This window comes from Misgurnus anguillicaudatus, chromosome 12 (genome assembly GCF_027580225.2).
Source record: "Misgurnus anguillicaudatus chromosome 12, ASM2758022v2, whole genome shotgun sequence".
Taxonomy (NCBI): domain Eukaryota; kingdom Metazoa; phylum Chordata; class Actinopteri; order Cypriniformes; family Cobitidae; genus Misgurnus; species Misgurnus anguillicaudatus.
Genome location: NC_073348.2, coordinates 25,958,925 through 26,031,013, shown reverse-complemented (window position 1 = coordinate 26,031,013; position 72,089 = coordinate 25,958,925). Strand labels below are relative to the sequence as shown.

General features: G+C 40.3%; 2 protein-coding genes and 2 long non-coding RNA genes across 4 annotated transcripts; 1 reads left to right on the top strand and 3 right to left on the bottom strand.

Annotated features, from left to right (window-relative positions):
• The first annotated feature begins 20,528 nt into the window (after positions 1-20,528).
• Positions 20,529-22,410, top strand: LOC141369061 (uncharacterized). Its single transcript, XR_012372600.1, has 3 exons — positions 20,529-21,054; positions 21,660-21,796; positions 22,116-22,410. It is a non-coding gene; the product is annotated as an uncharacterized lncRNA (long non-coding RNA).
• Positions 22,375-24,025, bottom strand: LOC141369062 (uncharacterized). Its single transcript, XR_012372601.1, has 4 exons — positions 23,453-24,025; positions 22,830-22,912; positions 22,601-22,732; positions 22,375-22,512 (listed from the first exon to the last, which is right to left on the bottom strand). It is a non-coding gene; the product is annotated as an uncharacterized lncRNA (long non-coding RNA).
• Positions 24,026-28,480: 4,455 nt separating this feature from the next.
• On the bottom strand, positions 28,481-55,472 carry LOC129446293 (uncharacterized). Its single transcript, XM_073873703.1, has 10 exons — positions 55,346-55,472; positions 55,116-55,236; positions 54,650-54,954; positions 54,428-54,555; positions 44,684-44,793; positions 44,466-44,572; positions 33,125-33,133; positions 32,982-33,036; positions 32,791-32,923; positions 28,481-28,591 (listed from the first exon to the last, which is right to left on the bottom strand). Exons 1-10 carry the CDS (start codon positions 55,470-55,472, stop codon positions 28,481-28,483), a joined length of 1,206 nt encoding a protein of 401 aa, XP_073729804.1.
• Positions 55,473-58,600: 3,128 nt separating this feature from the next.
• LOC129446292 (uncharacterized) lies at positions 58,601-69,202 on the bottom strand. Its single transcript, XM_073873702.1, has 6 exons — positions 68,972-69,202; positions 66,950-67,043; positions 66,586-66,844; positions 66,223-66,364; positions 58,838-58,944; positions 58,601-58,727 (listed from the first exon to the last, which is right to left on the bottom strand). The coding sequence occupies exons 1-6, from the start codon at positions 69,200-69,202 to the stop codon at positions 58,601-58,603; spliced, it is 960 nt and encodes a 319-aa protein (XP_073729803.1).
• Positions 69,203-72,089: the final 2,887 nt, after the last annotated feature.

The following is a 72,089-nucleotide window of genomic DNA, read 5'->3' as shown; positions in this document are numbered from 1 at the left end:
TTGCTCTTCTATCAGCTTGAATCAGTCGGCCAATTCTCCTCTGGTATCTAGCATCAACAAGGCATTTTCGCCCACAGGACTGCTGCATACTGGATGTTTTTCCCTTTTCACACCATTCTTTGTAAACCCTAGAAATGGTTGTGCGTGAAAATCCCAGTAACGAGCAGATTGTGAAACACTCAGACCGGCCCATCTGGCACCAACAACCATGCCACGCTCAAAATTGCTTAAATCACCTTTCTTTCCCATTCTGACATTCAGTTTGGAGTTCAGGAGATTGTCTTGACCAGGACCACACCCCTAAATGCATTGAAGCAACTGCCATGTGATTGGTTGATTAGAAAATTACAATAATTAGAAATTGAACAGTTGTTCCTAATAATCCTTTAGGCGAGTTTAACTAACTATATTATCAGTGGTGTATAAAACCTTATGAACTGTATTGTTTTTATTAATTGTTTTATTAGAATGAGCCATTTTTATCGACATACACTGCGGGTCCCCTTACATGGAAGTCGCCATTTTAAGCCATCATATTTCTACAGTAGCCCTAAATGGACTCCTCTACACTACAGAGTGTGTTTGTCACTACGTTGTCTCATAAGATGACATGTTTCTCCTGTGACAGCTAACGTAGCTTCCTTGCTTCGAAAGGGAAGGGTGCAATTCATAACCTCATCACTAGATGCCGATAAAATGTACACACTGCACCTTTATAATTTAACTATTACATATTTTTTTATATTAGCTTGGCTTATTGTATGTTAACATTTTAAACAATGAGACATATCAACAAGTAAAACTTTTTAGGAGACTATATAAAAAAAGTAGCCCTCCAGATTGTTTTATCCATTGTGGTAGCCCTTGCTCACAAAAAGGTTGGAGACCCCTGATCTAAACGTTTATAATATCATTATACCTCATTATAATCATGTTAGGTTTAGGGGAATGTAGGTCATGGGTGTAATTGTAGAGGCCTAAAATTCTCATTGTGCACACTTGTTAAAATTACCTCATTCTCGCTTAAGCTCAAATGGCGCTATAATGCAGCATAATGCCCATGTGTATAGTTATTCCAATTACAATTGCAGATTAGACCTTATGCCGGAGAACATCAATTATGAAAAACTGAAAAGAAAGGGCGTTGATGGACTCCATTCATTCGCTGTAATGTGGCTATTTGGGTAAAATAATGGATGTAATTATCCTAAAGCAATTGAAAAAGATTTTTTATCTTGAATTTATGTAAATGATTCATTATGATTTACTACTGCCAGTTATTTGCTTTTTCAAATAGCTTTTATATGTTCAGTTTGTATATTGGTATTCCTGTACACTGGCAAAACTCCTACCATCTCTTCATGGGCCTTTAAAAAAATAGCAACTTGGCCTTCTTTTAGAAAAATTCATCCTTTTCATGTTAATCCATAATCGTGCGTCTCCTTACTACTTTTACAGGTTATTCTATTAAAGTAGAATAATTTGCTTTTTACACATAAAGCAGCAGCAAGATGTTTTCCTTGTAGCTATTTCAGATTTTTATTTTGTTACAGTACATACATGGCATGTGCATATTTTGTATGTGCATATAATAATCACAAATGGTGACATTATTTCCTATGAAAATACTTTATATTAGGATAAATTAAATGCATTACTGATCAAACTCTTAAACAGACATTACAGTTATTTGAAATCAATATTGTTTGTTTTATTTTTATATCAAAATGTCTATTACTGGCATGCACTCATCAGCTGTCCATATGGGATTCAAGTTTGTCAATCTGTCTATGCTAGATGTGGGTGCTCATTCACACTGGGTGTGTTCTTGTGCTATTTTTTTAATTGTTAGTCTATGAACCCTTGAGCCATCTAGTCCATCTAATATAAAGCATATCTTATGAACTGTCCAAATTTATTTTGCATTGTTTATTTGGCATGTTTTTACCCAACATTCAGCAAAAAACATGAAAGTTTAAAAGGCGTGAAATGCTCCAGTTTTGGAAAAGTGTGAAAAGTGAGAGATCAGGTCATTAACTGGTTTCTTTTTGTTATCACATAAATTGTGCTAAACATCAGGTTAAATTGACAGGCATAATATAAGATTGCATATCTCTTGGGTTTTAATTAGCTTGGTTCGCAATTGAATTTTGTGCACTGCACTGCTTCTTCGTTTATTTGATTAAGACCATTAAGTTATATTTGAAAATGCATTCCCTCATGGGACTAAATGTAACTCGGTTAAAAGAAGTGATCCTGATTGCCCCCAGGGAAATGAAATAGTTTATCGCCAATAACTGTGATGTCGTAGATAAATGACTCAAAAAGTTGCCCTGGGCTGACAATAAATCTTCATGTGGTCCAGGGATATTGAAAAACTCCTCTTGTCTTAGCAGTACAAATGTCACTGTAATACTAATCAGATGGGTTGAAAGAGTACATTGAAAGAGTAATAAGAGACAGGTGGTTATTTGTTAAAAGGGCCAATGTTACCAGACAATTGAGTCATTATAGTTCATTAGCAATTTTTCACAGATTTGCTTTTGTTAAAGATATTTTTAAAGAGTATGCGAGTCAACATTTACAAAAGGTGTGAGGTTAAATGCTTAATTTCAGTTATTGTAAGGTTCTTGTATGGCAGCAATATGTGATGCGATCTGGCAAAATCCATCAGATGTTGCACTGTAAAGTATTTAGAAAAAATAAAAAATAGGTTAAATGTAAAAAAAAGGTTTGGTCAAATATCTGTAAAAAATATCTTGGCTAAATTTAACTGCAAAAAATAGCTAAAAAGATTGGGGAAACCAAAAATGTATTTTACATCTTTAAAAAGTCTTGTAAAATGTCCCTATTATATATTTTTTAGACTGCAACACTGGAATTTTTTTTAGCTTCCAACTGTTAATAGAGTATGTAATTGCTCTTATACAAACAGAGAAATTTGTAAATTAAGGGAAATATTGACTTTCATAATAATAAAGATATACACTTAGGGCCCTATCTTGCACTCAGCGCAATTGACTTTGTCAGTGACGCATGTATCATTTCGTATTTTGCACTGGCGCACAGCGGGTTTTTCCCTCCACAGACGCATGTCGGCAAAATAGGGAATGAACTTGCGCTCCCTGGGCGGTTCAGCGCAAAAAAGTAGGCGTGCTCCGGCGCAAACCATCTCTTATGCTATTTTGCAGTTTCAAAAAACAATTGCGCTACTAACCAAAAAAAACCTAGTCTAAAGTCAGTGGCGCGTTGCGCGTGGTTCATTATGCTATTTTAAGGGCGCATGCTTGACCGTGCACAACGCGCATTGCTTATCTAATCTACACAGATGCAACAGTTATTTTTGCAAATCATAAATTGTTACAATAAAAAATATAAGATAAGGGAAATCATTAAATTATAAATTGTTACAATAAAAAATATTGATACATGAGATAAGGAAAATCATTGTGGTGAGCATTGTGGTGATAGTTTTTATTTATTTTGTGTGGCAGCGTTAAACAATTATCATGCAAATAACGATTAAAATATTTTCATAAGTTTGTTGTGTGGCTGTATTACGTTTATTTTATCTAAATAATAATTAAAATGTTTTCATAAGAAACCTTCATGTATGTGAACTTGATTTGTAAGTGTACTTTGGGGTTGGACCTTGCTTGCGTTTCTTGTGTCTGATTTCAAAGCCCCCAAACCCTTTCAGCGGTGAGGGTGGATGCAACGATGTCCTCCTGTGTGCCCGGCGTGCCCGATTTATGCTGGCAAGCTTGAGATCCCCCGGTCTCCTCACATCATTGTAGTGCTTGGCGCAGCTGATGAGACAATTGCGGCTATTTCCTCTCACACCTGTTTAACCGACGCTGATTTGGGCGGGTTTCTCCCATTCCCATACAAAACAACTTCTCTGTCTTTGACTGCTCTTACAAGAACGTCTCCTCGGCTGTGAACCGCTCCTGCGTGCGCCTGTCAAATCCGTCATAATAATAGCAACCCGCCATGGAACTTGCGCCCTTGCGTTTAAAGGGAATGTTGCATAGCGTTCTGATTGGTTTATTTGACGTTACGCCCAAACCACACCTATGAATAATGAACCTACTTCAGACCAACCCCTTATTGATTTGCGCCCGGCGCAAGACTTATTTCTCCCGCCGGGAAAATAGCAACAGCGCCCAAGATCCGCCCACAAAGTCACTTGCGCTTTGCGCTTCGGACTTGTGTTTCAGATCGTTAAAATAGGGCCCTTAATGTTCACATGATTGCAAGTGTTTTGTGTTCCTTGCATGGAGTCAAAGTGACCATTTTGTATCTTTTGCAAGATGTACAGTGACTAAAAACGTATTTTACTACAGTTAAGTGACTTTTACTTGTGATACTTGCGTTTGGTGGTATCCAAACTGGTAATTGCATACAATTTTACCATGTGCTGGTTTGTTTTTAGATCGCATTATGTATGACTGAAATAATGGATCCCATTAAACCACTTTTAAAACATTTAAATGCAAATAACATAAATCTGCAACCTGTTCATTTCTTTCGTAATTAAGCACTTTTAAAATTCTTCTAATTCATGGGTTTGTACTAGAGTCTGATCAAACATGGGTTGTTAGCAACAACAACTATGTGTGGTTGTATCAGTATACAGTAATGGAGCTAATTAACATCATGTGTCTGATAGCTCCTGTAACCCTGATCATGGTTACAGGAGGACAGATCATTACCCATAATCTACCAAAATCATTATTATGCTTTTAAAACAAATTAGGTTTTTAAATTGAACCACACTGGATGAAATTAAGTTTGAGTGGACATGCAAGTTGGAAGTTGCAGATGTTCTGCAGTGACATGCATATGTCATCTAAATCTATTTAAAAAAAAAAAAAACATTTTATAAATTTCAATCATTATAACCATTCATTTCAATCTTTGACGTGATCTAACTCAGTCAATATTAAAGATATCAAGGTTATATTTTCACAGAATTTTTTTTATATTATGAAGGACGATTTATGTAAAAAAACAATAGACTGTATGTGGGCTTTCACAGGCAGGGTCACAATTTACGTTTACATTACATTTGCAATGCATTCATTTATCAGACAGTTTCAAAGTGGTTTTTACACACATTACAAATTCTTTTGTATAAAAATGCAGCCTAAATTTAAAACAACTTGGTTATGCAAGTCAATTTAACCTACTGTTTTAAGTTTGGACGTGTATTAGATGGAAATTGTTGTAACTGAATTTATTAAAGGATTAGTCCATTTTCTTAAAAATAAATCCAGATAATTTACTCACCACCATGTCATCCAAAATGTTGATGTCTTTCTTTGTTCAGTCAAAATCTTCCTAGGATTTTTTTTTTTCATTTTAATGGACTTTAATGGACCCCAACACTTAACAGTTTTGGTGCAGTTAAATTGCAGTTTCGGGGGACTCTAGGCGGTCCCAGACGAGGCGTGGGGGTCTTGTCTAGCGAAGCGATTGTCATTTTTGTCAGGATAAATTAGAAATATGCACTTTTGAACCACAACTTCTCGTCTATCTCTGGTTCTGTGACACGCCAGCGCAACCTCACATAATACGTTATCACGTCAAGAGGTCACGGATGACGTATCGAAGCTACGGCCCAGTGTTTACAAGTGTGGAGAAAGAGGACTGTTCCGACGTTGTTGTATGTCGACTGATACTAATTAATGTCTTTGTGTCAGATTATTGTTTAAAATGGTTCGCAAATGTGTGTTTCATATATGTGACACGTTACCTTTCCACGTCATATGCAATTATGTGAGGTCACGCTGGCCAGTCACACAGCCGGAGGAAGAAGAGAAGTTGTGGTTTAAAAGTGCATTTTTTTGCCAAAAATGACAATTGTTTCACTAGATAAGACCCTTATGCCTCGTTTGAGATTGTTTAGAGTCCTTTGAAACTGCGATTTTAAACTGCATTAAAACTGTTAAGTGTTGGGGTCCATTAAAGTCCATTAAAATGAAAAAAATCCTGGAATGTTTTCCTCAAAAAACATAATTTAGTCTCCACTGAACAAAGAAAGATATCAACATTTTGGATGACATGGTGGTGAGTAAATTAACTGGATTTATTTTGTTTTATAAGAAAATTGACTATTCCTTTAAATCAAAGTAATATAAAATATATGTTGTTTTAGGTTTTTATGACCTTATATTAATGGAAATAATTTTATATGTATATAAAATATACTTATATTTATATATATTTATACTGTAAAAAATCTTTTGTCCTACCGCATAATGCTTAAAATAATCATTTTAAACATTTAATATAATAAAAGCACAATTACAAATTTTAACCAAAAATGTAAATGTTGATTAGATAAAGTACAAAGATAACTAAAATAGACTACTAATGGACAACTAACATTGTGTTTTTATATTTTAAAAGAAATAAAATAAGAAATTATGTGTGTCTGAAAGCAATGTTTCATAAAGTATATCACTCTCCAAGTTGTGCAAACACTCCATATTAAAATATATGACTTTTTCAATTTCACCAGTCAAACAAAGACGACTTTTATCTTCAAAGGCTAAGCAAATACTCTATTCAAAGAGTATAATACAGAAAAAAAATGTCTGAGAGATTTTTGTTCTCTAGTACTTTATACATTGATTTCTTACAAGGCCTTTATATTTCCATTGGCATGCTGCTAATCATTTAATTTCTTTAAAATTAATCACAGTTAATTATTACTGTAAATAGGTAAGTTTTAAACAATAAAAATTAAGGGATGTGTCAAAATGATTTTCTTTTATAATTAGCATGCATGCAATAAATGCTAAGGTTAACTTCGTAAGGAATAATTGACGACGGGCCATTGAATTATAAGAAAATAATGCACACCAAGGTAGTAATGCGGCACGACGCGAAGCGGAGTGCCGTTACACTGCAGGTGTGCATTATTTTCAAATAATTCAAAGGACCGGAGTCAATTATTCCGCTTATACCACGGTTACCACAAACATTGCTCTGGTGCCTATTTTTAAGACATTTGAAAAGATAGGTGTGCGGTTTACAGAAAAATAATCAACACCCATAGAACATTTCTCAGCCAATCAGAATGCAGCATTAAACAGATCCGTGGTATAATATTGAATATTTAATTATGATTCAGTGGCACAGTGTTTGTTCTCAGTCACAGGTCTTCACAGTTTCTCTGTCTGGATAAGCATAATGGCATTTGGCACGAGCCATCTAGTGCAAATGTCAGTATTCTCCATCAAGAAGTATCTAATTGATTTGTGTTTGCAGTCTCCTTTGTGGCACCTGTTGAAAAGGGCAGGGAAGAGACATTCACCACACTGACTAAGTGCTGCATCTACTGACTAAATTAGAAATACCAGCAGACAGCATTTTTAACCATTTTAAAACCTATATTCCCTGTAAATGAGAACATTTTATTAGATATATATATATTGATTTACAGTACTACAGTTTTACAGTGTTTTTGTCATTCATTGGGAGAATAAAATCCATAATTTCATCAATAAGGCCCAGGAGGGGAAACGGGGCATTAGGAATGCAGTTTAAGAGATGCAATAAAGTAATGCAATCATTCTGTCTTAAATCATAAAAAACATTACGCCTGCTGCATTTCCAAGTAGACTAACATTAACTTTGAAATGTGCTGCCAATTAATCTTTAGTGTTCAGTACTTTTGTAACTTCTATGAAAACATAAAGAAAGGAGAACAAGTGGGTGTGAGAAAAAGAAAGTAATCAACAACCAAAGCAACACAGCCATAAAGGTCAGCATGACTTTACTGTTTTTGCATTCATAGATTGCATAGAAATTCTTCAGACATGCTGTATGTGACACATACATTTGATGAATGATAATCATCTGCATTATTGCCCAGTGAGCTGTATGTTGTAAGTCACTAAGCGTTATGAGAAGAGGCGGACATAAACTACATCAAGGTGCTCTTTAGATCTGCTTGTACTGCAACTTTATTAAATTTACTCTTTTTCAACATTTACAACATTTTCATTTCAACTGTATAAATATCAGTCACTAAGTAGCCTTACTGCCTATGTGTCACCCACGGATTATTTGCAGACAATTTGATGCATATTGTTCACTAAAATAGCTATAATAAAACTTTTGTTATAAGGCTAGTCATCATATTTGTCAAAGTGTGTGAGGTTTACCAAGTGCGTTTTAATTTTAAAGCTGATGTTACAGTGTTATATTTAACAATCAAACTAGAATAACTATTTATTCCCAATTTTTTCAGATTTTTATTACTTTATTTCATTATCTCTATGCTGTTTTTACTGGTATACTGGTCATATTTAATGAGCCAAAATAACCGGTGCTCTTCCTCTCTCTTAACTATGTTATTTGTGTGTCTGGCTTTGTGAATTATTAATTGCTCTATGGAGGTTCTGCTTTGAAGTTCTGTGAATAAACTTATTGCTTCTTAATCATTAAGTCAAGTGTGCTTGTCACAAAACTTTACGGAGCAAAAGACAAGCAGCACGTAACAAAACATCAACAAGAAGATCATCTTGATGATAAAGAGAATAATTTATTACTTAAATGAAGCGTCTCACTGGAATACTTGTTTCTGATTGGTCAACTGCAGCAGTCAGATATTTTTGTAGAATTGCAAGAAATCTCTACCTTATATCTGTAAAATTGCCCGTTGCTAAGGCAACCAGTTTCCTGCAAAAGTTTTGTCTCTCGTATGTCTTTCTTCTGATATATTGAAGTCCTATAAATCAATATCAGTATTTCATTTGCGTTTACAAAGTTATTGGCTATGTAAAAAGTTAAATATTTGTTAACTGTGCATATCCATCGTTTTGTACCATCAGTCTTACTGGAGGATCTTTAAGCAGAAGTCTGTATCATTTATTTTTAGGCCACTTTTATCCTGGTGCATTCTGTACAACGTTTCCAGCTGGCCGCTTCGGGATCTTTATTTGTGGAGCAGAGAGTGTTATCAGTTGATATGAAAAGCTTTTATCTTATATTATTTTGTTACTGTGCTGTTGGCTCTGGGTAGAGAAGCTTATTGTGTCCATGGACTGCAGTATATATCCAAAACTAGATCACAGATGTACCTGTGAGACGTTTTGTGCCTTCTCCAAGTGGGCACTTGTGTCTTTTCTCCTGTGTATGCTATTGCCCAGTAATCACTTTTACAAATTGCATTGACTGAGTACATGAGATTTGCGCCTTCTCAGTAAAGTCGAAAGCTCAGAGCAGCAAAAGTAATCCCTGTTTCTGAAGGTGGAAATGAGCTTTTGTTTTTATTTTGGAACACCTGACGCAGACTTTTAGTTTAAAACGCTTCTCGTGAGACTCACCTTGATACAGAAGACAAATTGTTTAGATGTAAAGCTATCTCTGAACCTTCTCATTAGGTTATTTTGCATATCCCCCAAAGTGAACGAATACATTTTCAGTGGTTGCTCTTTTATAACTCAGGAAACTTTTTCTGTGTTTATATGGGGCGTTCAGATGCAAAACCCTCTAAGTACATCTGACATGTTTTCTTGTAAATGAGCATTTTTATCTGACTCTTACTATACGCCCCATATAAACATTTGCAAGTGTAAGTAAATCTTCTCTGACAGGAAATATCTTGTAAAGGAGATGTGAGATTAGGATTACTAGCCCAATGACCACAGACCTCAAAACTAGAGGCCAAGACTCAAAATATCAATACTTTAAATATATGTTTTACCAGTGCCGGCCCGAGCCTCTTAGGGGCCCTAAGCAGAATGTGTTTGGGGGCCCCCTCACCAATTTTTAAATAAAAAAATAAAGAAATTACACATTTTTTAAAAAGAATGCTAATGCTAAAATTAGCATTAGGTACAGAAATCAAATCAAATGAATCATAACACTGTCTTTATTAATGACACAGACTTAGGTTAATTGAAGCACATACCTGGTTTCTGCCTAATCTATACATAAACCTAAGACATAAACTAATGTTTTTATTGGAAAAAGAATACTGTGAAGATCGTTTTGTTTGTATGTTCCCTGTCAAGAACAGAAAGATTTTATGTTTGCTTGCTTTCTGAAACGCATCTCTCCATGTGTGCACTACTGAGTGCACCTAAATGCATGTGGCACGCACACACACAGACGGAGGACGAATTACAAATGTTACATTGTTTTTCCGTGCTCTATTCCTCAAATGTATGTTAATTTAAGTTATTTTATTGTTAACGGGGCCCCAAGCAGCCGCTTAGTTCGCTTATGCCTTGGGCTGGCCCTGTGTTCTACATTTACTTTTTATGATTTAAACACATCAACGTGTTAAGCCAGTCTGTGGTGGATTTACTTCAATGCTTAAGGTCATTGTCCTGCTGGATCTACCAACTTCTACTGAGCTTCAACTGGTACACAGCCACCCTGACATTATCCTGTAGGTTATTTTGTTAAACTTGGGAATTCACTTTCCCCTCAATTATGGCAAGTGCTCCAGGCCCGAGGCAGAAAAGCATGCCCAAATCATGCTGTTCCCTCCACCATACCCTCTGTTGGGATGATGCTTACTGTTGGTAAACTGTGCCCTTTTTGCGCCATAGTATTTTTCCTGAACAATTCAACTTTTGTTCCCAGTAGCACTGGGGTTTGCCAAGGTACTCACTTAAGGCAAATTTTACTTCATCATTTCATTGTTGCAATTTCTTTAAAAAAATAAATGTAACAATGTGAGCTTAATTTAATTGAGTTCATTCAACAAAAAATGAATCAGTTTTACTTAAAAATTATTTGTTCAGCAAACATAGCATTGTTGCGTAAAATTAAGAGATTAATAAAATACTCTGAAAAATATCTCCGGTTGCACATGATTGAATTAATATTAAAATGATTTTTCTTAAAAAAAATGTTGGATCTATGTAATTTATTTATTAATAAAAAAAGTATATATTTTAAGATATTAGAACAAAAAACGGACAGAGAGATGGACGGACATTTCACTTTAATAGTTTATCTGAATGTAGTGCTATCATTTACCCATCAGTTATGTATGTAAGGGTATTTCTGTGGACAATTTGTGCTGACAGCTGTTCATAACTCTCTTACAGGTCTGCATCCCTCTCATCAGTACAAAACTATGAAGTGGAAAAACATATTCACACTCTTTGGACATAAAGTTATATGGTAACATGAGCCACATGAAGTTTACAGCTCTGTTGTTTATCAGTTTCTTATACAAGTTCAGTGTTTTAATAGGGTTTGTTTCCAAATAAATTGAAAATGTCCTACTGACCTTCATTTCTATTTTGATTATATTGTTAACTTCTTAATAAACCTCAAACAAACATGTCCATTTGTCCTCACATTCTTTACTGTAGTTCCCTCCTGCCTCATTATTATGCAGCTCATTATGCGAGCCTTTGTTTGCTAGCTGTCAATCAATCCTTCTCGCATACGGCCACTCTAAACAAAAAGTGTCTTACAATTTCTAAAATAATATATTGGTTTATGTGAATGAGTAGGCAGGATGATTTTCACATCATTTTAAAGAAAAACTCTAGACTACTAGATTATGTTTAGGAAAGTCTTGTTAAACCATGTTTAGTATGGGTTTTGTGAACTTATATCAGTGACTTAAAAATTTTGCTTTTTTAAAAACCATGCATAAACCTTTTTCTCTCAAAAATACAAACATGTACATACATGTAGCTCATATAATATTTTAGCCCAGTTTGTGCTGAACACAGTGGTATGAGACACTTCCCATTATTATGTTTTAAAGCAACTGAAAAAAGACCAAATGTAACAGCATGTCAGAACCTCTGAGAGTGTCCCAAAATGGTTGGACCCCAGAGGGTTAAAGATGTTTGTGATGTATTTGATAAGCTGTAATTAAAATGTCTATTCTGATTGAGCATTATGATTGGTTGATTAATTCAGTGGTATGGAGCTATTAAATAGGTGATCCTAATTAAAGGGGGTCAAGTTTATAAAATGGCATTATTCACATTTTTGTCATCATTAATTATGTTTTTCGTGTACAATAACTCAATTGTTGTTTTTTGACTCCACTAAGATTTGTTAAGTTTACTTAAACTTCTTTTATTAAAAAAAAACTAAATTATTGTTTGTTGACAAATCGTGTGAAACCTGTTGACAAAATATTTTAGTTAAATACAACATTTGTGTGAGTGTAGAATTATTTGTGTGTTGTCAGCTTATGCACATTGTGTTTGTCTATTGTTGTGACCTAGATGAGGATCAAATCGCATTTTTTGGCAAATGCTACCCAGTCTCAGAAAATTATCTACCTACGATCACGTCATTTTTTAAATTCTTTTTCGTGACATACAAATTTTTGTATGATTAATGATCGTATCACAAATGTCTGTTTATGTGTCATTGTCACGTATTGGTTACTCAACTGCTTTTTCCTATTTTCAAACCATTGTCGCTTCTGTTTAGAGTTAGATTTGCTGTTTGTGTTAGGATGTCACTTTAAGTGTTGGTTTATACTATTTTTTCTGATTTTTCTAAATTTAAAAAAAATGTCGCCTGGCATTAGGGTTAGAGTTGGGTTTGGGTAAGGATGTCATTTTATGTAAATCTAACTCTAAACCGAAGTGACAATGGTAAGAAAATAGGTCAAAACAGTTGAGTAACCAATACATGAAAATGACACGTAAACAGAAATTCGTGATATGATCATGAAAAAACGCGGAAATTCATGACAGCATCACAAAAAATAATAAAAAATTATGTGACTATATGTACGTAATTTCGTGTGACTGGGATGGGCGAATCACAGTTTATTCCTATAGGTTCACATATTTTTTCTTGCCACTGTAAGTCATGCATTTATGCAATGCCTCTTTGTTATTTAAACAATTCCTGTTGCATAAACACAAACGCATTTTTTGCTATAGCATTATACATTTTAAGTAAATATGAAAGAAATGTTAGAAATATATAAATAAATAATAAGATAATAAATAAAAATAAAGCAATTTCTTTACATATTTATGTTTATATGTAAATATAGCATATGTGTCTACGGCATCTGCTCTGTGAAACTTACAGCAACCGTTTCACTGCTGATCGCATCGCTGCTCGCGCCCCACTTGTCACATCTGCTGGCGTGAACCAAACGCAGCCTTCCATTGTAAAAAAAATACTGAAAGCTAAATATTTTTCTCAGTTCTGTAAACCCACAGAGTGTGGAGGTGTTTCTTATGCTTCACCGAGAGACAGACACCAGAAATGAGACGAGAGATGCAATTAAAAGCGTTGGTGTTCATAAGCAAGAGTAATGTTAACAAAGATGAATAAAATCTCTGTCATGCTCACAGCACTCTAATAGACATCTCTTAGATGAAGCTTTGGATATGGTGTTAGTGGACTGTAAAATATATAGTAATACTTTTCTGATGCGTGTCAGTCTTATTTTTTGCAGGAGCATATCTTCCGTGTAATTAAAAAGTCTAAGTATTGTCTTGGGCTGAAATGTACTCAGGGAAGGGTTATTGATCCTCGTGCCAGAGCGAGTGAGTAAAAGCTCCATAAGGTGGAAGGTGGTGTTGAGGGTACAGAGAGGGCAAAAGGGAGAGGCAGAGCAGGGTGCCCTCGCAGCCATATGGGCCCCGCCAACACCGGACCCGACCTGCGGCCGTCCTCGGGACAAATGGCCAGCCAAAGAGAAGAACCATCTGTGCTTGATGCCCTCTGTGCCGCAGGGTCATCATCTCAAACTGAGTGCCCGAAAACGCCAAGACTTTCTCTCTGTCTCTCACTGTCTGTCTACTCTTTATTGTGGCATTGACATAAACATCAATGAATGTGTGAATCATAAGTGTAAAGAGAAAGTGATGTCATAATCAGATCACAGTGTTGATAATCTGACAACACCACAAATGGAAACAGCTTCGTCTAGGCTCATTCATAAAAGCATCAAAGTCACCTGTAACAGGTTCGTTCTCACAAAACCGCCATGTTTAGTTTCACAGATGGTGTGATGCCGAGCCATCCCATGGGCATTTTATGCTTCATCAATGCAAACGTCGTCCTAGAGAAGGTCTTGAGGATAAAGTCACATAGCCAAGTCTGCAAAATCAAAAACTGCTTTACATGCTGCGTGCAATCTACTGCGAAGGTGCGAAGGACCGTCTAGATACCAAAGAAAATGAAACGCTGTGACTCATCTGTAAGGTGTATAATAGTGACAGTCTGCAGTGACTCTTTGATGAAATGTAAACGTGTTGTTCATATTAACGTTTACATCAAACGTTGTATATATCAAACAATGTTCATATAAATGTTTATATAGCCGCAAGCAAAAATTTACACACATGGATAGTGCTTGCTTAAAGAGCCAGTAAGATGACAATTTTAAGCATCCTATCACTGTTTATAAGTCCCGGACAACACGTTTAAATGCATGCAAGGTCAAAAAACACTGTAATTTTCACAAAATATAAATTTAAAATTACCCCATTCCTCAGAGATCCCCAAACGATTCGTGCGAAGCCGTTCAACGACTCAAGTCTGCCTAAACCCCACCTTTCAGTAGCCTACTCTGCTCTGATTGGTCAACTGACAGAGTGTCTTTGCAAAGATCACAGATCAGTCATCAGATGGTGTTCATGTGCAATTTTCACTTGGGAAAATCGTATTTACGATATTAGCATGTGAAGGCGGCATTAGAGATGCGTTTAATTCAAAACAGTAAGCAGGAACATAGTAGAATTAATAAGATACTAGGTTTTACTGTACAGACACAATTTCAAGGTTAAAGTTTGTGAACAACATTGTCTTTGTATTAACTGTAGACTTTTCACTTAATATTACATGTATATGTATGCATTTGGCAGACGCTTTTATCCAAAGCGACTTCCATTGCCATTTCAGTATGACAGTATGCGTGTTCCCTGGGGATTGAACCCTTATGACCTTTGTGTTGCTAACACAATCGAGTACAGGAAAACATTAAATATTGATGTAAGTGAATAGCTGTGATCAATTGAACTACTTTATTTTTACCCGAACGAAAGACCGGCTTTTAACAGATAATTGACAAAGTTATTATCCTCTCAATGAAAATGTATCGTCCTCAATAATGTCCTGCAATAAAAGGCAGAATGTACCCAAAGTGACCTCAGATGGAGCACGTATTCAAAGGCGGATGCAAAAATCTAATAATGAGGTTAAGAGGTGGAGAGATTCCAGATTTGCTTGGCCTCTTATTAAATCTTTCCATAGCAAGCGCACAAAGAAGAACAGAAGCAAGCAAAGTCTTTTTGTCATCGGATAGTTTGCAAACTAATTGGGTCCCAGGCGGTCTCAAAGATGCCTGATAATGGCTGCCGCTCGGGTGAGACCCAGTGGTCGGATCTAAATATAACACAGACGGATACACAGTTACAACGCAAGCACCCATCATGCCTCGATGAGCCTGAAGGCAAACTCTCAAACTTTTCCCTGCATCTGAGGATTTGCAGAAACCCCAGCTGTGATCTCAAGCTGAAACTGTTTCAAGAAAGAAATCAAATATTGTGATGAAGCATCGAGATACGCTCTGTATTAGCAACTCCATTTGCTTATGAATGCGGGTATTGTTTTCTGCTGTAGAAATATGCACCACACAGCTTTATTTGACACCCCCTACAAAAAAAAAGTAATAAAAGGCTTGTGTGTGTTTTTTTGCAGGAGACAGAAATTATTTTTTGATTAGGTCTTTTTGCATAGACAAGGCTGAGACAGCGTCTGGCTCTCTGTCGGGAATGGGCGATCCAAATGAAGGAATGAGATTAGAAGCTAATAAATATGGAAATATTTCAGTCTCCCACTCTCAGTTAACTTTATCTAGGTGTGTAATTCTGTTTGATAGTAATGCTGACTTGCGATAATGTCCAGCCCGTTCTGAAAACAGACCGATAAGGCCAGTCGAGGAGGAGTTAAAGAGACAGGCAGCATTTTTTAAATGGTGCATTTATTGCATCCGCCTTAAATTTTATGTCGCCAGCGTTGCGAAGAGACCAATTCAACCGTCACACCATATGTCCATAGCAAAAAAAAAACTTTATGTTGAAGATTTTGTTTACTGAAATCTTTCTATCACAAATAAAAATTAGGAATGTGCCCGAAGCAGAATACATTATTCTGAAAGGCACGGATAATGTATTCAAAACAAATAACAAATATTCCCCCCAAAAATAGTTGGCATAAACAATCAGTACTGCTTGTGATTGACCTGGTCAGATGGGAGTGCAGAAGAAGCCCACACTTTCCTGCATGATTTGGTATTTAATATGACGGGCTTTAAATTCACAGATAAATAGTATAGCAGAGAGCTAATTCATTGCTATGGAAACTAACAAGGTGTGGTTTCAATAAGTTGACTAACAAGGGGCGGAGCAAGACAGGAACAAGAGGGAACAAGATACACTAAAAACAGGGAAGCCACACGCTGTGGATCCGAAACCGCCTACTTCCATACTATATAGTAGGCGAAAAGCACTACTTCGCATACTATATAGTATGGAAGTAGGCGGTTTCGGACGCAGCGACAGACAGGGATGTGACACTGAAAGACCAGTCTGCCCCCGCAAGATCGAATGTCAAACTACACCTATGATTATGTCATCTATCAGTTAATGTGCACGCCTTGCACATTGACTTTATTTTCACTCGCTTTGTGCCATGGCTGTGGAATTAAAAAGAACATGAAAAAAAAACTCAAAATAAAGACTAAAAGATGGGGAGGAGCCGAAAATCTTTGCCAATTGTAGAATAAGGGCGCAGTCACAATATCCAAACCATTTGGTTATTTGAGCCCTGGCAAGCTTGCAGAGGTGGGCTCAGGTGCGGTTCACTTGGGCTGGGGCGCGAAGGTTTGTAGTGTGAGCGCAATCGCACCTGAGTGCGATTCAAAAGGAGAGACGGCAATTGCTCGACCACTCACCTTCATCTGCCTTCTTAAAAACCTTCTGATTCGCTCAGCAGGGTTATGTGAATGTCCGAGCTGCACACGCGTCAGACCAACAAAGCAATACAGTGGCATGTGAAGGGGCTGTGTGTCATCGCGCACCAAGCGACTCCGAAAAAACCCAACAGAATTAACATTACGATGGGCTCCAGTGTTAAGAGAACACTTTACTTCCTGCTTTGTTCAAAACAATTGCATCGTAATGACGAAAGCGCGCCTGGGCTCGTATAGTTAAAAGTACAGTGTGAGTGCGTGCTTATGGGGGAATAGGTAGGAGGGACAATCTTGCTAGGGCATGGTTTGGTTTGGATAATGTGAGTGCGCCCTAACGCTGGATTTCCGGCAACTGCGGAGCGGCTGCGGATCCGCTGTGGAACGGCGGCGGAGTCAATCGGTTTCCATTCAAGTCAATGTGTGTATTTCTACTGACTGCGTTCCGAATCCGTCACAGCTCCGGCCGTAACGCAGCGCCTGCTGTAACACAGCGCAGCCGATCTGCAGCCGCTCCGCAGTTGCTATAAATCCAGGGTCAGTCAAACATTTTTAAGAGACATTTCGGGGGGCTAAAGCCCACCTTAAGTGATGCTGCTGCTCGTAACTTTTTGTCAGGACTGGTCAGGATGATTTTATTGGAATATTTTGACAGACTAAAGGCTGCGGGTCACATATTAAAGTGCAACGGGCCAGACGCGGGCCGCCTATTAGGTACCTTGACTCTATGCTTTCATTGGTTATCTTTGTAAACCAATCATTCTTTTCTGCCCTGAGAACCTGTTTGTGTAAATAAAACTCAGATGAGAATCCCATTAAGATGTTTATTTCAAATCTGCACTTTATAGCGCTGATTTGTTAAATGCATAAGATGACAATAGACACCAAAATCAGAAACCAAAAGTGATGATAGACAAAAATGGGGAAAACAGCTAATCATATTTGTTTTTTTAATTTATTGTCTTTTTTTGTTATATTTCTAATTTAATAACTCAAATGCAGCTGTCAGAATAAATTTGAGGTGTATTTTTATAATTCGTTATAATTTTATTACTTTATATATATATATATATATATATATATAAAATTGAATAATGTAAAATGTATATAATGTAATTTTCGTTCTATTAAATATATAAAGAAAGACAATTTTAAATCAAAACACCTTAAGACAGAAAGGATTGTATACTAGTGCATTAGAAGTGACAGATCACGGAGTCGAGTTCAATCGTCAGGACAAACAGGGCGAACGAAGAGGTCAAATTTTTATCTGCCACACAGCTCAGCTGGCTCCAGAGGCTTAAACTGTGATATTTATCCTAGAGGTCTTGAGGGAAGCAGAGAAAGTATGTGTAATTTCACGGTGTCTTCGGGGAAAATTTGATCCCTGCCGGGTGACAGGCTGATAAATAGCAACGAAGAAAACGGTGCCCTTCCGAAACTAAAAAGAAGCTTCGCTTTCTGTGCACGTGAATCCTGAGGAAAGCAAGTCACAATAATCCATGAGTGCTGTTTCTTTTGTCCTCTGCCCATCTCTTAGACTATGAAGTGTATTCTCAATACTATAGACCTGATTTCTTGCATAAAATAATTGGGCCAAGGCTATTGGGCCAAGGTGCCCCTCTTGCCAGATATCTAGTAATGCATTATTACATCATTGCCCCTGGCATGTTAACGTTCTCAATGTGAATCTATGATGTACTGTAAAATAATGAAGTTAGAAGACCATAAAGACAATTCAAATTATTTCTAGAGCAAAAAAGGAGACATGTAAAAAATTGGTTATAAAATGGTCCCAATCTGTCACAGGGGCTGTAGACTTTACAAAAGGTCCTAGATATGTAAACATTGGGTACCAAAATGTACCTTTGATGTACTAATATGAACTCTTAAGGTGCAAATGTGTACTTTTTGAAAGTGTACTACTGGGCCTGTTTTTTCTGACAGTGCAGTTGTTGTATTTACCATAAGAAATGTGTCATTCTCGTGATTGTCTCTTCACTATTCATGGTTCTCTAATGCATCCTTCCTTTTACCAGCTCTATTATTTCAAGTGAAATCCGCACCAATTAATCTGACAAAGTGTTCTATGAATCAATATAATGTCCAAACAATTCGACTTCAATGTCCATCAATTTTAATGTGATTGTTCTCACAAAGAGTAAGCTGCGCCTTTTAAGTATGAGAATATCTCATCTTTTGTGTGAAAAGGCAATTGTTGGCTTTCCTCTAACAATGAACGGAATTAGCAGAGGGAATTTCATTCTTACAAGTGAGGTGTAAATCTCAAACCATGACAAGAATTCGCCTCTTAGTAGCCTGGCACAGTTCCTCTTTGTGTGTGCTGTCAGGTTTTGCTGTTTGAGAATCAACCCTAGTGGCTTTGACCCCGTCTATTTTTTAATGTTAGAATGGTTGCTTTAATTGTCCAGTATGCATGAATGAGGAAGGTTGAGCATCACTTCTTTAACTCAGGTTAACTGAACTCTGCGTTATAATCATAAATAAACCTAGTTACTACTTTGAAATAGCATATGCGCACATTTTTTTACGAGGTGGCTAATTCATATTAATTAGTATGACCACATTCATTCATTTGCCTTGACCCCTGTCATGTTGGGGTTAGGGGCAGAGTACGGGCTTAAGTTTCGTTATTGTTCTTTTTTATGATAATCGTATGTTTTTGCACGACTGACTCCCCATTCAGACAGCCGGCGGTGTTATCGCTGTGTGTCACCCATCTCTTTCAATGAGAACTTTCTTGCGTTGCTGGACACGCCCATACGGTCGCCAATGGTTACTTTCGCTCATGCCGGAGGAAGTTGCCAAATTTCCATTGATATGTATGAGATTGCGTCCCTCTGCTACTGCTGGTCGCTGTCTGTCTGAATGGGGCGTAACTTTGTACAAATTCAAACAAATTTGCCAGCTTGTGATATATGTACGAATTCTTGTGAAATCAGGCTGGCATATTCATACTAGAAACATTTAATTGTGTTAGTAATGGTTTCAACTTACATGATTGAACAAAATGACAAATGTGACACAAGTAAATGAATTACCTAAGAATTTAATAATACACTTACATGACATTATAATATTTGTAAATTGAAAAAAGCTAGATGTTGAAACTTCCAATATAAACCCATTTGGGATGTTTAAAATGTTCTGAATAAACAAGTATTGCATATAATAGTTGTTTACATTTTGTTCTTCTCACAGATCCATTTCATTGTATTAGAGCATTGACAATCAAACCATCCTGATGAAGTTGACACTACGCAGTTCTCATTTATTTTGCCATCAGGCTGTAGCCGTCCTTCCTATTCTGCAAAAGTTGGTCGCAACTGAAATGGCTAACGTTATCACGGTGATGCGACTCAGCGTGCACGACGAGATGGATATAATTAGCGGTCGTTGCCAGCTTCTTTTCGGAAGCCTGGAATCGTGGTTGCTGAATAAGTGGAGGGACATGCTAGGCTCCAATATTTTCAAGCCAACGTAATGGGTATCGTCGTGGATGAAGTTCACCTAACGTACAAATGGTAAGAGATAGTCTTACTGTATGACTTAGTAAATACTTAAAGAGCACCAATTATGCTAATAAATTGGCACGTTAGCACGTAAATGCAGTATCCCATAGTACATACATGTTATTAAAACTTGAACTAATGCATTGTGAGTCTTATAAATTGCTTACATACCTCACCGATTTCCCACTGTCTGAAAAACGCTCGGTTTAGTTCCTGTCTCCGCCTCCCAAAATGTCTAGTGTAATCGGATTGGTCAGATGACTACTCAACTGTTATTGGTCAGCTGGGTTCGTCGTGTGTTTGAAAGGTTACGCCCCTGACTACGTGTGGGTTGACACACCGGTTCTGACTGAGAGAGTCACAGCCTCAGAGGCAACGTAAACAAGCGTTATATTTCTCTATAAACGATGGTGTCTGTACTGCCTTACCACTTCGAGCTCGATCCAGAGAGTTCAGAAGGCCGTTACGATATAAACGATCTCCGTCAATGAATGCGATTGGATTTAACTTTTTTAGGTGTCCTTAGCTCTGCCAGAATGCTAAACGAAGACGAAAATGTGTTGCAAAGACATCCAAAAGGTAATTATAACGTACTACATAACTATATGGAAACACCAAATGTAGCACATAGAAAGTATTTGTTGAAATGATTATAAAACGATTTCACTTGGTAATTTCTACATTATTTTACTATAGTAAAATGTATTATAAAAGACTGTTTACATACTCTATTACTGTGCAAACTATATGGAAACACCAAATGTAGCACATAGAAAGTATTTGTTGAAATGATTATAAAACGATTTCACTTGGTAATTTCTACATTATTTTACTATAGTAAAATGTATTATAAAAGACTGTTTACATACTCTATTACTGTGCAAACTATATGGAAACACCAAATGTAGCACATAGAAAGTATTTGTTGAAATGATTATAAAACGATTTCACTTGGTAATTTCTACATTATTTTACTATAGTAAAATGTATTATAAAAGACTGTTTACATACTCTATTACTGTGCAAACTATATGGAAACACCAAATGTAGCACATAGAAAGTATTTGTTGAAATGATTATAAAACGATTTCACTTGGTAATTTCTACATTATTTTACTATAGTAAACTTCATTATAAAATACTGCTTACATACTATTTTACTGTGCTATGTTTTTACTTATTAGGTTTTAAGGAGAATGCAACAGGTTCCAGGGCCTCTTACCTGCGTGATTCATCATCCAGGTTTTGCACAAATTGTCTAAATCCCTACACACAGAACATTTATTGTACCGACTATAAGCCTTTGAGGCGCAGGACTAGAGTAAGTTTTATTACATTTTTAAACCAATAACACTAAAGTATTATTATAGTAACAAAGTACCCAAAAGAACAAAAGATGTAACTTTAAAGAAAATATAGTAGTCAGTCAAAAGATTATTTATTAAAAATATATATTTAACTGTTAAACAATATACAAATAAACATACTTTAGTAACCATATTGTGCTCTTCTTTCAAAAAATTGTTCAATTCACTTTTTACAGCTATCTATTCAGATAAATGGCATATCAAAGCTTTGTCAGCTGGTGCTATCTAAGACGACACTTTAGGGTTATCATCCTGTCATGTGTTGTTCTCCAGATATGCTTGGAGCTTCCTGATCGGAATGTTGGCTTCCGACGACCCCTGCACTGAAGATGGCATGCAATCACGTCCTCCTTTGAAGGTCTCTCAAACTGTGATGCCAGGTCCATTGGAATCGGGGTTTCCTTCAGCTTATCTTCAAATACCACATCAAACACAAGCCTGATCACATCATCCACATAACTGTACAAATATTGCAGTCAATAAATCTTTTGTTTTGATCATTTATTTCCCTGCTTCATACATTAAGTTTTTAATTATGAATGTATTTGAAATAAAACATTACTGCTTACAGTATGTCACTTGTGTGTTTTGGGAACATAGCCTTGTACTTTCCCTCTCCTGCTTTTGTTATGGCTTGGTGACATTGTAATGGATGGCTGCAAGGTACAACCTGTAAAAATATAAATATGCAATTCATTTATTCTAAAAGTAAATACTACTTTACTTTATTTAACACAGTTACTAAAATACTTAAATACCTGCACAGCATTCCAATAAATGGGAAAGTCACATTTTTTGCTGCAAATCTGAAATCTCAGGCTACGGACGGCAAAGGCATCCACTGATGATGGTGATGTAAACATTGTGAAACGATGCTACTGCCTGGGTTCCTATGATTATGCAGAGAAAAAAACTTTGTCATCATCAGTTATACATTTAAGACTGGTAGTGGTTTCACTAGCTAAATACATCATATGTGTTACACACCTTTGCTCCTCATATGCCTTGTACTGTGTGTAATGATGTTGCATGTTTGCATACAGTGTAGAAGGATGTGTCCAGCTGCGAATCTAGGATATAGACAAATAAAACAAACATGTATTCAGTCAAAAAGACATATTATAACAATAGAGTACAACGATTATAAATCGTTAGACTATTCATTAAAACGTTAATGTATTACATGTTACATGGCCCAACATTAGCAACACACATTACGTGTTTACTTCGTTTCAAAATCTAAGAAAGCTTAAAGTAAAAACAACAGTAAAATACATATCACGTTAAACAAATCATCTGTACTTCGAGTTTCTTGAGTTTGATCATGAGAACAAACTTTACCGGTAACAGTTTAGCTGGAACAGCTTAGCAAGTTTGTAAACACGTCTAAATAAACATCGATAAAAACGATAGTCTGCATAATTCAACACACACGTGTGTAAATATGGTACGTTGTTTATGAAATACATTATTACAACACAAAACAATTAGCTTGCAAGCTTAGCTCTACACATAGATATATATCTGAGCTCTACAAGCACATAATGTTAAGCTCCGGTTACAGGTAACGTAACTTACAGTAAAGGCAAATAATAAACATGAATACTTACAGCCTGTGATCCAGAAGTGCACGGTAATCCAACTTTCAGGAGGAGACGTCGCGCAGCTTCGGTTCATGAGAAGCAGTTATTGTGAAAACTCCGTGAACAACTTCTGACTGGATTTTTCCGGAACCGTATTAAACATGATGTCCTCTGTGTTAGTCCATAAAGTGCTATTTTGCCCTTGCATCTAAAGAGACAGCGTCTACTCGAGAGATTTAATCGCTTAAACAATGAAACAAGAGTTTGCAAACAGGGTCAAAGCAGGGACTCCCAACCTCCGCCATTTTAGCTCTCTTCTGACTCAGCGCTCTCCACCCCCGTCTTTGAGGGCGTACCCAAGCGAAGCAGAGAGGGCTGAACTATGATAATGTTGGTCTTATCTACGTCACCAATCCCAGGAAGTAAACTGTTGCCTACAATCCGAGTGTTTTTTGTAGTCCTCGAACGTTAGAGACGATAACTCGCGTCATCGTTTTCTTTGAGGTATGTACTTTTTGAATATCGTTAGCATGTACTAATACACACTTACACACAAAAGGATGTTTAAAAACGTGTATCTCATAATAGGTGCTCTTTAATGTTGTGATATAAACGAAATGTTGTAAACATAGTAGGTGTTGATGTACATTCGCTAACTCAGTATAATCACAATGTTAGTGTCATTGTAGCGAAATAACTAGCAGTTTGCAGCTGCAAAGACGTAATTTCAACATACGTCACACACTCCGTTGCTCTGATTGGTCGTAGGTCTATCCAATTGAGTGCAGAGGCATTTTTCGGTTGAGACACGCCTCATAATTATAGCTCAATGGAGCGCTAATCAGGCTGTGGTGTCACCCAAAACCTGAAACAGATCATCACTAGATCTTCAGTGTTGTTTTCTGTGTAATATGATACTGACTGTGACAATCATTTTTTTGGGGGGGTAATAATTAGTTAAATTTAGTGATTTCTTACCCAGAGCTGAGTGTGCTGCCATCAACCCATTTCCATCTGCCCTCAACTTCAATGTCAGTCAAACCAATCCAGAATCTTGCTGTACCAGGTATCTTCTTAATAAAATCCTGAAGAGTTAAAATAGTAGCACATTTATACCTCCGCTCACACATTAACACACGCTATGGCCCTGTTTACACCCCTTAGCTTATTAAAGTGTGCTTCAAACAATGTTCACATATTGAGAAAAGGATGCCTGATTTGGTGTGTCAAATATTTTACTTCATAGCCACAGTCACTGCAGCTTGCAAAGAAGCTGTTTCTCATACATAGAGAAATGCAGATTAACACGCAGCAAGCATTTAATTTTTTACACAATACAACATCGGCATATTAGGTCACCGTCACCTTGCTTGAACAATTTTGCTCTCACTTGCTCTGTTTTGGTAAGACATTTGTGAAAGTTTTTTTTTTTCTGGTAGCCTATACTGATTTTTTGGTTTTGCATGCATCAGGGTCACGATTCCTGAAATCAACACACTCAAATGACTCTGCTTCTCTACAATGCAATTAGTTACTTCTCCCTCACAGCCAATCAACGCTTTGCATTGTTCAACAACCAATCAAATCATGTACATTGAACACATGTTGTGCTTGTGGAAGATGTCTACTAATGTGAACTCAAGTGCATCACATAAGCGTAGAACAGAAAAGTAGCACAGTATGTTGTAAAAAAATAGCATCATTTCAAGATCCTCAAGGGCCCCTCCCATACCAGGACTCTATAGGGGGTCGCACACTGGCCGCGCAGCTCAGCATCACGCCGCATCGCCTCTAGGACAACTCGGAGGTATCGTAAACCGGAAGTGCACATTAAATAGCGCGAGCTTTGTCAGATAGCGTCTACTTCAAAATGCAAAATATACTTAGCAGCCAATGTTAATCGTTAATGATTTGGGACAAATATGATGTTATTTAATGTTAAACTATGTGTGTGGCGCTGTGTGGCGCGACAGGGATTTGAGCAACTTCCTGATTCACAGCTGGGCGGCACGGACAGTGGCTATGGTATTGTTGGTTAGTAGCTGGTCTCTTTCTTTTTTTAGGTTGGTATTGTTGGTTAATAGCCGGTCTCTCTCTTCTGTGATGTTTTTGGTCTTGATGTTAAACTGTTGATTGTTTGTATTGATCAGGACACACAGCACTATGACTGCAGTCAGTAGAAGAACACACAGCAGCACCAAACACACTGTAACTGATCTGAAACTTCTCTTCATCACATGCTCACTTCCTGTAGATGACACAAGATATTGCATTTTGCTCTCCTAATTTCTTCACATTCTCCTACAATTTCTTCATTAGTTCCAAGACAAATAAACAGTGTATAACTTAACACAGAAAAGAATGTCATTACCTGTATGCTGCAGTGGTTGTTGTGTGTTTGTATCTGTTTTTAAGTCATGATCTACCACAGTATTTATATTTTCATAAAAAAGTACAGTCATCGTCTCCATTTCATTCTCTGAGACTCAGTCCTGATCAAGTTGTCATGAAATACGATAGAATGCTGCAGTCAAACACTGTACTATGGTAATGGTAAATGCTCTTCCTGTGTTGTTGTTTTTTACAGTAGGTTTACAGCTCAACGTTTACTCTAATTTTTAGAAAAACAAAACTGATCTGAGTTCAGTGTGTGAAATCATGTGACCTTTGAATATAAGAAATCTTAAGAGCTTTAGGGTGGTTTCACATCTGTAGTTTGGTTCATTTGGTCTGTGCCAAAGGCAAAAAAGTATACATTGTAGCTTTTTTAGCAGTTTTGGTTCCTTTTCACGCCACACTGATTGCCCTGGTCCGCACCAGTTAAAACCAAAATTCAGTCATGTGATAACATCCACATCACTCATTGGACACATGTATTTGAATGTATTTCCTAAATTGCTTCTCGATTGGTCAGAATCAAAGTGCGCGAAATTCCAACGGAACCCTGAAAGTAAACAAAGAAGGATAATACAGAAGACACCATGGACACACGGCTGCACGCTGTAATTATGTCTCTGTGGTTGTTAAACATAGTTTGTATACAGCACTCTAGATTAACTGTTCATTTCCAGAATAAATCGCGGATGCGACTTGAAAACAACGTTTTAATGCACTACAAACGACAAAGCCACCAAATATCTAAGCCTCCGCCCGCACCTCCTCGCAACTCCAGGTATGTTCGCAACCTGCCATTGTCTGGCAATATTGCTAATGGAAACTGTGAACAAACACTCATCCAACCTCATCCAATAATGCACTGCGCAGCTGACTAGCTGGTTTAGCCCAAAATGCACAGTACTTTTGCAGTTAGGTCGGTTCGATCTCAGATCATGTTCTCACCACAAACTAACCGCTCTAGAGTTGGTTTGAAAGCGTAGTTTAGGAGGTCTTGGTCCGCTTGTGTCACAAGTGACGAACAGGCGGAACCAAAAGCGGCGAGGGAAAGTTCCGCCCAGACCAACTTCCGCAAACACCGGCACTTCCGGGTAACCCCTAGCAACGGTAATCAGGGCGAAATACATGCCAGGTGTGTGCGATGACGCGGCGAAAGCCCATTGGACCAAATGGGCAAGCTAGAAGGATAAAAGCAGTGTCAGGAAACCAGGAAGCAGTTGATTGTGGTCGTGTGAATGCACAGCGAGGTGGCGTGTGGACTAAGCGGCGGCATTATGGGTGAGGACTGAAGAGACAGGCTGAATACAGAAGTAAGGACACGTTGGAATATCGAAGAAGATCGGCGTTTCGCCGGGAGAGTTTCCAAAGAAGGTACTGAGAGTGTGATACAACCCATTCTTACCCGAAGTATTGGATGTGGTAAACGCTGTGGGGAAACCATATACAGCCAAGCCGGAAGAGAGGCCAAGACGAAGGTCGTGAGTGCACGCATTGTTTGTATCAAGTAAATTATTGAAGGGAAAACTCACCGTTGTGTGTAAAGGTCTGGAGTCTTATGTTGTAGTGGCCCCACCATAGAAGAACGGAGTGGTGGGCGTGCCAAAGCAGGAAGCGGCTGGCAGAGCGCGACCAGGGGCCGGACGAACTATATCCCACTCACCGTGACGGGCTCCAACGGCTTTCTCCCAATACCAAGCTGGATCGGATGTGAGAAGATTGGCCTTCTATGTCACATAAGAGTGTGGGCTGCTGTGGGTGAGTGTGCTGAATTGATGTGTGTGCACCAGAGTGCTGCCGTGTAGTGCTGTGTCCTTTGCCATTCATCCTTACCCCAGGTCTGGTTGAAGTACCGTGTGAGTAGGCTTGTGGAAGTGCTGAAGCGGTGGTACCATCGTGGATCTACCTTATTATCCCCCCTGGTTTGCATGTATTTCGCCACCAAGGAAAAACCCTGAGTACAGTGAAAGAAGTGTTGCATTGATACTGTATTGAGCTATAAACGGTCTAGAAGAGAAATTCAGAGTCATACTAACCTAACCAGCGCTGTTGTATGTGGGAGGAGGAGCAACTGTTGTCCACTGTGAAACAGGTACACCTTAGACCCTCCTCGGACAGGGGGGAGAACGAGTTCACACCTAGCCACCCGCTCTGGTCCTCTGGTCAGGTGACGTACAGTTCCTCTCCTTACTCCTCATTGCTGTGAAAGAAGACAGTGGGTAGTATGAGTAACCTCTACGTATATGTTGAAAACCTGAAATTGAAGCTAAAAGTTACCCTTACCTGTCACGTCCGAGAATCCCACATAGTGTGCCGCCCAGTTGAAAACCTGAAATTGAAGCTAAGTGTTACACTTACCTGTCACGTCCGAGAGTCCCACGTAGTGTGCCGCCCAGTTGAAAACCTGAAATTGAAGCTAAGAGTTACCCTTACCCGTCACATCCGAGAATCCCACGTAGTGTGCCGCCCAGTTGAAAACCTGAAATTGAAGCTAAGAGTTACCCTTACCTGTCACGTCCGAGAATCCCACGTAGTGTGCCGCCCAGTTGAAAACCTGAAATTGAAGCTAAGAGTTACACTTACCTGTCACGTCCGAGGGTCCCACGTAGCAGGCCCAGTTGAAAACCTGAAACTGAAGCTAAGAGTTATACTTACCCGTCATGTCTAAGAGTCCCACGTAGCACGCTGGTCAACTGAAGGCCTGAACCCTTCGAACGAACCGAGAGTCCTACTCCCTCGGTACGCCTGTAAACCCTCACAGTTTACCTGCGTCACCTGGAGAGAGAACCAGGATTAAGAAGTCTCTAATTGTTTTGTGATCATAGGAAACAGCGAAGGGAGTACCTCCGAGGAACAGGAGAAAGGATCCATCTCTCCCGGCAAGGCACGGCCTTGGCCCCGTTCCGTAGTCAACGCCAGGCTCCAACGAGGGAGGGCCTCAACATACAGGTGACCACTGGATTTAAATTCCCTATTAATTGTGTGTTCTATTTGCCTCCAGGAGCCGAGGAGGGCGCCACGTGTACATAAAGGAAAAACCAAGGAAGTTACGATCAGCATGCAAAAGAAGAAATCATACCTACCAGGGACGAAGGAGCGCCGTCCCCTTCCCCTTGGCCCCTTCCTCACTCCCCCTGCAAAAGAAGCACAACGTCGATTATTTTAATCCCCTTCTCCTTTCCCCACTCTGATTTTAAATAATTTAAATGAAGTTGTTCAAGTTTTACTTATCTGGTTTCGTGTCTGGTCATTGGGGTGCTTTTGGGGACCTCATCGAGGTGAAACGTCTAGAGGGGCGCTAGAGGCCCGCTCCGGTAGGTGACACTTGTTTGGTCCGTTTTTGGTGCGCACCAGAGTTCGATTGCTGCATTCTCACCTGCCCAAACGAACCACACCAAGTGAGCTATCGAACTCTGGTATGATTCAACCAAACTAAATGAGGCAGGTGTGAAAGCACCCTTAGTTAGAGTTTTGCAGGGTCCATGAATATAAAATATGATGTAATTGATTGATCTCTAATCATGAAATCTAAAGCAAAACTTCTTAAGAAGTCATAACATCAGAAAACTGCATAGGGGAGAGTGGGGTGATTTGTGCCAGGGGGGAAGTAGTTCCACCCCTTGTTTCTGGAAAACCATACAAGAAATTGGTCACATAATTTTGAGAAGCCATCAATTTTACTTATCCTCAAAAAAAGAGAGACACATGGCATGAGAGGTAAGCACATTTTAGATCAAAAAACAGTTTTTTTCCTTTCAAAGTAAAATTTCTATGATTAAAGTGTAACTAAACCCCTGGTCAGAGCCTGACTCCACCCACTGGCAAATTTGAAAAATGCAAGAAAAGTGGGCAGATCCCAACGGAGATGGAGGGGACGAAGTAAGCTCATACCAGTGTGTGGTGAGATCATAACAAGGGCGTGGTGAGCTTGAACCTGCTTACATCACGAGATATTTTTTGGACCCAACATCCAATAGGAAAATTCAACTGCAGTAGCCACTGTTCAACCTGAAGAGGGCAGCACTCAGATGTTTTTACACCATATAGACGGTTTCATCGGACGCACGTGCGCTGACGCGATACACTTCTAGATCCACAATTTACTTCCGGTTTAGTTTTTTTTAATGGTCTGACTAGTTGCTAAACTGATCTCTTGAACCAATGCCTCGTCGAAAATAACAAATGTTTTGGTTTCCTAGGTAATCTATGTGTTCTTTTTTGCTTGTTATATAAATAAACTACATTTAAAGAAATTTGTTGTTATTTATTCTTAGCGGAGTTTACCGGAAGTTACGTGTGGACCACGACTGCCACTTGTTTATGTTGTTATTGCTGAAACCGTCTATATTGTAGTATTGAAACACTTTATATCCAAATGTCAAAAAACTTACTAAAATCAATGAACAGCACTAATAAAGCATCATTCTTACAGATCGTTAACTAAAAAAAGGTTGGTTTAGGGTTTAGTTACTCTTTAAGGTTTTTTGATTGTAGTGTCTAAACAATTAAAGATAGGTTTGAAAAAAATTCACACATGTTTTAGTGCTTTAGCATGCTACACAATGAGTCTACACAGGTAGCATAATTTTAGCTCTTAACTGCTGGATCATGCTAATTGTTCAGACTTGTAGGTCTGAGGTGATTTGTGCCAAAGGGCCTGGGTTAAGTTGTGCCAGAGGTGATGTGCTCAAGAAACTACCCACACCCCAAAAACTTGGTGGTACAGCCATAAGACAGCATAAGTTTATGTTCCCCTGTAGTATTGACACGTGGGATGTTAAATAGTAGGCCAGATCCAGACCACTTAGACCAACATACTCACAGGGGATAATCTGGAGAAGTGAGGAGATAGACATGCCTCATCAGTGTTTGACTTAGGCCTACCTGCCATTTGTTTCATTTAGCTAACATTGATTTCAGTTTTGAGTTTGCACTATGTTATTAAAGAGAAGTTTTATTAAGTTTTTTTTAGTCACAACAGGATATTTAGAAATTAGTCTAGTCACTTTATTGTTATATATTACATAATTGACAGACCGCGTTCTGTGTATGTCAACAGGCATATATTGCCAAAGCCACTTTGCCTGAAATTATTATTTTTCCAAAAACTACAAAATATGACTTATTCCAACAGTTTAATAGAGTGACAATATCTAAATAAACCTTAAACGAGTAATTGTGTATTGAATTTAAAATGTTCTGTTTTACTTCAGAAATCACCTGCCCAATTTACCCCAACTTATTTTCCCTAAAGGCACAACTTACCCCGCACCAGGGGCAAGTTGTGCCACAAGACCACTTTTTTCCCAAAAGCTATATTTCTGAAAAATTAATTTCAGATTCAAAGTTATTGCAGGTTAGGGCAACCGTAATCAGGCAATATTGGCATCAGGTGTGCTTATCAAGCATGGCGATTGGGCAGTTCAGAGAAGAGAAGAAGTATAAATAGAGCATCAGGAAAACAGGAAGTTGAAGTTTATTCCAGCAAGCGTTGTGGGGGAGACGGAAGTGTTTGGTGTGTTGGAGACGGAAGTGTTTGGTGTGTTGGAGACGGAAGTGTTTGGTGTGTTGGAGACGGAAGTGTTTGGTGTGTTGGAGACAGAAGTGTTTGGTGGAGAGGTGTATTAATGTGGAGACTGCAGACTGGGCGAAGACAAAGTGGAGGATTGGGCTGAAGGAAAACGAAGCTAAGTACTTAGGAAATTTCTGCTGAAGTAATTGTGTTGATCTGTGCTGTTTACTTTGAAGAGCTTGTGGATATTGAGGAGTCACCGTGAAATACATCGGAAGGAATGAAGGAGTGTGTTACTATCAACCTTGTATACGCTATTCCTCTGGAAGGGAGAGGGAAACGTCAAGTGTCAACGAGCTGTGTATGTGGAGTTGTTGTCTTGCCAGTGACATCTCTTGCTTGAGGAAAGAGTGCGTTTACAAGTCGTGGATGTGACGTCTCTATTTGGTCATCCTCCGTATCAACCCCTTTCTGCTGGTCAGGACCAATTCCTGGCCCAATTTGGTGATTGGACCTTAATTCACCATTTGTGTGGCGTGCCGTGGATGAGTCTTTTGACGTGTGTACACTTGAAGAATTGTAGTGTGCTGTGTCAATGTTGTCAGCGATCACTCACAAGGACGAAGAGGAGAGCCCTGGATTGAAGGAAGTGAGCTGGTGTCGGTGGACGACTGATACATCTTTTATACAACCTGACTGTGACTCGTAATCCCTTCCCCCACCGGGTGGTGGCGTACCAACTGTGAGAAGTAAAAGTATTGCTGTGAATATTGTGTGGAGTATTGGAAAGAGGGAGAACTTTAATTGGCTGCTATGTGGAAGAAAGTACATGTGCTGTTTTGGTGTATGATTATACGCCTGTTGAGTGTTTGCAGATGCCTGCCCCTGTCTAAATCTCTTGTCACGCTGTTGAAAGAGAGGAGAGGGAAGCGATAGGCCCACTCGTACAGTACATCACCTGGTGTGGTGTCCTATACCACTCTACCCCGTCTATGATGTCATATGTGGCCGTGTTTGGCCTCACGTGCAGCAGCCTCGGCCTGCCCCTTAATCTGTTCGTTTGTTCGAAGTCAAAAGGTGTTGTATCTCTCCCCACATATTCACTGTAGTAGTATATTGTTGAAGAGACTTTGTGTGTCTGCTGTCAGTCTGCAGGTTTGAGCCAAGGGCTCCGTGTCGACGTGGGACTGTTCCACGACGTATTGAAAGTCAACGTTCAAGTGTTGCATTGGAAGTCCATCCTAGCGAGAAAGGCTAGAAGTTTGCCGTGTGTATCTACATCCTCTCCAGCCCCCTAAGGGCTAAAGCCTGATGCCTGTCTATCTATGGGGCTGTGAGTTACATCTGGTTTAAGCCTAATATACCCACCTGTACGCCCAAAGCCAAGAGCCCAGTGTACTTCCTCGTATACTCACCTGTACGCCCAAAGCCAGGAGCCCAGTGTACTTCCCCGTATACTCACCTGTACACCCAAAGCCAAGGGCCCAGTGTACCTTTCTGGATACTCACCTGTGTACCTCCTAGACGTCTCTAGCCCAAAGTCACGGCCCGCACTTGTATACCTTCGGGACACCGTGCTGTAAGCCCAGCGTACTCTACACCCCGAAGGTGGCCCATTAAGGTATTTACCTACCCATTCCCCAGTGTACTTACCTGTCTCTGCTTTTATGCTCAGGAAGAGAGGTTGGAGCGTCCACTTGGAGTCCATCTGGAAAACACAAAGAGCGGAAGTTGAGAATATCCCCCTGTAATTCACGAGTGGGCCAAGAAGATAAAGACAAGCTAAGAGGACTTACCTGTGATCCCTGTGAGAGTCAGAAGCGACTCAGATCCATTCAAAGTCTCCGTACTCACCTTTTTAGAATCCCTTCCCCTTTCCCCTTATCTTTTAATATTTAATAAAGATTGTTATATTTTATCCCGTTTTCTCGTCTGTTTGGTCATTGGGGCATTTTGGGACCTCCTCGGGGTGGAAATTGAGGGAGGGGCGTGACCCACGTTAGAAGTGGTCTGCTCCGACCTGTGACATTTGTGACCCGTCACGGAAACCAGGGACACAAGTCGGCAGCACAAGTTCCGAGAAAATGAGAAACAAAGTTTTTTTTTCAAAATTTGTGATTTTCGTTTTATTGGAGAATCTGTTAGTTGAGATCACGAAGAAGCCTCTCCATGTTTGAGATAGCAGTTTTTGTATATTTAAAAGCGTACATTTTGCGGTTAAAATAGGCTTGTTTTTCCAGAGATTCTAGCGTGCAGCGGGGGGCGTCATTGTCTGTGTATATTTACATACTGTATAAGCTTGTGTTTTCGCCTCCGCCCCCAAAGGGAACAGCGTGACTACTAAATAAGGATAGTTCGCCCAAAAATGAAAATAATGTAATTAATGACTCACCCTTATGTCGTTCTAAACTCGGAAGACCTCCGTTCATCTTCGGAACACAGTTTAAGATGTTTAATCGTTAGATTTAGTCCGAGAGCTTTCTGTCCCCTTCATTGAAAATCTATGTATGGTTTCCATGTCCAGAAAGGTAATAAAAAGATCATCAAAGTAGTCCATGTGACATCAGTGGGTCAGTTTGAACGTGTTGCAGCATCGAAAATACAGTTTGGTCCAAAAATAGCAGAATTACGACTTTATTCAGCATTGTCTTCTCTTCCGGCTCGAGCGCGAAGTCACGTGACTGTAGTGACGCGGCTGCCCTGTTCCTCAGATATGTTTGCTAAGTTGTTGTTTTTTCAAGCGTATAGCGTGCGTCTCCCCAGACTAAAGCTCGGGCGCACAAAACAAAAGAAAAATAAAAGAAGCTGGGGCGGAACAAATAACAGTCAGCTGCATCGTACGTCAGCCGCGTCACTGACTTTATGCGGCGCCGCAGTCGGATGACGTCAAAGTACCGCGAGAGATCCTCAAGAAATCTTTCGGAGTAGTTTAATTCGGAGTCGCTCTCGCGGTACTTTGTCGTCATCTCTTTGTCAGTTCCTGCAGCGCAGCATGAGTCCAAACACACAGAAGTTACATAGAGATTGTTGAATTCATTATATAATTGGCTACATGTTTTGTCTATCAATATTTTCCATGAAGTCATTGGCTGATGGAGGAACGAGCGAGCGATTGGTAACATCTCTAAATGACGTCACGTTTTCGACGGCGCTGTTTGGATGATCTGTTATACTACCTATAAAATAAAAACTTAACTTTGAAGGCGGGTTCACGTGTTTAACGGAGTGTAATCATATACCCTTACATGTTACGATGTAAATAGTCCTCAGATTGTATATTATGTTGTATTACTAGACATTCATGCGAAATCTGATGTCAACAATATAGACTATACATCTTTATTTCACGGATTATACGCATTTGTGGACAAAATGGTCATTGGATAATCTGAAACAGACTGGATTCGAGTTGTGATCAACACAAAGGTAAAAAGTCAATGTTTATTTTTGCATGTTGTCATTTGGACTTCTGTCATAAAATACTACATGATGCTAGAACATCAGTATCTCAAAACGGCTTTACAGAGGGTATGGCTTAGCTTAATGAGATGTAAATGAGCCCTATTGTCTCCCCCAGTTGGAAACAAGAGTCTCTTTCGTCTCGATTTTCTCGGTTTGAGTATTTCTGAGTTCCTATATTCAAATGGACACAACTTCTCCATATGTTATCAGATTTCCATGTGTTACACATCGTTGGAAAGCTTAGAATCTGCACTTTCAGAATCTGTGAATAACTCAAAATGGCCCAGATCCGACTTGTGTCCCTACTTTCCGTGACTGGTCACATTTAGGCAGCCAACGTCACAGTATACACCAGAGCTCGCACCTACGGCAAAAGTGCAACCTTGTTTAAAAGGGGAACAGGAAGTGATTTGTTCCTGTTTTCAGGATTTTGATTGGCTTACGTGTGCTTGAGCTTCTCGTTACACTGGAGAAGTTGAAATGTCCATTTATAAAAATGTGACAACTGTGACACAATGGTTTAAAAATTAAGAACATGACCTCCAGCTATATCCAGGCTTACAAAAAACGAATTACAGGATGAACCCACATTGTCATTATGATGTAAACAACTACAATTTCATTAACCAGTACTTTACACTAAAATCTTTACAATCATCCGTTTCTCTCTCCTGTCCACGAGCTTCCGCAGCATCTACAGTACACTGTCACAATGCACAAATGCTGATGTTCATTTTTCAGTCTAGTTTCCTTTATGCCCTCTGTTCCTTTAATCTATTTTCACATTTAGTTTAGAGCAAAATGAAACCAGTTCAAAGTGTGGATAAAATGTGAAGTCAGTTCATGTGACCTTCAAGTAAAGGAAATGTTTAGAGTTCACATTGTTTGCTAGTGCTAATGTAGCTCAACTGTCCCTGCTGAAAAAGCAGCATAAGAGCAAGACCAGCATATGTTGTGTTGGTGCTGGTTTGCTAGTGAACACCAACCAAACCAGCATCAACACCAGCATTAGCACCAGCATTATTCCCATGCTGGTCCATGCTGTTTTTTTCAGCAGGGGTAGATCATTGTGTTTAGGGTGGCCATTCGTACCAGTTCCGCCGGACACGTCCCGAACAGGATTTCGGGTGCGTTCTCGGGAATAAACGCGTTCTCTGGATGACCTCAAACCCGTATGCTATTAGCACGCGGCGCCTGTAACCATAGTGACGTACGTTTAAAAAATATAAAAAAGTAATATTTATGCAATGGAAAAAACTTTATGTAATTAACAAAAACAGCTGGCTTGTGTAACGCTTACCATTGGGCAGAGAAAACAAACAAGGGTGGTTCCATATAAAGATTTATTCTGCAAAACGAAGCAACTTCACGTTTTACCAAAGCAGAAATATCCAATACAAAAGTAATCCCAAAGAATGGTTATATATTGACATCTTGTGAAGCAAATCGATCAGTTTTTGCAAGAAACTTAACTTTCTTTAAAGCATTAACGCAGCCACATAGGAAGTGCACTTATGCTCCCCCTCTAGAGGTGGCGCTGAACATATGTATAATAACAGTATGGTTTGCCACTCGCAGGCAAAACCAGCCTCTCAGCGCCACCTACAGAGCGGGAGCAAAATATCACTTACCTTGTTTCCAAGGTTGCAGAGGTGTAAAGTACTTGAGTAATTTTAATTGATTACTGTACTTAAGTATTATTTTTGGGGAATTTTACTTTACTTGAGTACAATTAAAAATCAATACTTTTACTTTATTACATCTTTTTAAGAAAAAAGTACTTTTTACTCCTTACAATTTTATTTACAGTCAAAAAGTACTTCTATTTTAGAGATCTATTTTCCCTTGCTTTATCAAACCAATTGAATTGCGCTGATGGCCAGTTTAATTTAAATGTTATTATTTATTCTGGAGCCTTTGGACCACACTAAGGAATGGGATTTATGCCCAGCTGCACTACTTCCTGAACTTTAGCCAGCTCCTTTGTTTCCTGTCTGCCATTATTGGACAAACTGATTAATCCAGGTGTGTCTGATTATTGTTGCTGTGACTACAGAGGTCAGGCACACCTGGATTAATCAGTTTGTCCAATAATGGCAGACAGGAAACAAAGCAGCTGGCTGAAGTTCAGAAAGTAGTGAGCTGGGCATAAAGCCTATTGGCCAACAGTTCATCCAATGATGAATATTTTCTTGCTTCTTTGAAACCAACAACACATGAAGTGTGAAACGTTCCCTGTTGTTTGCAGCCTCTCTATCAAGACTAAGACCTTTTCACACTGTCAGTCCAAATCTGATATCTAATTTGACAGACTCACTCTCCACATTGTGTATCACAACTGTTCAGATCCGATCTGTGCGTCCTCTAGCCGTTTTCCGGATTATCTGCACTGTTTCTATGGCAATGATGTCGCGCTGGCACGACAATCTGCCTTGACGTCTGACGTGTTTTATGTGACGTGACAGCATGACGTAACCGAAAAAGCTACACAAATGCGATCATGGTAGTCAGACTGAAATGGATTTCCAAAAATGCGATTTGAAAAGGATTTCAAACCACCTCTGGATGTAGCCTTAAACAGATTAGAAAAACAGATTTTTCAAATTTTTAGTCGTTCACATGTTCTAAATGTAATTGGATTCCTATCGGATATGCACCAAAATCGGATTTGGACTGACAATGTGAACAAGGTCTAATACACCTCTTCCTACATCCACTGATGTGAGAGGCTTGATAGAGCTTGAAATTTAAGGTAAATTCGAGGTTTTACAATTTTGAATAGCATGTTGCATACTGAAATTCATTGTCACAGATCTCTGCATTTTTCAGTGTCTGTACCACAGACTTTCTTTTCTGTGTCAGTTTCACGTATTGGTTACTCAATTGTTTTTCCTCTTTTATAACCATTTTTGTGTGGGTTTGGGGTTAGAACGACTTTCTGTAACATAAAATGACATCCAAACCCAACTCCTAATCCTAACGTCAGGCGACAATTGATTAAAAGTCTGGAAAAAATAGTATAAACCAATAGTTAAAGTGACATCCTAACCCAAACCCCAACCCCAAAACCCATGCGAAAATAGTTTAAAAATAGGAAAAAACTATTGAGTTTTCAATACGTGAAACTGGCATGAAAAAGAAAGTCCGTGGTACAGACACGGAAAAATGCGGATAAAATTCTGTGACTATACCACGGAACTTTGTGAGATCATGTTGAAGATGAATCTCTCGTTTTCATTCTTCCTGTTACTTTTACTTTTTTAATACTCAAGTACAATTTTAATGTGGTACTTTTTTACTTTTACTCAAGTATAATTCTTGCCAGATACTTTTACTTTTAATTGAGTAAAATTTACACTCAGTACTTGTACTTTTACTTGAGTAACATTTTTGAGTACTTTTTACACCTCTGCAAGGTTGTGCATTTAACGCTAATAATGTTGTAAATAATTCAATATCCTGCAAAACCCGACCGATTTGCTTCATATGTCATATGTCACCAGGAGTCATGGAGCTTACTTTTGTATTGGATTATATCTTTTTTTTGTGCTCTCAAAGTGGCGGATCTGTTGACTTCCATTATATGAATCACATATGTTTTTTTATATAGTTTTCTATATTGAATTGCTACAGCTGGTATAAAATGACAGTTGAACAATATGCATGGTAGGAAATGAATCCTTGACAGTAAATCCAGTTATTGTAATGTTTGAGTAGCCTAGGTCATACAGGCCTAGCAAAAATAATTATCAGGCCTTGAAATAGGCTGGCAAAGTGAAAGTAACTGTAGAGTAGCCTTATACATATTTGCATTGAATTAATTTGAAACATTTAAACTATGTTTACTTGCAATTTTCCCAAGTGTGGCCCTCCGCTTACTTTGCCAAAGCCACTGTGGCCCTCAGACTAAAACTGTTGCCCACCCCTGTCCTAAAGCATAGTTCCATATAAATGCACAGATAATTTATTGTTTTGTCACAATAATGACCTTCTATTTGAAAAAGGAGCCTCATATGAGATTCATTCATTCGCATTCGGAAATCGATTCTTTATGTCTAGCAAAGATGGTGAGCGGACACCGTAACAGCCAAAGTCAGTTGTTCAAAACCTTTCTTTTAAGTAAACTCTGTGTACACAAACAATGTTCTCAATGCTCGCGTTCATGTGTAGAGATCCAAGTGATACTTCGAGTAAGGTTTCATGTTGTGTGATGCCTTCTCAGTGTTGTAAAAATAGTGGTAGTTTGGTAGCAGCGGACAGCGGCTGGAAGAACACATCAGGGATTGAGTAGGCATCACACCCTAACCAAGATTTTTTTTTTAAGTAGCGTTTTTTTTCATGACAGTCGAGGTGCGAAATGTTGTCTTTCGTAGCCATTTCCCATATCTGTAAAATCATAGACAGTAAAAGATAAGAAACCCGTAAATCGTAGCAAGTTCCAGTGCTTGTCAGTAGCCTACTGGTACTCAGTAGGTACTCAAGATGGCGGCATGCAACTGGGATGACGTAAAAGGTCACATGACCTATTATTCATGAATAGGCTACTGATAAAAGATGTATACAGTACATTTAATGTGCTGCAAGTTGCTTTGGATAAATGTGATAATATTGACTATATTCACACAGGCCACACGTACACAGATCTTTTCAAAACCATACGTTTTCCTATTTGTCCACAAGCAAACGCAGTATCAGGTAACCAAAACCGGACTTTTATGAAAATTTCCTGCCAGGGTTCAGATTTTTAGAAAGTCTGAACGTGTGGACTAAGCCACAGTCAGTTTTTGGGATTGACAGCTGTTTTTACTAACATACAGTTATACAGATATACAGACTCTTATGTTGTCCTGCTCATATAGCAGATTTGAGGCTCAAATTTAGCAAATCTGAATTAACTTACAGTTGCTTTGAATGCTTTTTATTCATAACTGAGTATAGAGTCCCCTACTGAAAAATCCAGCTAAGACCAGCATAAGCTGGTAGCTGGTTTTAGCTGGCTTAAGGTGGTTTACACTGGTCCTCCCAGCCTGAGAAAGCTGGTCATGCTGGTGGGACAGCTGGTCTTCCAGCCTGACCAGCTAAGTCTAGCTAGACCAGCTTAAAAAGTGACCAAAACACAGCTAAACCAGCTTGCTACACCAGCAAAACCAGCTTCCTATACCAGCAAAACCAGCTAAAACCAGCTCACCAGCTTATGCTGGTCTTAGCTAGATTTTTCAGTAGGGCCAGTAGATCAGACTCTTCTGAGCAAAATTACACCTTCCTCTTCTGATTTATCCAATCGTTTTGTCTGAGGCCTTTTGTCTGATGCCTTGTTGTGCGAGACCTGATGCCGATGTTTGACGTGGAAGACTTTAGGCCTGACTCGTCAATGGTGGGAAAAGAGTTAACATCCTTGTTATGCTTATAACTTAATCAATATGTTCTACACTGTAGTGGACTGTAGAAATTAATAAAAAACAATAAAAAAATATATCATCAAGGACTTCTTTCATCTTTACCAGTCTCCATCTTTCATAAAGGTTATTTTATTATAGTATATAGTATACAGCTATAGTATACAGAATTTGTACAAACATATACAGGTTACATCATATTATACAGAGGTATATGTGTGAGAAAAGAAAAAACAACAATTAATTTCAGCTACAATTAAATTCACAGGTTAAAGAAACAAAAATACCCTAATAAGTCTTTATGGATCTTCCGTAAGTTTGAGATAATGATGTCATACGAAGGGGTGGGGTCACGTGTAAAATCATCTGATGCTTTTCTATGTGAGGTTTAGATTTTGATGTTGTGCAAGACTTTAGTCCTGACCTTTTTTTTCTGAGAACTGTTGCCTTTCTGAGGCAAAATGTTGTTTTATCTGATGCCTGAGCACTGACACTGAGGTCTGAGAAGTCCTAAATTGTACACTGTGACCCTCCCTTGCATATTGCTTTTACACAACAAAAGGTTTCTTACAAAAGTTAAATCAATATATTGTTTCATGTGAATGAGTGGGTAAAATGGTTTTTACGCATTTTTGGAGCAAATTCTCAAATAAGATTCAGTACTTTTTTGTTTTTGAACAAATGTTTAGCATGTGTTCATTGGCCTTATTTCAGCAACTTTTAAAATATATATTTTTACTAACCATGCATAAACATCATTTACTTAAAAATGCAAACATGTACATATATGTACTCAAATATAATTGTAGCACAGTATGTGCTGAATACAGTGTTATGTGATATTAGCCATTAATGTTTTAAGCAACTGAAAAATTACCAAATGTAGGAGCATGTGAACACTTCTGCCAGTGTCCCAAACCATCAGACCCCAGAGGGTTAATGGTTTTAAGTTACATGATTGAGCAAAATGACAAATGTGACGGGTGTAAATGAATTACCTTAATAATTGAATAATACACTTACATTACATTATAATATTTGTAAATTAAAAAAGCTAGATGTTAATTCCCTTCCAATTTAAAATCCCTTTGGGTTGTTTAAAATGTCCTGAATAAAAATCTATTGCATACAGCCCCGCCGCTCCCATAACGCGCATCACGCGCTGTGCGTAGGGCACCAGGTGCTGAGAGGGCACCAAAATAATAGCCTAATGAAAAAAAATTATAATGCTGATAGAATTTCATTAGCCTATAGAAATATTATTAGGCACTTTTTATCCATGTATATGTTACAAAAAAAGGGGGAACGAGATAATTTAATTGCTCTAGTCTAGAAAGTATGCCCCCCAGCCTTTGATGGTCCATGCAGGTTGATTGTGCCGGCGACTGACGAAGTTTGACAGAGGCCGTTTTTCAATCCGAAGGCTGCAGCCTCCAGAGGTCGCATTTCCAGGCTGCATACGTCATCAAAACTTTCTTATTTCGTAATATTAACAATTATAAAGTTGACTATTATTCTTAGTTAATCGTAAATTGTTGTAATATGCTTATGACTTGCTAATGTAATGTTCAGTTAACTGAAATAAACCAGCCTTGATGACGTTTGCAGCCTGCATATGCGACCTCGGGCAGGCTGCAGCCTACAGATTGAGAAAACGGCCAGACAATAGGCAACTTTTGGAAATGGTCCCGAAAAGACAGCAGGAGTCAGGATCGGAAAAAAGAAAAAAGATGAAACTGCGGGATGATGCCCGTGCATCACTTGCAGGCAAGTCCATCATGTTTAATCATTCCCAAATAAGGGAAATGTGCATGGGCTGCAGCTGCTGCTAATCGTAATGCGCCTCGAACTTGCTGTGCTGACATTAATGTTAGCAAACTATGTTGTTATAATTTATAACTTCAGTGTAAGCTAAATTGAGATTTTACTGTAAAACATTACCTATGCATATGCATTTTACAAATAACTGACGCCAGCTGTTACTTTATACGTTTCTTCAGATGAGCAGTAGTTTATTTTGTGGTTTATTTTGACGTCATGGTGGTTAATACTTTCTCAGTATAAGTTAACGTAAGCAGTCAGTGCACATGGTAGGCTAAGAATTCCTGACTGTTAAATATGTAAGGGATAATGTAGAGGCAGCCGGTAGTTATTGGGAATTATACAACAGTTCTTTCTGGTTCTCGAATCTGATTGGCTATGAGGTATGCGATATTGTACTGATAACGGCACTGTAACCGCTTCACCTTTCATATCATTCCGCCACCTAGTGAATGGAGGTCCTAAACAGGCTCATCTCTGAATGGAAAAACACAGACGCGCTGTTTTTAAACACTCTCCGTGTGTCTCATTAGTTCACTAGCTCATAAATCAGTCTGTGAATCCCAATCGGAAGTTATTATTCCGTTAAAGATCGGCGCTCTTGGGTGTTACGTTAAACTTAATGGGATTAATGTCTTGTCACATCGTGTGGACACTTGGAAAGAGGAATATAAACACTCGTTTTTTCTTCTGGAGCTATATCTCTTATCAGAACGTGAAAACACCGTGGAACTGCAGGTAAGCACCGCAGCTTTTAAATGTGGACACTGATCATTTATTTAATCGCGACGTGACTATTAAAACATGTTATGAGAATATCGCCACTGGTATATTTATAAGCAGCATGCAAAAACATTTTATATAGCACTGACAAGAACAAAGTTTAATAATAATCGAGTGCTGAACTAATCTTAAAACTAAACTTTGTGACCAAGAAGCGTTAATATAAAGAAACGCCTATCCTTACACTGAGTTATTAATGAGATTCAAAGCAGCCGAAAGTGTTACCTGTCATTCTGGCAGCCCTCAAATCCGTGGCGGAAGAAGTAGTTCTCAAACAAAGAGGCTTTTAAAATAACTCTGTTGTTGTTTTCTAGTTTTCGTTTTTCAAACGTGTGCCGTCGATCTGTTGTATAAAAGCAATATCGCTCTCGGAGTCGTGTGATATAGCTCTATATCATCACGGCTGTGATTGCCTCCGGCACTCAGCCTACGGCCTCGTGCCTCTGGCCTAATCACAGCCGTGATGATATACAGCTATATCACACTCCTACTCGAGCGATATTGCTTAAATAAGCCCCGACAGTGTGATCAGGACCCGACGCGAAGCGAAGGGTCTTGTATCACACTGAAGGGGCTTATTTCCTGATAACTACCGGCTGCCTCTACATTATCCCACTTATTACACGGCTACTTGCCATATAAGAAAAAAAACTGGACATGAATATGAATTTGAAACATTTTATTGGCATATTTGTTTTAAATTAACATTTTTGTCCTTCCGCGAAACTTTGCACAGATGCATAAAATGATCGTAATACCTTATTAAGATCCTCTGCTTCATACTTGTCTGTCTCCATTTTTTTTCTCTTTTAGCCAGTCTTTGAGAAGTTTTAATGCCCATTCTGTATTTTTTTGTGTGTTGGTTTCGTAGCTGCATGCGCTATTTTGTCAAGTTCAGTCTCAGTAAGCTCTCTGTGTCTTGTCGTTGTTCGTTCTTCTATCCACTGTTTAAATGTTTTGTTTTTCTGTACATGTTAAAATTAATGTCAAAATTGTCCATTCTTAATTGTGGCTGTCCAGTGTTTGTCACAAGATGGCGCCAAACAGTAATCTTTATTGGTGCAGAGTGATTTTAAATCATACAAGTAGTACCGGCTATGCGTTATTACTTTGGAGCGGTTATTATTTGAAAAGAACGAACCTGCAAATGTCTCAACTGACCAATCAGAATCAAGCATTCCAAAGAGCCGTGTAATAAATATAAATATAAAATGTCATCATGTATGATATGAAGCAAACATTAATGTGACACTTAGTTCTCTAAATCTTTGTTTTATTTAAGAATATTGAGTATTCTTGTTTACATATTGATGTTTATTTAATGTAATTTATTTAAAGTGACATTGTACTAGGGAAAAACATGTCTAGATTATTATTATTATTATTTTTTTTTTTGCTATTCTATTTAAGTTTGGTAATTTTTTTCTATTTTGCTATTCTATAAAAGTTTGCACTTTCAAATGTGTAGTGTGTGTTGGCTAAAGCTGTGAAGATTTTACTTTCTGCTATTAAGTTATATGTTTGGTAATAAAAAGTTAAACTGGCAAAAACAAACAAAAAAAATGTCTCAGGGTCGGGGTGGGGGGCATTTTAAAGGAATTATGCATAGGGCACCAAAATGGCTAGCAGCGGCACTGATTGCATATAATAGTTGTTTACATTTTGTTCTTCTTACAGATCCATTTCCTTGAATTAGAACATTTATCATCAAACCATCCTGATGAAGTTGACGCAACACAGCTCTCATTTCTTTCGCCATTCGGCTCTGGTGCCACCCAGAATCTGAAACAACAGGTCATCATTAGATCTTCAGTGTTTTTTTCTGTGTGATATGATACTGACTGTGAGAATCATTTATTGGATAATAATTAGTTAAATTTAGTGATTTCTCACCTTGTGGTCAGTGTGCTGCCATCAACCCATTTCCATCTGCCCTCAAATTCAATGTCAGTCAGACCAATCCAGTATCTTGTCTGACCAGATATTGTCTTTCTAATAAAGTCCTGAGAAGTTGAAACAGTAGCACATTTATACATCTGCTCACACATTAACACACGCTGTGCCCTGTTTTCACCCCTTAGCTTGTTAAAGTGTGTTTCAGGCAGTGTTTAGATTTTGAGAAAAGAATGCCTGATTTAATGTGTCGAATGTTTAACTTCATGTTAATACAGTGCAAAAAATCACTAATAAACTGTGCATAAACTTCAAAGCAGAATTCTTATTAGTTTTAGTTCAGTAGGCCTACCTTTATAAAGTGAACCTCAGATTCAGAAACACTACATGATCTGTATCACTTTAGCCACATTCACACAGTCAATGTTTGGGGTACACTCTAAAAAAATTGTGCTAAATAGCACTAAAACCTCGCAATCATAGGGGAACCATTTTTAGTGCTATAAAGCACCTGTAAAGCATCTATGAAGAACCATCCAGGGGTGATATAGCACCACTATACCAACCAGATATGTTCTATATAGCACAATATGGTTCTGCACATTTGCTACATGTGCTATATGGCACTTGGTTCCCATATGATTACAAGCCAGTGAACCACTTTGAGTGCATTTTAGCACAATTTGTTTTAAGAGTTTTTATTAACAAATGTGACTCAGTTCCCATGAAACAACAGCTTACAGCAATAGCTCACAGATAAATTCCTCACTCTTTTTGTATTCATTTTGTGTTTAAAGTATGATCCTAGCTACTAACCCTTCATTCGGATTAGATGCTAAACAGAGGTCCTGACTCTCTGTGGTCGTTAAAAATTCCAGGTTGTCCTTCAAAAAAGAGTTGGGGTGTTCCCCGGAATACTGGGCAAATTTGCCTATTGGCCTACTAATCATCCCCATTTATAATGATTGGCTGGCTATATCACTTTGTCTCCTCTCCACTAATAAACTGCTGTGTGTTGGGCATTTTGGTGTAATATGGCTGCTGTCGCATCAACCAGGTGAATGCTGCACATTGGTGGTGGTTTAGAAGAATCCCCCTTTCATATGGAAAGTGCTGCTGCAGAAAAGCGCTATATAAATGTAATTAATTATTATTATAATGATAGGAGTGTTTATCACCAGACTGGATTCAATATGTTTCTATGCAGAGAAATGCAGACTATCATGCAGAAAGCATTTATTTATGTCCGCATATTAGGTCACTGTCGCCTCACTTTAACAATGTTGTCCTCACTTGCTCTGTTTGACATTAATGACATTTTTTTCTGCAATACTGATTTTTTTTGTTTGCACATTATGGGCTCTATCATACACTCAGCGCAATGCAGCCCAATGCAATTGTCTTTTGCTAGTTTCAACCTGGCCCAATGATCATTTTCACATTTAGCGCCATGTTGTTTAAATAGCAAATGCATTTGCGCCCAATTTTGCGCCCATGGGTGTTCTGGTCTGAAAACGAGGTGTGTTTTTTAAAAAAACATGCCGCTGTCGAAGTGCTGAAACAGCTCTCCGCACGTTTGTAAATTCTTTGTCTCTTGTTTGTTACAAATGTGGCAACCTGTGGTATTATTCCAACCACAATTTTACTTTTTACAAGGTACTATTTAGAACCTCTTAAAGATTTTGTAAACACCTAAATCTTTGTAACACCGACTACGCCACCCTGGGAATTGCACCCAGGGAAATATGAATAATGGCAAACAGGTTAGTTCCCACAAAGATTCAGAGGAGACATGACTACAAAATAACAATTTTTTATTTTTGCAGAGTAAAAATCACAATTTAAATGTAATGTCTTGATCAAGAGACTAGTGAAGCTAGCTTCATTTTAAAAACACTAGATTAGGTACCAGACATCAACAGTTCAGATCGGGTCACAGGGAGAAATAAAGAAAAGCAAATCTCCACTTCACCACACACTTTAAATACAAATTTCTTTGGGCTCACTTCACCACACGTGTTTCAAAAAAAAAAAAAAAAAAAACCACTTAAGTGAACAATTACAAAAAAAGAAATTTAAAGAAATTACACTCCTCCCCAGACCGATCTGACAGTTGAATAGAATACCACGCTCCACAAAATAACCAAAGAAACACTAAATTGTGAAACGAATATTAAATCAAATAAACAAAGAAAACAAAATAAATCACATCATCATTTATAACAAAATACAAAATAAAGTAAACACACTAGCACTCATTCCTCACGTAAACCATAATCCATTTAACATCCGCACACTATACACACACTTTAAATTCACACGCGCGCACACACACACACTGAACAACGTGTCCTTCTCACACTATACACACACACACTATAAGTCTCACACACACACACACACACACACACACACATTAACTTAACTCATACACACCACCACAACCGTACCATACAACCACGCAAACCTTCTCCGGTTAAAACAATGCGGGGGTGCGCGAATACCCGCACGGATTAATACCCTGTCCCACAGTTATTCCCAGGAGCAGGACAGCATAAATGAAGAGATGGACCAGGCGTCGCAGGAATGTATGCCGCCCAGCAGGTACGTAAACGAAATAGAAAAAATGATGACAAACAAAACCAAAAAGAAGGGGAAGCTGGGTCACAATCAGCTACACAGTGTCATGGCCGTATACCCCCGGAGCGCTTTAAGCTGATAAAAGAAAATGACAGCATTAACGGTAGAATTTACATAATCGGCATGCGATAAGTCAGTGCATACCCACCTGATTATTTGAGAGTCGGCACTGCTGACATGTCAAAGGATGGACTAACTCCGCACAGCATGCATACTATATAAACAAATAGAGCGCTTACAAATAACAGCTCCCTTTACATTAAATAACTCACAATAGTATACGAACCTGTGAAATAGAGTCCGCCTTGCTAACGCCACGGCACGGCACGAATAATACAGCCCGGAAAGAATACTAAAACAAATGAACAAAGCGCATGCAGTCAACAGCTCATCGTAAATAAAACTAATTTATACACTGTAACCTACCCAAAATGCTGCAAGTCCCCACTCAAATACTCGTCCCAAACGGCTCACAGATCCACCAAGGAAACATTAGATATTAAACGTCCAAAGTCGCAGCAGCAACCAACCGTCAACACGCTCAAACAACGCTGGAAACCTTCCTTTTATACACACCTACACCCATAGCGCACCTGTCCCTAATTAAAGCACTTATTCAGCCCGTCTCTGGGTAGTGCTGCTACAATCTACCCCCCTCGAATTGGATCGACGTCCCGACGATCACAGGGCCACTTCAATTCCATGGCCTGGAAAGCACAGTGACTGCATTAACTACCCCGTTTGACCCCATTGCTGGCCTAGGGAGGCGGTTCACATTGGAATGCTGGCCTGCTGTAACTCGACTGGTCCTCCTAACCACACTCCTAACCTCACGAGGAGAATTGTCCAGTCCAGACCTTGCCCCTCCCTCAACCAACATAGAAGCATCCACTTGCACCGTGCCAGTTCTCAGAGGGGGTACAATATCCCTCTCACCATCCTGAGAATGGGCTTGCACCATAAGCTCTGAACACCCAGGGACCACTCTAACAACTCTCGCCAGATCTACATCCTCCTCTTCCAAATGAAAAGAACCTTCCTCCCGAACAGGCAGGTTCTCTTCTAGATCTGGCCTGGGCTCAAGTTCCTCCTGAGCTTCTGACTCAGATCCAAACTGTTCCTTAATCAGAGAACGATGTACCGTTCGTACTTGAGTCATATCATCGACAGGAGCAATAGTATATACTACGCCACCTTCCTCGGGAGCTCGCAAGATCTGATATACCACAGGACTCCAAAGGTCACTGATCTTATGGCGCCCCCGAACCCCATAATTTCGAAGGTACACTAACTGGCCTACCACAAGCGCAGAATCCCGGACTAATTGATCATGCTGCTCTTTCCGCTTCCTTGCTGCAACCTGCAGTTGTTCTCGAGCTCCCTTGAAAGCTACCTGTAATCGAGTCTGGTGCTCCAACACCCACTCATGTACCTCACCTTCTACGGGCTCCGACACCCTTCCCAGCAAGAAATCTACAGGTAATCGTGCCTCCTGGCCAAACATTAAAAAATGTAGCGACTCTCCGGTGGTCTGATGAGGAGTAGTATTATAACAAAACACCAATTGAGGAAGGCACGATACCCAATCTCGCTTCCTCGAGCTCGGAAGGGTCCGCAAGAGATTGTGAAGTGTACGGTTAAACCGTTCACATTGCCCGTTTCCCGCTGGGTGGTATGGAGTGGTCCGTGATTTGATGACCCCATAAAGATCACATAACTGGTAAATTAACCCAGACTCGAAATTTCGACCTTGGTCCGAATGGAGCCGAGCGGGAACGCCAAATTTACAGAACCATTCAGTCACTAGCAATCGTGCCACAGTCTCGGCCCGCTGGTCACGAGTTGGGACAGCAACAGTGTACTTACTAAAGACGTCGGTCATTCTCAGCACGTTTTCTACCCCTGAACTAGATGGTTCTAACATTGTAAAATCGATGGCGATGACCTCGTTTGGGCAAGAAGCCAACAAATGGCCCATAGGCCCCCGAGCAGGTGGCCGTGTTTCTTTTGCCACTTGGCAACGTTCACACCGCTGACACCACTGGGCCACCTCTCCTGCAACACAAGGCCAATAACATCGCTGCCGCACCAGTTCAAGGGTGCGTTCCACACCTTGATGACCATGGTTTTGATGGAGTTGGGTCAAAACTTCCACCTTCAACACGGTCGGCAAAACCAACTGTAAAGTCTCCTCCTTACCATCTGGACGCATTACCCTTCTATACAAGACTCCATCTTGCTCAGACAGACGTTTCCACTGCCTCAACAGGACTAAACTCTGCCTAGACATGTTCTGTCGCTCCTCTGGGCCAGGATACCTCCTGTCTTTCCAGAATCTTAGGGCTTCGCTAATCACTGGATCAGCAGCCTGTAAAGATGCCAGCTCCACAGGTGAATGGCCAGGGAACATAGCCATGGTATGCCGGGAAGCCACAATTGTGTGGTCCTCCCCCATAGCTCTCCTCAATAACGATGGGATCATAGTACCAGGGCCTAGCTCCCCTCCTGCAATTGGAGGATGCAACCTGGACAGAGCATCTGCATTGGTATTGCTCCTACCCGACCTATACTTGAGGTCGAAATCAAAGGCAGCTAATTGAGCAACCCACCGCTGTTCTGTTGCCCCCAACTTGGCAGTGGCCAAGTGGCTGAGGGGGTTATTATCAGTGTACACCGTACACCGATTTCCCAACAGATATTCTCGAAAACGTTCAGTCATAGCCCACTTAAGTGCCAAAAACTCCAGCTTCATGGAGCTGTAGTTTGACATGTTACGTTCGTTGGGTCTAAGACTGCGGCTGGCATACGCAACTGGACGCACTTTACCACCCTGTTCTTGTGAGAGGACTGCCCCTAGTCCCCCATGGCTCGCATCCACCTCAAGAACAAAGGGCTTGGTGAAATCAGCGTATGCCAACACAGGGGCGGTGGTTAGCCTACGTTTTAGTTCCTCAAAACCATCTTGACACTCCTTACCCCAGGCGCTGGAAAACACCTCTCCCTCTTGTTGCCTTGACCTACACTTGCCTCCCGTCAGTTCTCCCACCAGCCGATGCAAAGGAGCAGCCAACTTTGCAAAACCATTTACAAAACGGCGGTAGTAGCTGGCGAAGCCAAGAAAGGAACGCAGCTCTTTAACTGTAGAGGGTTGGGGCCACTGTCTCACTGTCTCAATCTTACTAGGGTCAGTAGCAACTCCCTTGCTTGAAATAATGTGACCCAAATACCTTACCTCAGGCTGAAAAAAGGCACACTTCTCTAGCTTCACCTTTACGTTTTCCCTCTCCAAGCGCCCAAACACCACCCCTAACCGCTCCAGGTGCTGGCTAATAGATGATGAGAAGACCACAATGTCATCTAAATACAACAGAAGAGACTGATATTGTTGATCTCCAAAGACCCGCTCCATCAGGCGCTGGAATGTGGAGGGAGCATTGCAGAGCCCGAACGGCATTCGATTCCACTCAAATAGCCCGAACGGGGTGCAAAAAGCGGTCTTTGCCTTGTCTCCCTCACTGACGGGGACCTGATTATAACCACTAGCCAGATCTAATGTAGAGAACCATTTGGCCCCCGACAATGCATCCAGCGATTCCTCTATGCGAGGCAATGGAAAAGCATCTCTTCTGGTTTTAGCATTCAATTGACGGTAGTCCACGCATAAGCGCAGACTACCATCCTTCTTTTTCACCAGAACAATAGGGGAGGCATATGGGCTGCAGCTCTCCCTAATGACCTGGGACTCCAACAACTGATTTATATGGGCCCGGACGGTTTCATACTCTGAAGGGGGAATACGTCGATGTTGTTGCCTTACTGGAGCCTCATCTACCAATGGAATATTATGAGAAATGAGGTTTGTGCAACCCAAGTCACTTTCGTGAGCAGCAAAAATTGACTGATACTGCTGTAACAAGACTTTTACCTTTCCCTGTTCTTCAGCAGGCAATGAAGCCAAATCGATCGCATCTATCTGTGCTTGTACCATGGGGTGAGACACTGGTGAAGCTGCTGATATTGTACTAGACCTAACCTCTGTAACCCCTGCAGGTAGACTAATTACATGTACAGTACTTAAGTTACCTAAAACCCTATGCGGGTAAAGCATAACATCTAAAGTACCCACATTGACTACTGGAACATAAACTGTCCCCTTAATGATACGAACCAAGGCGGGTGAAACTAACAAATTTTCCGGTAGCCCTGACTCTGGGGGTTCAAGGAGTACTGCCCCATCCGCAAACTGTTCTGAACAGGTCGCCGCTATTAACGTAATAGTACCACCTGTTACTCGTTGTGTCCGAGGACCACGTACCCGAACGCACCCCGACCCACCAGAAGGTTGAGTACTCACTTGATGGCATTGCTGCAATGCCTGTCTCAAAGAAGGTGCACCTGCCACAGAAGGGAAATTAAAAAGTGCCGAACCATGCTGCCCAAACAGTTTCTGGTAACATCGTCCCAAGACATTCATTCCTAGGACACCAGGGGCTTGGCCCCCAATGCCCCCAGGGGGGTCCTTAACAACCAGAATACCACACTCTGGTACGACATGACCACATAGTTCGACCTCTAGTTCCAAATATCCAATGTATGGAATGGAAAGCCCGTTGGCGGCACGCAATAACAGCCACTGGCAGGACTTCAAGCGGTCTTGCCCCCATGGTTCAAAATGTCTACGAAAACAGGTCTCCGTGATCGTAGACACCATTGACCCAGTGTCTATTAAACAAGACACAACCACCCCACCAATACGGACATCTAGGTGTGGACACGAAGACACCAATTGTGGTAACGAGCGTAAACTATACCCTATTTCTGAGCCGCCATTATCCCCAACCGAATCGTGGCTCCGCAACTCGGTGGGGATTAGTTTTCCGACTGCTGGCCCAACTGGGGCAACCTACCCTCTGTTGGCAAATCAGAATTGAGGGGCAAAGTCCTAGACTGAGGGGCCACACGATCCCCCACACACTCCCGAGCGATATGTCCCGGTCTATTGCATCGCCTACATATAATCGGACCACTACGAGCAGAGGGAACACGAGATATGGGTCCTTGTAACCGTGTGATGGTTTGGGTGAGCTGATCGAGCTGTTTCTGCTGCGCTTTGAACATCTCTCTCAATTCGCTTAACTCCGAGCGTGGAAGTACACCACTAGTCGCCGTGTATGCGCCTCCCCCCACCCCATACTGGAAACCCTGGACTGATGGAACCGAATGGCTACGTCCCCTAGTGCCCCCTGGGGTCCCTTCTTGTTCCCACCGTATCGCTTCACTTCGCACTTCCAGCAAGGTGGAATTTGGCTGACGACGAACGAGCTGTTTTAATTCTCGACGAAGGTTACTCTCACGCACATGTTCAACGAATTAGTCCCGCAATAACGCGTCAGAATTTAGCAGACCACCTGGCGACCGCTGTTTAACCCTCTCTAGTAGACCCATGAGCGCTAGAGAAAACTCCAGAAGGGTTTCTCCCTCATGCTGTCTCCTAGAAAAAAACGCTTCTTGTAAAGCCACATAGGACTGAGAGCATCCATACAACTCACGTAATGCGAAAATTATTTTCTCTGGATCTTCCCGCTCCCCTATAGGACGATATCTAATTTCTTCCCGAGCTTCCCCTTCCAAATGATCGAATAAGAAAAATGACTAAGGATGGACTAACTCTGCACAGCATGTATACTATATAAACAAATAGAGCGCTTACAAATAACAGCTCCCTTTACATTAAATAACTCACAATAGTATACGAACCTGTGAAATAGAGTCCGCCTTGCTAACACCACGGCACGGCACGAATAATACAGCCCGGAAAGAATACTAAAACAAATGAACAAAGCGCATGCAGTCAACAGCTCATCGTAAATAAAACTAATTTATACACTGTGACCTACCCAAAATGCAGCAAGTCCCCACTCAAATACTCGTCCCAAACGGCTCACAGATCCACCAAGGAAACAGACCTTTAACGTCCAAAGTCGCAGCAGCAACCAACCGTCAACACGCTTAAACAACGCTGGAGACCTTTCTTTTATACAGACCTACACCCATAGCGCACCTGTCTCAAATTAAAGCACTTATTCAGCCCGTCTCTGGGTAGTGCTGCTACACAAATAAAGTATTTTTAGAGTACAAACCTTTTCTTGCATATTTGCAAATTATTTTATGAGATTACAATGATTATGTAGGATATCTATCAATACATTTACAGCAATTAAAAGCCTGCTATTTTTACTTCTATGGCTGAAAGAAAACGGCTTTTAGAGGTTTTAAAACCATAAACCATTTTTCCCGTCGTTAAATTAGCAAAAGTGGAATCTGACACTCCCGTTTAGGCCGTGTGCCGTGCGCTTTAGACAACGCGCTTAGATTGTTGAAATAGGGCCCTATATGTGTCAGGGTCGCGACTCCTGAAAGCATCATACTCAAATTACTTCTCTCCGCTGCAATGAGTCACCTCTCTCTCACAGCCAATCAGCGCTCTGCATCGTTCCTCAACAACCAATCAAAACATGTACATTGTGTGCTCATGGGAGACATCTACAGACGTGAACTCAAACGCATCAAACAAGTGTAGAACAAAGAAGTAGCACAGAAGCGTAGCATTATTGTAAAATAATAATATGCATAATTTCAAGATCTTCAAGGGCCCCTTATATCTCAGAGCTTTAATGTATGCACCCCAGCCTGATCTCATGAAAATCTGTACACATTTTACGAGTTGAATTTGTATGAAGTGAATCGTGATTATTAAAAAAAACTATACGGAAACTCCACCCCTAACCCCACATCACAGTTGAAAGAAAATCGTACAAACATGCATGAATGTGTTCAACTGTGGTTGTCACCATATCAGTTGTCTCAAATCCTGCTGCTGGTGAGCTACCGTCCTACAGACTTCAGTTCCAACACAGCTTCAACACATCTGTCTGTAATTATCAAGCAACACCTTGTTTAGCTGCTTCAGTTGTGTTAAATTGGGGTCGGAGCTAAAATCTACAGGACGGAAGCTCACCATGTGTGGGATTGGAGACCTCTGCTCTATATTAAAGATTTACATTGTATATCCTAATAGCAGGTGTAAATGGGTCTGTCACTCACTTGTTCCTGTTTATTGTTAATGATGATCAGATCTGCTCCTCTCTCTCTACAGTATGTTCTGCTCTCAGTCCAGCTCTTCCCCTCAGATGAAATGAAGTAGCAGTTGAACCGGTAATATTTCCAACCATCTGTTAACATAAACAGTTCAACTATTAGCTTCACATTCCCCTTCACACTAAATGATACAAACATATTTATGATTTTACGATTCAGTGTAGTTACCTTTTTCATTAAAACATTTCCACAGATCTATGTTCTCATGACTTAACTTTGCATTTTGTTTAATTATGTTGGTATTGTTGGTTAGTAGATGGTCTCTTTCTTTTTTAAGGTTGCTATTGTTGGTTAGTAGCTGGTCTATTTCTTTTTTAAGGTTGGTATTGTTGGTTAGTAGATGGTCTCTTTCTTTTTTAAGGTTGCTATTGTTGGTTAGTAGCTGGTCTATTTCTTCTTTTAGGTTGGTATTGTTGGTTAGTAGCTGGTCTCTTTCTTTTTTAAGGTTGGTATTGTTGGTACGTAGCCGGTATCTTTCTTTTTTAAGTTTGGTATTGTTGGTACGTAGCTGGTCTCTTTCTTTTTTAAGGTTGCATTGTTGGTTAGTAGCTGGTCTCTTTCTATTTTAAGGTTGGTATTGTTGGTTAGTAGCTGGTTTCTCTCTTCTGTGATGTGTTTGTTCTTGATGTTAAACAGTTGATTGTTTGTATTGATCAGGACACACAACACTATGACTGCAGTCAGTAGAAGAACACACAGCAGCACCAAACACAATGTAGCTGATCTGTAACTTCTGTTCTTCACATGCTTACTTCCTGAAGATGACACAAGATGTTACATTGTACTCTCCCAAAAGTTTTTATCCCTTAAATACAGGACAAATAGACAGTGTATATAACTCAACACAGAAATGAATGTCATTACCTGTATGCTGCAGTGGTTGTTGTTTGTTTGTTTCTGTCCTGATGTTGTGATCTCCAACATAATCTATACTTTCATAAAAATCCATCTCCTCCATCTCATTCATTCTCTGAGACTCTGTCCTGATCATGTTGTCACAAATTGAGTGCTGCAGTCAAAAACTGAACTATGGTAATGGTGAATGCCCTTCCTGTGGTGTATGTGGTGTTGTTGTTTTTTTTAGGGTAGGCTGGCAGTCCAGCTTTTACGCTTATTTTTGATTAGAGAAACAAAACTGATCTGAAGTCAGTGTGTGAAATCATGTGACCTTTCAATACAAGAAGTACTTAGTTAAAGTAAGCTTTGGATTGTAAATTATTTTGAAGTTGTTTAATTTATCTCTTATCATAAAAAATATATATATACAGCTATTATAAAAAATTACAGGATGAAACTACTTTACGATTATAACAACTAACAGTACTGTACACTAACATATTTACAATCATCTGTTTCTCTATCCTGTCCACAAGCTCTCCTTCTCAGCATCTAGCTGTCACAATGCACAAATGCTTATGTTTATTTTTCAGTCTAGTTTGTTTAAGGCCTATGCTCTTTGTTGAAACCAATTTAAAGTGTGGTTAAAATGTGTGAAGTCTGATCATGTGACCTTCAAGTAAAGGAAATGTTTAGAGTTCACATTGTTTGCTAGTCAGTGTTTCTAGCTAGTGCTAATGTAGCTCAACTCTAGAGCGTTTTGTTAGCAGGGCAAATGTTATGGGTTCAATCAGGGATCACATTAACTGATAAAAAATATTACTTTAATATGCTGTAAGTAGCTTTGAATAAAAAGATCAAAAATATAAGTAGGCTAAACTAAAACAGTCTCTTTTAATCCAAATTGTATTATATAATGTTGGTGTGTATTTATTGGTGACCTCCAGTTGTACAGTAGTTAGATAAAGCTGTGCTATGGTATTTAAGATCTCTGCACTGACAGTAAACTGTTCATACAGACCACAAGTAAACAGTTATACAGATATACTCTTGTATTATCCCGTTCATATAACAGCTTTCAGCAGTGGCGGTCCTGGCTAGATTTACGCCCTGGGCGAACCATCCCTTGGCCGCCCCCAGAAAAAAACAAAGGATTACCCCCAAACCCCGCCACCAACATGTATTATTTTGTTATATATAATCTTAAATACAAAAAGGTAGCAAGAACAGAGAAAAACATGTAATACAGTATAAACACACACACACACACACACACACACACACACAGAGAGTTGCTGCTGTGGAAGTATCTGACTCCTCATTTTGGCCAGTGGGTGCTCTAGCTCTAAAATATTCCAGAAGTGCCCCTGAATTTACAATTAAGATACAATTATGTAAGTAAGATACGCTTATTTCACACATGCATCAGTTACCCAATTAAAATGACCATAACACACATTTTATTAGTATTTGTTAACATCATATATAAACTAAGCATACACTACAAATTATTTAAAAAGCTATATCACTGTAGCTTACAAAATGCCATGTCAATGTATATTAGAAGTTATTTAAGTTGGCACATATAGCGTAAAGCAATAAAAAATTACACAGTCATGAGGTCTGTGTGAATTTGCACTTTTTTGTGTTGCACACACAAACTAGACTGTGTTGCCTATAGAGTGAATTTAGTTGCATGGCATGATGCCTCAATTCTAATAGTTGCTAGTTCAGCAAAACTAAAACCAAATACAATCGTATTCTGTGGCTAATAGCAAGATATTAGCAAGAGTGTGAGGCTAATATAAATAGCCTATTTCCTACTGTCACGTCACTCACGTTGTCACTCTTAGAAATCGGCATACCTTTATCTTTTGCCCGTTTCTCCTCATCTTCTTTTCCTGAACCGGGCAACTGAGATGGCTACTTTGGTCTTTTAATTTGATCCATGATGATGAAGATGAAGACTCGACATTATTAACTTTGCATTACATTTTGCCAACAACAACGTCCGTTTTACCCGTCAATCAACCGGAGTCACGTGACGTGAGTCACGTAAGTTAGATGACTCTACAGAATTTTTTTCACATAACCCAATTGATAACATGTTCGTAGGTATATGGGTCTATGTTAATTTTAGGAATGAAAAATACAATTTACTTGGAAGCAGACGCAGCAGTTTGTGTTGTGTGGCCTCTGGCCTGGGATCAGTCAATCCCTTGCTCACCCTCCTTAAGGCGAGCGAGGGACTTGCAGTCGCAAGTTGATTCCCCGCCCCCCTCACCCGTGCCTCTTCTGACACGCACACAACTGTGTTTCTCAGCACTAACTTGACATGGAAATGGTTTTGATATAATTTTTTTTTTTTAGGGCGCTCGTGCGCCCTCACATAGATTGCGCCCTGGGCGTTTGCCCACATTGCCCATAGCAAAAACCGGCCCTGGCTTTCAGGCTCAAGTTAATCAAATCTAAATTAATTTACAGTGGCTTTACATGCTTTTTTATTCATAACTTGAGTATAGAGTAAAGCATTTAGTTTGAGCCAAGGTTTAGAGTTACATGTCTGACTTTGGTTACTTCTGTGATGCTATATTTGGTTAGTAGCTTGTCTCTCACTTCTGTGATGTTGGTATTTTTGGTTAGTAGCTGGTCTCTCTCAGTCAGTAAAAGAACACACAGCAGCAAGCAATATACTAATCTACAATTTGACTCATTCCCCGCCAGCCATTTTTTTAAAAAGTTGCCCCCCAGCATTTTTTGTGATTTTCATAAGTTTCACAAAATGCCTTTCAGGAGAATGTTCTTCTTAAAATATATAAATGTCACATATTAACTTGTTTAACTCTGCGGACCCTGTACAGGGTCAAAATGACCACATATGCATTCTGCAGATATGCATCACTTTGACATATATTTTATGATGAGTATAAAAGAAAACAAACACTGAGGCATACACACAAACATATGTTACACATCAATGTTATCATTGTTTTTATTCTGTAGAAACCAGTACTTTATTATACTTTATTTTAATGCAACTGTGGCACTCACAAGATGTCAAATGCAGCTTTGTTGGGCTGTGTTATAAAGGAAATGCTATTGGGTATTTGAGAAAAGGGGGAGGGCATTCTCAATAGTTCTGCACTGACTTCCTGTTTCAGTTAATATGACGTCGCCACATCAAATAATGCTGCACGTTGCAAGGCACTTCAGTAGGCCTTTTCAACCCTTAAAGGATGTTTAAAATACCCTGAATAAACATGTATTGCATATAATAGTGTTTTATGTTTTGTTCTTCTCACAGATCCATTTCATTGAATTAGTACACTGATAATCAAACCATCCTGATGAAGTTGATGCAACACAGTTCTCATTTATTTTGCCATCAGGTTGTGGTGTCACCCAGAATCTGAAACAAAAGATCATCATTAGATCTTCAGTGTTGTTTCTGTGTGATATGATACTGACTCTGAAAATCATGTATTGGATAATAATCCGTTAAATTTAGTGATTTCTCACCCAGTGGTCAGTGTCATGCCATCAACCCATTTCCATCTGCCCTCAACTTCAATGTCAGTCAAACCAATCCAGTATCTCGCTGTACCAAGTATCTTCTTAATAAAATCCTGAGAAATTGAAACAGTAGCACATTTATACCTTCTCTCACACAGAACACCCCTGTTCAAACATGTTAACTTATTAAAGTGTGTTTAAGGTGCAGATCTTACGAAAAAGATGCCTGATATGTTGAATGTGTTACTTCATGATCATTAGTTTTAATTTAGTACCAATATTAAGAGGTCCTCAGATTCAGATACATGATCTGCATCACTGTAGCTACATTCACACAGTCAGTGTTTGGGGTTTATTACTGTGATGAGCAAGGCGGGCGAGAGCCGTGGGAGCGGTGCGAAACTGGTGATGCGATTGTTAATGAGCATAACATGTGAGGCACACCAGTCTCTTATCCCACGGCCACGGAGGAGTCTGGAAAGTATGAATGTAGGAACGATGACGGTGGAGGACAAGAGAGGACCAGGCCTGGATATTGTTTTATAGTGTTTTTGTAATGTGTTTGATGTTTGGCATTTACTTTTGTTTTGTTATTAAATTGTGTTTTTAAATGTTTTCAAGATGACCATGAATATCACCTGCAAACATAGTGACTGTAACTTAGGGCGCAATCACAAACAATCACATACCCAGAGTATGGTTGTCCGCTGCTTACTCACACTACACTTTATGATCTGTACCCAAGTACGCTAAAGTCTTAAAGGTCATGTTCGTCCTGATCCCATTTTTCAAACTTTAGTTAGTGTAAAATGATAAAGCTCAAAGTTCACTGCCAGGTGATATATTTTCTTTAACAGAAGTTCTCTTCTTTTTAATATGAGTATTTCATATATGTTTTAAACCTATATATTCATATATCCAGAGGATCTATATATGTGATATTAATATATTGCATATATATGTAACATATATGCCAAGATCGGTTTCGATATAGGGACATATATGTCATATATTACATTTCCGTATGGGTATAGCATAAATAATACCTGCAAAATGATAAAGCTCAAAGTTCACTGCCAGGCGATATATTTTCTTTAACAGAAGTTCTCTTTCAAAGCCTACAGCGAATGGCCGGTTAAGACTACAGCCCTCTACTTTCCGATTGAATGACGTTAATAAAACAGTTTTTGACTAAACTCCACCCACAGGAATACGTCAGTTGCCAGCTTTGGCTCAAACGGCTCTGCTAAGTGTAAACACAATCAAAGCTTCAAACACACAGAAAGAGTGGGACCTTTAAAATTTGTGAGTATTTTGAAGAAAACGTCTCGGTTATGGATGTAACCCTCGTTCCCTGAAGGAGGGAACGGAGATGTCACGTCGTGACCGAAGAATTGGGAACTCGCTTAGAGAGACCAATCTGCTTCGTATACTACTAAAACGCCAATGAACTTGGCATTGAGATATTTGCATAATGCTGGCGCCGCCCCGCCAGGTGCGTATATAAGGCGCACGTGCAAATAGGGAAATCAGCTTCTGTTCGCTGAGAAAGCCGGAAGGTGACCGGCCTAAACAGCAGGTGGCAGCACCTGTGGCGACGGGACGTGACGTCTCCGTTCCCTCCTTCAGGGAACGAGGGTTACATCCGTAACCGAGACGTTCCCTTTCAGTCGGTCACTACGATGTCACGTCATGACCGACGAATTGGGAATCCCTACCAAAACGCCACTGAGGGCTGACCTCTTCCAGTGTCTGCGTAAAGCCCTCCGGTTCCACTTAAGGATAAGGAGAATTAGGTTTTAAGGCAGAAGGCCGGGCACTAGATGTTCCTTTAACCCACAGTAGTGCCAGCGACTGGGAAGCGCCCTATCTGAGCGGTATAGGGACGCTGCGGAAGCCACCGCCCCGTTAAGGGCTATTGGTGGGCGAAAGTCAACCGTAGTTGAGGTCTAAATGACAGCCGTGGCTGTGTAAGCAAAGCAGTGCTCTGCTAAGGGAAACGTGGGCTAGTAGGATCAACCCCACAGAATAATACTCACAAAGGAACCCGTTGGGACGCAATGTGGGGCCCAAGCCAAACAAGTAGGTTCGTAAGAATACAGCTAGTGAAAGGCTGACAGCCAATGCTCCGCAACAAAGGCTGTCAAGGCAGTGGAGAGAGCAAATCACACCATTACGCATTTTTGCTCTGTTAGCCTTCCATACTGAAAACTCAATTTGGAGCCTCAGTCGGAGGCTGCAAGCCGACTTGCGAGTCTGCTCTCCGTGCCCTCCCTGGTGAGGAAAAGAACACGAGAGGATACAGGCTCGATACGAACATTGTAAAATCTAATGAACGTATTAGGTGTCGCCCAACCAGCAGCTCTACAGATGTCTGTTAGCGAGAAACCACGAGCTAGAGCCCAAGATGAGGCAACACTCCAAGTGGAGTGCGCTCTCAAATTAAAGGGCAAGGAATGCCCTGCAAATTATAAACCAGGGCGATAGTATCAACTATCCAATGAGACATCCTCTGCTTAGTGACAGCTTTCCCTTTCTGCTGGCCACCATAACAAACAAAGAGCTGGTCTGAGGTCCTGAAGCTTTGTGTGCGGACCACGTAGAATCGCAGTGCGCGTACGGGGCACAACAAAGCCTCGGTTGGGTTTGCCTGCTCCAAAGGCAACGCTTGCAAGCTCACCACCTTATCTCTGAAGGGAGTGGTGGGAACTTTGGGCACGTAGCCTGGTCTGGGTCTTCAGTGAGGCAGCAGGACCAAACTAAAAGCACGAATCGTCAACAGAGAATGCATGTAAATCCCCTACTCTCTTCATGGAGGCCAATGCTAGCAGGGTCAGAGTTTTCATTGATAAAAAACTTCAGACTCGCAGACTGCAAAGGCTAAAATATGAGACCAGAAGGCTTCAGCACCATGGACAGGTCTCAGGAGTAAAGAGGGAGGGCGCGAGGGGTTTAGCCTACGAGCGCCTCTTAAAGTGTAATAATTAAATCATGCTGGCCAACTGATCTGCCGTAGATAAGTGAGTGATGAGCAGAAATAGCGGCGATATCAACTTTAATGGCGGAGGGACAGCCTACCATCTAACCCATGTTAAAGATATAAAAGCATAATGTTAAAGGCATTCTCTGGGTCCTCGCGTTGCGAAGAGCACCAGGTGACGAGAAGGTTTCATTAAGCGCGTAAGCCCGTCCTGTGGACGGTGCTCGAACCGCGTCGATGGTGTTAGATACCGCTTGCGATAAATCACCTAAACCTTGCGCGCGCTCAACGACCATACATGGATATCCACAGGTCGGGGCGCGAGTGCCAAATGTGCCCCTTCCTAAGAAAGAAAGTCCTTCCTCAGGGGAATCCGCCAGGGAGGGCTGTCGCGAGGAGCATTAACTATGAAACCCAATTCTTGGTCGTCCAGTACGGACGATTAATAAAAGGCTCTCCTCGTCCTGCCTGACTTTGCACAGTGTCTGCGCAATAAAGCTCACTGGAAGGAATGCGTATTTACGCACCCCCCGCGGCCAGCTGTGTGCCAACGCATCCACGCCGAGGCTGCCCTCGTTAGTGAATAAAATAGGCGACAGTGGGTATCGTCCGGCGACGCAAACAGATCTATCTACGCACAACCGAACTTCTTCCAAATTAGCTGGACCGTCTGGGGGTGGAGTCGCCATTCGCCGGGGGCGCAGCTCGGGAAGCGCGTACCGCTGTATTGAGCGATCCCGGGATGTAAATGGCACGAAGGGACCTCAGATGCTTCTGACTCCAAAGGAGGAGATGACGAGCGAGATGCGACAGGTGACGAGAGCGCAAAACCGCCTTAACGGTAAATAACGCAACAGTCGCAAAGTTATCGGTGTCGACAAATACATCCTTCCCTCGCATCTCCATAGCGGAGCGTACAAGTCCCAGATATACAGCGCACCGCTCGCGGCAGTTGGGGTGCTATGCACACCCCAGACTGCAAGCCCGTCATACGTGGCTGAACATCCCGTGCTTAGGGCATCGCATGCTACAGAATGCGAGGAGACCCCTCAGAGGCATATCTTGCTATCAGAAATGCTGGGTCTACTACGGGGAAATTTAAATGACACGCAGGTGTAGTGTTTACACAATGTATGCCGGTACGCCACGCTCTCCTCGAGACTCGATCGTAAAGCCAACGCTGAAGCGGTCTCATATGACGCAGCTCGAGCAGCGTCACAGCTGCAGCATGCTGTCATATGTCCAGGAGCTTCTGAAATTGTTTCAGAGGGACCGCGTACTTCCCTCGAATTAAACCGAGGCAAGTCAGAACTGACTAGTTGCGCGCTCTTGTAAAACACGCCAATTAGTTGATCGAGTCTAATTCCATACTGAGAAAAAGGATCCTCTGCACGGGGCAAAGTTGCTCTTTCCCAGTCGACCTGATGACTTAAACAAGCGAGATGCCGAAGCATTAAGTCTCTGTGTTCGCACACGTCTGCCAAGAACGGGCTATTATAAGTCAACGTAAATAAAGCAGAATGCGAACAACGCTCTCTCTCTGATATTTTAATGCCGTGACTAGCACTTTCATGGAGACACGGAGAGAGAGAGACAGCTCGAATGGTGTACTTAATATTAATATGCCCACCCCACGACGCAGAGCGAAAAAACGGTCTAAGGCGAGGGGAGATGGACACAAAAGTACACGTCTTACAGGTCTAAGGCTGCAAACCGATCTGAATATTGAAATACGAGCCTCGGCGTTATCATCCAAAAAAAGACCACCTCTGTAGAGCCGGGCGTAAATCAAATCGATCGTAACCCACCGCGTATTTTGGGTACTATGAGATAAAGGCTGGAAAACCCTATCATCATATCATCATCTCGGTAAGAGGGACCGGCTCGATAATCCTTCGCCAGCAGGACATCGACTTATGCACGCAGTACATGTGCATCGGACACTTTCACTATAGTGAAACGAAAGCCCGAAATTTTGGGGTTGTGCCGGTAATTGTATTTCGTAACCGAGGCGGATTGTGCGTAAAACCCAACGAAACGGGCTGGGAACTGAAGCCAAGCACCCAGGCACCGTACGAGGAGAATTAACGACACTACCGGTGTACCCGCGGCGGGGCAGCGAGGCGGGACAGGCGGGACTGCCGGTGCGTCTGCCGTGACAGCATAAGCATCTACAGTATGTGTGTGTGTGACACTGACCTGAGCCTGCTGAGGGAAACGGTCGTCCGGTCTCCTCAGCTGAGGACGCAGACTCCGAAGGGTTTGCTGGTGGTCCGGTCTCCTGAGTGGAGGGCTTGGACTCCTCAGAACACCCGCTGGCGATAGAGGAGAGGTAGGGTGAGCTGGTGTGTGCCCGCTCACGGCTCTCTCGATCCTCTGGAGACCTGGAGAGGGAAGAGGAATGCACTCTGTGTGTGGTTAGTGGGCACCGGCTAAACAGCCGGTGGAACATATGCAAACCAAGAATTTTCCACCCGACCCTCTATCGGGGGAAGGAGCGAATCACCGTCTCCTGAAGAGTGATCCTCTGCCAATCCAGGTCGCCCGCTTACTGGCCACTTAAACTCCCGATTTCACGGGAAGCGGCTAAGCAGGAGGGGCGAGCTGCTGACGACCGGTTCCCCGCGCTGCCGAGATGGGGTCCGAGGAGGGAAACGGAGGTGGTCGCCGCAGGATGCCGACGGCGAGAGGCAGACTGAGGAACCGGCGTGGTGGTTTTTACCAAGGGCAGCTCTCCTTCGCCGGGGCATGACCACAGAGATCGCCTCAGTCTGCGCAGCGGAGCTGTACGACTCCACGGCCTCGCCGAAGAGGCCGGTCTGTGAGACAGGAGCATTCAAGAAGTTGTTCTCGCCTGCGTCCGTCAGCCAGACACAGCCAAAGGTGGTGATCTTGAACCACTGTCGTGAACATCGCACGACTGAAGGTCGCGGCCTCCCTCGTAAATCCTTGGTGAACCCGTAGCAACGTTATTGCGTGCAGGGCTGAAGCCGCCTCTCCGCATGCCTGACGGACAGCGCCCGTAACCGGACGACTGTCTACAAACACGGGAGGGAAGGGTTGGGTGGTCCCTCCAGGAACGCAGCTGCATCGCAACCCCCCGCTCCACTGAAGGGTCCCTGCCCTTAGCGGCTCCATTGGTGAGGGAGGTGAGGGGTGAAAGCTGAAGCTGAACGGCCGGATGGCCGCAAACCACATAAGCTCTTCGTGCCGTCGGGAAGAAAGGCCCAGGAACAGAGGACCGAGAGGCCCGAGCAGCTCCGAAATACCAATCACGTGGGCGGTACGGTTCGGGCGGAGAGGGGTTAACCTCTTCAACTCTACCGTTACCGCCGCTCGAGCGGGCACGGCCGCCATCTCCGGAACAACTCCACTTCGGAGGAAATTGGACACCCCTCTGATGCTGCAGAAGTGAACGGGACCAGAAGGAGGTCAAATGGATTCGGCAGACATCGTAGAACACGACTCTGCCGTCTCCACCGGAACCTCAACCGGCTGAGGATGAAAGGCCGGTAGGTGGAGGACGCATCCTCCGTCCTCCTCAGCGTAGTGATGCGAAGAGCGTCATGCGAGCGCTTGACAGTCGCACCATGGCGGTGTCAGCACTGCAAAGACGCGGACAGCATTCCCGTAGAAACGTCAGTCATCTCCGCAATCCAAGAGGGTTATGCTCTCACAGAGAGAACAAAAACTCTCCACGAGCGTAGCCTCAGAGTGCTTGATGCCCAAGCATGAAGACAGCGCTCGTGACCGTAACTGGAACCCTTATACCTCTCACATCCAAGATCGCACGGACGAAAAGCAATCCTGAAAAGGACGCCGATCTCCGAATATACGAGAGAGTGGCTGTCTTTAAAAAGACACAGAGCTCTCACGTATCACTCTTTTAGGGAAATCACTCTTTAGGTGCTCAGCTGATGATGCGCACAGGGAAAGGCAACGCACACACTAAACTCAAAACAAAAAATATGCAGAGCAGTGGAATACTGCGAGCGTCCGCTGTGTTAATACTGCTTGTCAATCAACTTCAGCAACCGTTCCCAGAAGAGCAGATAGTAGCTTCTCAGTCAGATAAAGCCGGCTTTCGAAGCGAAAAAGCTGATTTCCCTATTTGCACGTGCGCCTTATATACGCACCTGGCGGGGCGGCGCCAGCATTATGCAAATATCTCAATGCCAAGTTCATTGGCGTTTTAGTAGTATATGAAGCAGATTGGTCTCTCTAAGCGAGTTCCCAATTCGTCGGTCACGACGTGACGTCGTAGTGACCGACTGAAAGGGAACTGGAAAATATCTGCAATGGAGTTCATCGTAATTATACGTTGCATGATGTCAAACACACCTTTTGTTATTTGGGGTTGTTTTGGATGTGGTGATTTGTAGGGGTTCATCTCTCCAAGTCTTTTACTCACTTGTTCCTCTTTGTTGTTAATGATGATCAGATCTGCTCCTCTCTCTCTACAGTATCTTCTGCTCTCAGTCCAGTTTTTCAGCTTAGATGAAATGTAGTAGTAGTTGAACCGGTAATATTTCCAACCATCTGTTAACAAGCAAGTTATCAGCTTTGCAGTCCTTCACTAAATGTTACAAAAATATTTAACAATAGTTAATTACTTTATTTTAACATTTGTGTAGTTTGGTGTAGTTCAAGATGACCTTTTTCATTAAAACACTTCCACAGTTCTATGTTCTCTTGACCTAACTTTTCATTTAGCTTAATTAGGTTGCTATATTTGGTTAGTAGCTGGTTTTTCTCTTCAGTGATGTTGGTATATTTGGTTAGTAGCTGGTCTCTCTCTTCAGTGATGTTGGTATATTTGGTTAGTAGCTGGTCTCTGTCTTCAGTGATGTTGGTATATTTGGTTAGTAGCTGGTCTATCTCTTTATTGAGGTTTTTGTTCTTGATGTTAAGCTGTTGACTGTTTGTATAGATCAGGACACACAGCACTATGACTGCAGTCAGTAGAAGAACACACAGCAGCACCAAACACACTGTAACTGATCTGTAACTTCTCATCTTCACACACTCACTTCCTGAAGAGGAAAAGATGTTACATTTTACTATTCTGAAATTTTCTTCATTAGAAACAAGATAAATAGAGAGTATCTATAACTTAACAAAGAAAGGAATGCCATTACCTGTATGCTGCAGTGGTTGTGGTTTGTTTGTATCTTTCCTGATGTTGTGAACTCTCACAGAATTTATGTTTTCATAAACATCCATGACCATATTCTAAGACCCAGACTTGATCATGTTGTCATCTTAGAAATTTCTAATCTTACAGAAATACGATAAAGTGGTGCAGTCAAACACTGAACTATGATAATGGTAAATGCTCTTCCTGTGTTGTTTTTAACGGTTGGTTGGCTGCTCAACTTTTACTCTAATTTTTGAACAGATAAACAAAACTGATCTGCGGTTAGTGTGTAAAATCATGTGACCTTTGAATACAATATCTCTTTAATGCTGTTTAGTTACAATAAGTTCTTCCATCACCATGAAAATGCTTTACAATAGATTTATAAACTTATCCAGGTTCTGTTTGTGATTAAATCTACTGAAATATAATAAACATTGTAAATAGTATAGTAAAGAAATATCGCTTAAGTAGGAGTGTGATATAGCTCTATTAGCATGCCTGCGATTAGGCCAGCCATCACAGCCATGTTGATATAGAACCATATCAGTATGAGAGCGATATTGGATTTATACAACAATTCGATGGCACAAGTGTGTAAATCAAAAACAACAACAGAGTGTCTTTTTTGTGCGGACCTACTTCCGCCACACACTTGAAGGCCAGGATGACAGGTAACCCTTTCAGCCGTTTGCTTTGAATGTCATAGCTAACTCGTCCACCGTGAGTTTTGCCTCTAATGTGTCTAAACACACATGGCCTCATTTATGAAACACGGGCACAACGATTTTATGAGTAAATCGTTCACACAGTCGTCCTGACGTAAATTTTCCAGATTCAGGAAAATGTTTGTATCTTCGAAATGTTAGTTGGTATAAAACAACCTGATCTCATGAATTTCCGTGTAATAGTCACGGAATATTTTGCGTATATTTCCGTGTCATTGTCACAGATCTCCGCATTTTTCCATGTCCGTACCACAGACTTTATTTTTTTTGTGTCAGTTTCACGTATTGATTACTCAATTGTTTTTCCTATTTTCTTACCATTGTCGCTTGGGTTTGGGGTTAGAACGACTCTCTAAAATGACATAAAATGACTTTCTTACACAAACCCAACTCTAAACCTAACGCCAGCTGACAATTGTTTAAAAATCTGAAAAAAAAGTATAAACCAATAGTTACCAATGGTAACCCAAGGGACAATGGCTTAAAAATAGGAAAAACAACTGAGTAAGAGAGAGGCACAGAAAAGAGCTGACATGGAAAAGAAAGTGCGTGACAATGACAGGGATAAATTAGCAAAATATTCCGTGATTATAACACATAAATTTGTGAGATCATGTTGTATAAAAAATTTACACCTGCTCCCCACCTTGTGTAAATGTTGCATAAAACATTCAGATTTCTGTATTTTTATACAAACTGATGACACTGCATTTTGACGACCCATGTACTGTATCATAATGACATTTAGCAAATTATTTTGCCCTGATTTTATTCATTTTTATTCTTTAACTTTGGGTAAAACGGCACTTTCCTTTTTTACACAGCTGTCCAATCATGGTAGGGGATGTGCTGGACAAATGCTACATTGACCAACCATCATACTTGTACAACTCAACAATGGTTTATATTACTGGGTACTACATTTTTATATTCAGTAAAATTCCTTATAAAAAGATACTAGTAACATATACCTGCCGTGGATTTTCCAAATCACAGCAACAAATGGGTCTCTGGAATAACGTTGCAGTGCTTTTAAAGCACTCTCTAGTGCCACATGCTGGTCGTTTTCAGAAGAGCCCAAGTATGATTTTAGTTTAGAATTTGTATTTTAAAAATATTTGTATATATGAAGGAAAGGTTTGGGGAATGTTTTTGACTGTTTTAACTCTTTAGAAATTCTGCCCTGGCCAAGATGGCCGTTCCTGAAATCCCTTGTCTCACTAACCAGGGCAAGATGGAACCTAGATAGAAAGAGAAAGAAAAGAGTGGCTCTTTCTCTTTCTATCCAGGGTTACAGTCACCACCGGCTCCACCATGGTTCCCAGTTCCGTCCTGGTCCATGCCTCCACCGCCGCCACCATGGTCTCCAGTTCCACCCTGGTTCCTGTCTCCACTGGCGCCACCATAGTCTCCGTATCCACCCTGGTCTCTACCTCCACCGACTCCTCCCTGGTCTCTGTCTTGGCCCTTGTGTCCGCCTTGGCTTCCTGCTCCACCGGCACCATTTTGGCGTCCTCCTCCCCCATGTCTCATGCCCTCTGCTACTTCACAGACCTGGCCCACCGTCCCTCCCTCATAACGTATTTGCTCCACCACCCACCTGTACACTTTTTTTCCTGTAGGAGCATCTGGAAACCGCTCCTTGGGGGGGCACTGTCATGATGTTCTATGTTCCCCCTGTTCAGGACTCTTATTTCTAAGTCCTTTTTTTTGTTCCATTGTTTTTGTGTTCCCCTTATGTTTTCCTTGCCATTTCTGTTGCTCTGCCCCCTTGTTTATCACAATATACACTCATTGCCTACAGGATTTCTTTTTTCTTGAGTGTAAGAAAAGACATTTGAGGCACACATACTGTAACTACAAACACATGTTTAATTATAACAAATGACAAAATCAATTACAGAATAAATATAAAACAAAACAAAAACTCAAAAACCCTTTATGATTTTTGTATATTTAATAAATATAAATGGTATATGTACTGCGTAAAAAAAATGCTGGTTGGGTCAAAAGATGAAGGCGTTGGGTTCAATTAACCCATACAATTTTATATTTGACCCAACAATGGGATAAAAAACTGCATTTTGGATTGAATCTTAACCTAATGGGTTGGGTTTGTCTATTTTTGACCCAAGGATTTTTTGTTACTTTTTATATAGGAGTTTAACTTAGTCTTTCAAACTTGCAATAAGTCTTTAATCATTCTAGCAATGCTGACTCACAGTGTAAGAAAGCTTTTACACACAAAGGAATTTTAAACATGTTAAACATAATTTTATATATATATATATATATATATATATATATATATATATATATATATATATATATATATATATATGAAGAGTTTGGTTCCAAAACGCAATAAATCCATTTTGACAAATTTTGGTAAAAACGTGTTTTCTATACCAAGAAAGTGGCAAGATGAAAACCACTATTTTCTGTTACAAACTTTCACATAGCATCTTTAGGTTATAAAAACATAAAAAATTCAAATCCATAACTTGATTTTCAAAGATTTATTATAAAAACTAATAATTTTTTCCACAAAATGCAATAAATCCATGACAGTTTTTATTTCAAAATGCTATAAATCTATTAAATCAATGTATAAATGTGCATTCATCTTTACCATTTTATATTTATTTAGTTGACTAGTGGTATACAATGATTAAAAAATAAACATTAATGGCATTAACCAAAACACTTACTTTGTTATATTAAGAACACAATGTTTTAGCATGAGAAGCTTGATGCTGTCTGGAGAGCAAGCAACCGAGTGCCTCTCGCGGAAATTATTAGCTGTTAATGGCTTACGTTTCTTTCCCATCACAGAAAACCATCACAGGTTTGGCAATGCTATTAAAGTATTATTTTGTTTTGTTTGTTGATCACGAAGTACAAAGTAGATGATGAAAACTAGGACTCCGTGTACTCAGCGCGCCGCCATGTTTGTTTACATTGCGTGAATGGTCCGCTGTAATATCAGAAATGGATTTATTGCATTCTGTAAAAAAGGAGCAGTGGCGTTTGTCGCATTTTGGGAAAAAAGGGAGAAAAGATGACAGAATATCACGGCGGGTATTGGATTTTGCGTAAAATTAATTATTTACTTTTAACTACTGACCTGATATAATACTGATTTTGGCAGTAACTCATTTTTTTCAAAAATGGCGTTTATTGCGTTTTGGAACCAAACTCTTCATATATATATATACAGTTCTTTCTGGTTCTCAAATCTGATTGGCTAAGAGCTATACGATATTGTGCTGATAACGGCACTGTAACCGCTTCACCTTTCGTATTATTCCGCCACCTAGTGAATGGAGGTCCTAAGCAGGCTCATCTCTGAATGGAAAAACACAGACGCGCTGTTTGAATCACTCTCCGTGTGTCTTATTAGTTTACTAGCTCATAAATCGGTCTGTAAATCCCCAATCAGAAGTTATTATTCCGTCAAAGATCAGCACTCTTGTATGTTACGTTAAAGTTAATGGGAGAAATGTCTTGTCACATCGTGTGGACGATTAACACTTGGAAAGAGGAATATAAACACTCGTTTTTTTCTGGAACTATATCTTTTATCAGAACGCGAAAACACAGTGGAACTGCAGGTAAGCCCCGCAGCTTTTAAATGTGGACATTGATCATTTACTTTATCGTGACGTGACTATTAAAACATGTTATGAGATATCGCCACTGATATATTTATAAGCAGCATGCAAAAACATCTCTCTGACACTTATAAAAAACCGTTTTGTATAGTACTGACAAGAACAAAGTTTAATAATAATAATCGAGTGCTCGTATCGCGTTAAGAATAAATGAGAAAGCAATAGTAACGTTACACAAGTATAGTTTTATTAACTTTTACCTCGCGCCAAAACAATAACACACAAAAGACACTAAATATGAATAAAAAAAGTACTAGTTTGATCATGACACCAAATACTGCTGATTTGATCTCATTTTGACGATCATAAACAAACAAGGCCAACATGAGAGCCAGGGAATCCCTTTCAGAGATGTAGCCCAGAGAGGGCGGTGGTCAGCGGGGCGAGTGGACACTGACGTCCGCTCATGCTTTGGTTCTCATTCGTACCAAATCTCACTAAGCAAACGTTCAAATAGGCGCTATCTTTACTAATTGACTGTAGATTTAAATATAATACATATACATTCTCGACTGAACTAATCTTAAAACTACACTTTGTGACCAAGAAACGGTAATATAAAGAAACAACTTTTCCGTCCATTGAGTTGAGCTTCAAAGCAGCCGAAAGTTTTACCTGTCATTCTGGCTGCCCTCAAATCCGTGGCGGAAGAAGTAGTTCTCAAACAAAGAGGCTTTTAAAATAGCTCCGTTGTTGTTTCTAGTTTTTGTTTTTCAAACGTGTGCCGTCGAACTGTTGT

Bases quoted from the DNA above. Each gene is read 5' to 3' on its own strand.
- LOC129446292 (XM_073873702.1), bottom strand. From the start codon at position 69,202: ATGGGGGAGGAGGACGCCAAAATGGTGCCGGTGGAGCAGGAAGCCAAG. The intron at 66,845-66,949 runs GTAATGGCATTC...TTTCCTCTTCAG, and splicing joins ACAACCACTGCAGCATACAG to GAAGTGAGTGTGTGAAGATG. The intron at 58,728-58,837 runs GTGAGAAATCAC...CTTTTGTTTCAG, and splicing joins GGCATGACACTGACCACTGG to ATTCTGGGTGACACCACAAC.
- LOC129446293 (XM_073873703.1), bottom strand. From the start codon at position 55,472: ATGATCAGGACAGAGTCTCAGAGAATGAATGAGATGGAGGAGATGGAT. The intron at 55,237-55,345 runs GTAATGACATTC...TGTCATCTTCAG, and splicing joins ACAACCACTGCAGCATACAG to GAAGTAAGCATGTGAAGAAC. The intron at 44,573-44,683 runs GTGAGAAATCAC...CTGTTGTTTCAG, and splicing joins GGCAGCACACTGACCACAAG to ATTCTGGGTGGCACCAGAGC.